This window comes from Beta vulgaris, chromosome 3, assembly GCF_026745355.1.
Source record: "Beta vulgaris subsp. vulgaris cultivar EL10 chromosome 3, EL10.2, whole genome shotgun sequence".
NCBI classification, from domain to species: domain Eukaryota; kingdom Viridiplantae; phylum Streptophyta; class Magnoliopsida; order Caryophyllales; family Amaranthaceae; genus Beta; species Beta vulgaris.
Window position 1 is genome coordinate 19,185,987 of NC_079204.1, and position 72,089 is coordinate 19,258,075.

Genomic DNA, 72,089 nt, shown 5'->3' on the forward strand with positions numbered 1-72,089 from the left:
TTCATCCTCAGTTTCGGTCCCCAAACAACCACTATAGCGACCACCCTGTTCCCCATTTTAACTACCACCGCACCCCTTCGGTGAGTGCTACTGACACCACCACCAAACCACCACCCAACAACCAATCCATCTACCTCGCTTTCTTCCCCGCAAACTCTCACCCTCACTCCACTCTCTCTCCTCTTTGTGACCTCATACGCACCACCACACCCATGTACGCCTTTCTGCCCACCATTCCCCTTGTCACCTGCACGCGGAGTCCAACCACCCCACCTTTCCTTCCCTCTCGCTACTTCCCCATCATTCTTGCACACAACCAATCCTAAGCGCATCGCCAAATAAAGAACCTAGAATACCTTAGTTCATTATCACACCACTGAAACACCTCAAACGGAGGAGGAGGAGATGATTTGATATGATGATAGTTGTTGGGTTTAGGGTTTGTGGGGCTACTAGTCGGGTTTAGTGATCTGGAGGGAGGGGGGGGAGAGGAGAATTTTTTTTTCCTTTTAATGTTTAAATCATAATAAAAAAAAACTTCCCCCCAAAAAAGGAACTTATAAAAAACATTAAAAAAAAGCAAATCAGCCATATTTTAATATGCACATTTGACCTGCTAAACCTGTTTTATACAGGTTAAACTTAATAGAAGAAACCGATCATACAAGCTTAACTCAATTAGGAATAATATAAAGTTTGACTTATTTTGAGAAGACCGCATAAAGGTTGGCTTATTTAAAACAATTTTTTTCTAATTGTTATTACTTTACAATTACTAGTTGACTTCCTAAATGTAATAACCTTTTGTTGATATTGGATTACAAAATTGTTCAAGGCGAGGTTTGATCATAACCTACTCTTGGTTGCTGAATCATGAGCAGGTTTTGATATTCAGTTTGATACTGCCAAACAGGAAAATATAATGTTTTTGAAATCAAGATGAATCATGAGCATGTCTATCGTGAAGCTAATAGAGTTGCATATTAGTTCAAGTCAATTTTTATAATTTTTATTTCACTCTTCTATAAGGATAATGCCAGAAAACTGAAAAAAAAAAAGCAATCATATTGATCGTCTGTTCTTCTATTTTTCAAGACAAAAAGAAGAAAGAAAATATACAACATCAACTTGAAGCTTATAAATATACTTCTTAATTGGCTGGACTTTAAAAGAAATATAAACCTTCAAACCTTTTGACAGGACTTACCCCACAAGATGTGTTTACATCGCCTTGTTCAAGTCCAATTTTTTTTTGTGAGTGTTAAAAGAGGGAAGAGAGACACGAAAGGTGAAATGTAAATTAAATTCTATACACAGAAACATGATGTAACGACTAGTGGGAATTGCACATATAAATAGCAAATTTAGGGATACACTTAAAAAATAAGTATATCTCATCTTTGCTCATCATAAAGGAGAAACACAAATAATAATAGAAAGAACTTAGTATTTTGATAAAATTATATAAAAGTATAATAGAAAGAAATTAGTAAATAAAATCTTATTTATCATACATCCGAGTATATAGTGTTTAATTGTTGACAATTAAACATGGTTATTAAAACTTATCAATCTACTTCTTCAATAAAATAATTAACATCACTCTCTTATCAAAACACGATGAGAGATAAAGTTAGAGAGAGAGTCAATAAGCATTTGCTCCCTAGCCCTTTTGCCCGTAAAACCCTAGCCCTCAAGAAAAAATCCCCAATTCAATTTTCCTCTTCTACAGCCCTAAATCTTAGATCTAAATGCAAATTTTACACTCAAGCTCTGGTATTAGGAGTGATTATAGCTTTGTGTTTAGCCGAAAGTTTGGTTTTCCTGCTTTCTCTCTTCTGTCAGGATGTTAATTGTTACGAAAACATTAATTACTTGGGTAATTATATCCCTAAACCTAGGCAAAGCTATGGATGTAGCTGTTGCTTAATTTCTCTGCTAAAGTTTATTGAAGTGGTGTTCAGAGTCTCCTTTGTGATTACGTGGACTCAGTTTCTGGGTTGCAAGTACAAAAATTGGGCGAGGGTTAGAGTTAATCGTTTTTTAGGGGATGTGAAAGGTCATCTAATTCCCCCATTGAGTGTGAGAGTTCATAAATTTTTTTGTTTTCCTTTCATCATTTCGCATTACTGGGTTTTCTTTCTCTCTGGTGCTGGGTTTTGGCGTGCTGAACTTGGCTGGTTATTCATAAAGTTAGCATTTGCATTAAATGCGATGAGATTTATCAGTCGAATTAATTCAGAGATTGATTATTATCGAGTGTGGCAAGGTTTGAAATTCGCTATAAATTACGATTCTTTCAGGTATTTGAGTATTCACTTTCATCCTTTTTCTTAGTTTCATCTTGTGCTAAGCTTTGTGTAAGTTGTCTGAAAATCTTAATTTTCTGCCTCATTATTTCTCACATTTTAAGCATGGCTTCTCTTCCTTCTTATAAAGCTGCTATTTTAAAAAATGATAATGTTGAGAAGGAGACCCCTGAGAGTGGTCTCAACCCTGCTTTGAATATTTCAGTGGGTGATGCTGCTACTGATGAACTCAATGCTGTTTTTCTGGACCCTCCTGGTCCCCCCTCTTTTCCAGAGGTGATTGTGTTAGATGATTTACCTCAAGTTCAACGTGATATTGTTGATTTGTCTCAATCATGTCTTGTTGGTAAAATGCTTGGTGAACCTGTTGATCTTAGAACTATTATATCTCGTACTAGGGCTGATTGGAATTTCTGTAAAGGTGATGTTGATTTTCTTGATATGGGTAATCATTGGGTGTTAATTAGATTTGCTAATCCTGGTGACTTATTTCTTGTTTGGTCTGAGCGCCCTTGGCATGTTATGGGAGAGCTTTTTGTCATCTATCCATGGAGGGCTCATTTTGATCCCTTTGTGGAAAAGATCAAGTATGTCGACTTGTGGGTAAGAATTCCTCGTTTTCCTACTGAACTTCTCAATTTCGAGTCTGTAGCAAATCTGTTAGCTGCTAATTATGTTGGGTCTCTGATTAAACTTGATTCAAGATCATTGTTAAGGCATAAAATTCGCTTTGCTCGTGCTTGTGTTAGAGTTGATATTACTGTTCCCCTTGTTGAGTATGCTGAGATTAAACGTGCTGGTGGTGTTGATTGTGGCTATCTGATATGGTATGAGGACTTTTCTGTGGGTTGCTCTTTTTGTGGTTCTGAAGCTCACACTATTGAGTTCTGTCCAGTTCTCACTCTCCTAAAGTTGATAGAAAGGTGTTACTATTGCAAAACCCTAAGAAAAAGTGGCTTGCTGAGTTTTTGAGTACTGCTAATAGGCAAGCCATGCCTTCCACCACAGCTGAGCAAGCAAATGTGGTGGAGGCTAGGCCTAGGCATGTCTCAAGACCTCGACTAGGTCACCCTGGGCCTGTGTTTGGTTCTGGAACAAGAAGTTCCCTGGAAAAGTTTTCTCTGGTGTTGTTAAGGCTCCTGGAGCCAAAGGTGTGGTCATTTCAGAAGGTAAAGTGCAAACTGTGTCTCAAAAAGCTATGTTATCTCTCCCTTTGGTTGCTGATAAAGGAAAAGGTAAGTTGAATGAGGATCTGACAGTTGATATATCCTCCTCTGATGATGAATCAAGCAATTGTGTTGTGCTCCCTCCCCTCCCTTCTGTCGAGAAGGTGAGTGCTCCCTCCCCTCAGGTTGAGCGCTCTTTAGTGCCCCTAGGGGAGGCTTTGTCTATGCCTCTCCCCTCTGCTGCTCTGTGTAGTCCCACTCCCTTAAGGGTTGTGTACCCTGAGGACCTATTTGCCTCCTCTCTGCTACCTGCTGATCCTTTTGCAGAAGATGAAGGTAAGGACCTCTTTGATGAGGTACATGGCTCTTCTGATATTGATGATGACACTTATATTATGGATGAGCCTGTTGATGATGCTATGTGTGAGGCCTACTCCTCCCAGCCTGATAACTCATTCCATTCTATTTATTCGGATCATTCAATTGTTAAGCACATTGAGTGTATGGGGGTTGCAGGGGCTAGTCAATCTGAGCATCTCTCTTCTTCTAGCTCTGCTAAAAGAAGGAAGGGGATGGTTGAAGCAGATTCAGCCAGTTCTGAGCTGAAGAGGAGCAGACCGTAAGTTGTTGTGTTGTTTTGTGTCCATACCATCTTTTTAAATTATGAATTTAAGTTGTTGGAATGTTAGAGGTTCGAGAAGGCCTCTTATTGTGGAAGAAGTAAAATCATTTTGTTCATTAAATAAAATCAGCATGATGATGCTGTGTGAAACTAAGGTATCCACCCCTCCTTCTGAAGGGTGGGTGCGTCACTGTGGTTTCACCTATCATGATTACATTCCTTCGGTTGGACTAGCAGGTGGTATGGTTTTTTTGTGGAAAGATGTTCCTTGTAACCCGTTTAAAGTATCTAATATTATCAAATCTTCTCGTTTTTGGGCATGTAATATTATGATTATGGCACTCGATTTTAGTTTTACTATTGTTTTTATTTATGCACCTCCGAATTATAATCTGAAGCAAGTTTTTTGGGATGAACTAATTAGTTTCCTTAATTCTATTAATGGACCTTTTGTTGTTATGGGAGATTTTAATGAACTGAGTTCCCCACAAGATAAACAAGGAGGAGCCCCATTTTCTTTTACACGTCTTATGTATATGACCACCTTATTTGCCGAAGTAGATTGTGTAGAACTTCCTTTCCAAGGAAATCCGTATACTTGGCGTAGATCTAGGGATAGTACTAGTAACTTGTTTGAAAGGCTAGACAAGGGCATTGCATCGCTTTCCTGGATGAATATGTTCCCAGGTGTAAAAGTACAACACCATTCCTTTACATCTTCAGATCACTGCCCCATTTCTATACAATTACAAATTCCTAATACTATTAAATCCCCCCCCTTTAAGTTTGATAAGCTGTGGACTTCACGCAAAGACTTTGATGTAGTAGTACAAAAGGCTTGGTCTTCACAATTTATAGGTTCTAATATGTTTTGTTTACTTAAGAAATGTAAGCTCCTTAAAGCTTGTGCTAAAAAATGGGTTAACACTCGTTTTGGTAATGTTGATCGACAAGTAAAAACAGTTGAAGGAAAATTAAACCAAATTCAACTCCAAATTGTGGCAAGGGGAGTCACTCCATTACTTGATAAGCAACAAGAGCTACTATTACGTAAACACCATAAATTACTGGAATTCCAAAGTGAGTATTGGAAGGTGAGGGCTAAATCTAATAACCTAAAGCTGGGTGATGCGAATACAAAATATTATCATGCTTGTGCTTCTATTAGACGCAATCGTAATCTTATTACTTCAATTTTGGATCCTGCGAATAATGCCATAACGCACCCAAAAAGGATAGAAGAATGCTTCACTAATGCTTTTAGAACCAGATTTCAGGCGAATCCAACTTGTTTTTTTAATTTGCAATCAGATTTCTCCCTTCTTCATCGAATAGTTTCGGATCAGGATAATATTTCTTTATGTGCGGAAGTAACAAAGGAAGAGATTAAAGAAGCCTTATTTGATTTAGCACCTGATAAAGCACCTGGGCCTGATGGTTTTACCCCCTATTTTTTCCAAAAATATTGGTCGTTGGTAGGTAATTCGATAGTTAGGGCAATTAAGGCTTTTTTCCACTCTGGTAAGATTCTTAAGGAAGTAAATCATACGTTTATCACATTAATCCCTAAAATAGATAACCCTGCAAATCCAAACCATTTTAGGCCTATTAGCCTTTGCTCTACCATATATAAGATTATTTCAAAATTAATGGCTAATAGATTGAAAGTAGTACTGGGCAGAATCATTCATCCTTTACAGGGAGCTTTTGTCCCTGAAAGATTAATTCAAGATAATATTCTTTTGGCTCATGAAGTTTTTCATTCTTTTAAAAATAAGAAGGGTCGGGAGGGATGGCTAGCCATAAGCTTGACATGGAAAAAGCTTATGATCGATTGGAATGGGAATTCATTTTTGAAACATTTCGAAAATTGGGTTTTTGTGAAAAATGGATTACTGGCTAAGACAATGTATAACTACTGTTCTTTTTCAGTACTTGTTAATGGTATTCCAGGGGAGATGTTCTACCCTTCTAGGGGTAAGACAAGGCGATCCCCTATCGCCATATATTTTTATATTATGTGCTGAAATTCTTGCCCGACTTTTGTTTCAAGCTAGCTCAACTGAAGAAAGATTAGTAGGTGTCACTTTGGGACATTCTCGAGTCAATATTCCTTTCCTAACTTTTGCTGACGACACCATGATTTTTGCGAAAGCTAGACCTGAGAGTTGTAGAGCTATAAAAGAAATACTAAACAAATATTGTTTGATGTCAGGCCAATTAGTTAACTTCCATAAATCGGCTTTTCAGTGCTCTACTACCCTCCAGAGCTTTTAAGTGAATTTCAAGCTATTCTTCAAATGGATAATTCTCTCTCTTTAGGAAATTATTTAGGTTGTCCAATTATTTCTGGAAAAGTCAAAAACTCTACGTTTGGCTCGATTCAGGAGAAGGTTACTAATCAACTTTCAAAATGGAGGGCCAATTCTCTTTCCCAAGCAGGTAGGACGGTTTTAATTCAGTCTAATCTAGCCACTAAGGCTAATTTTCAAATGCAAAGCTTCTCCCTCCCCCCCTCTATTCTTTCTTCCTTAGACAAATCTTATCGGAATTTCCTTTGGAATAAACCTGCTGACTCTAAATCTCCTAATTTGATTGGATGGGATAAAGTTTGTCAACCTAAAATTTATGGGGGGTTGGGTGTCCGTAAAGCTCGTATTAACAATCAAGCCCTTCAAATGAAACTTCTCTGGAAAATTATTAGAATGCCTGAAAACTTATGGGTTAAGCTAGTAAGACATAAGTATTTGAAGCTTGAGAGCTTATTTTCCTATAAAGTCAAGGCTAATGTCTCGTGGCAATGGCGAAAATTGATGCAATTGAGAGCGCCTTTCAGGCAAGGGCTGAGATGGTCTTTAGGGAACGGAAAAGATATCTCTTTTTGGTTTGATATTTGGGCATTTAAAGGCCCGCTGGCTTCATTTCATGAGCCAACTCCAGGCACGGAGTCTTTCACGGTTGGTCACTTTCTTCTTGATCATGGTCAGTGGAATCTGAATTTACTTGCCCAAGTTGTCCCAGCTTCGGTTGTTAATGTTTCTAAGATGTTTGTCCCGGCTAATGATGTTTCTGACAAGGTATTTTGGGCCCTTACGCAGATGGTGATTATTCGGTTAAGTCTGGCGTTGCTTTATTACAAGGGTATGGTTTTAACCTCCTCCCAAGGTTCCCTACAGGTGGATTTGGCAACGGATATCCCCCTAAAATTAAGTTTTTCTTTGGAAGATTTGTCAGAATGGGCTCCCACAACGAAAGATTAGAGTATAGCCATGTTTTTGTTCCGCTGGAGTGTGCTTTTTGTAATTTTCATGCAGAATCTGACCATCATTTGTTCTTAGATTGCCCCTTTGGTCAAGATATTCAAGAAGTGCTTTCTCAGTTGGGAATTATTATTCTCTCTTCCCGATCCCGCTTCTTCTCACTCGTTCATAGACTATGTTTGTTCTCTAAATGCTCGGTGTTCCAAACCGCAAGTGCGGAATATAGCTATTTTCTGGTGGTTCATCTGGTATGCTAGGAATCAAATCATTTTTCGTCAAGAGTCTTTAACTCCTCGCTCTATAGGGGAAATGATTATTGCCTTTATTGGGAGGTGGGATAAGGTGGGACTGGGTAAGAAGGGGGGGGAGTGTAGCTTTGCTTCCCCAGGTGCTGCTCGGATAGCTAAAAGGAAGGATGTTGCTTGGGTTCGTCCCCCTTCTAATTTTGCTAAACTCAATTTTGATGGTTCGGTTCTGGAAAGTGGGTCAGCGGCTTTCGGTTTTGTTTTAAGAGATGTAGAAGGGAAGGTGCTCCTTAGTGGAGCCAATGTTATTCCTCACAACTCTTCGATTCTGGTTGCTGAAGCTTGGGGGCTGAGGGAAGGTATTCGGGGGGCTTTATTTATGGGCATCAATAACATTCATATTGAAGGGGATAATCTATCGGTTATTCAAGCAATTAAAAGGGTGTGGAAGATTCCTTGGTCAATTTTTAATATAATTCAGGACGCGAATCTGGATTTGCATAGATTTGAAGTTGTTGATATTCATCATGTTTTTAGGGAGGCCAACTGTGCTGCTGACTGGATGGCCCATCATGGGCATTCTATCCCCTCTTACTTATTATTTTGACTCTTTGGATCCTACTTTTTCCACAATCATCCGTAAGGATGCTTTAGGGTGGCCCGTCTCCTGGGTTCCTCCCTAGTTTTCTTTCTGGCTAAAAAAAAAAAAAAAAAAAAAAAAAATCAATCTACTTCTTCAGGTAATTGCTACTGTAGTCAACATAGCCAATTGAAACATAGCACTACATTGTTTTTGGTGGTCTATAACATGCACGCATTCTCTCCATTCTCTAATCATTATTCCCTTAAATATTTTCACAGCTTTTAATTTACACTAACTAGTTATTAGGCCCGGGCTATGCCCCGGGTAAGAAAATTTTTATTTATTAATATTGTACTTTGATATGATAGCACTAAATACAACTTGGTCTAGTGGTTAAAACTTTAGTACACGAACTTGAGGTCATGGGATCAAAGCCTATACTATGCAATTTCTAATTTTTTTAGTGTACATGGATTACATGAACTAAAACTCCCTAGGGAGAGCGCCACGTAGCACCGTTCCTGGTTTACGCACGCCTTTTAATATATTAGTATAGATTATTAGGTCCGGGCTATGCTCCAGGTAAGAAATAATTTCATTTATTAATATAATACTTTATGATAATAACACTAAATACAACCAGTCTAGTAGTTAAAACTTTAGTATATGTACTCAAGGTCTCGGGATCAAACCCTATACCATGCAATTTCTTAATTTTTTTATTGTACGTGGATTACATTAAAACTCCCTAGGGAAAGCGCCGCGTGGCACAATTTTTTTGTTTTCGCACACCTTTTAATATATTTGTATAGATATATTCTAATACCAAAATCTATGATATATGTTCAAATCCCATTTACCTTAAGTATAAGACTTGTGGCAATGGCGTCCGAAATACAAGTTTGAATTTTGTCTACATTATTACGCTTAATGGTAAAAAAAAAACTACAAACATTAAAATTTTAAAAAACTACTATATTAAAACGAATGGGTTTTATTTATAGGGTTTTTCTATTGTAACATCTTCTACACATTACCCCCAACTTCTTTTTTCTTTTCACTAATTTTTCAGTTAATATCTTATTTCCAGTTTTTAGAAGGCAAATAAAATTTTCAATTTTAGAAGGGTTAGAGTACAAGTGTAATATTTTTGTTTGAAAATTTCCCTCCTAATCTAAAGAAGTGAAAATTAAGAAAATAGAGGAATATTAAACATGGACTTAATGCAGGAGCACAAGTACAATATATAACAAATAGAAATCTCAATGAGATAACTTGAAAGAAAAAAAACGTTCGAGGTATAACATAGAAAACACTAAAATGCAAGGATACTCTATAGTTATCCAAACAAATCTAATAAAAATCCATACGATAATATTAACAATGAATATTATGTGATCGAGTGCACAAACTTTATTTTGAGGCCATTCATTTTCAACTAACACTGTCACTCTTTAAGTCAAGTGGGTCAATTTTTAAAATTCGAAAGATATCACTTTTAAACAAAGAGTAATTTTCACGCTCAAATGAGTCACTTCTAGTTCTCTATCCATTTCACCACTTTAAAAAAGAGAAATAAACTGTTGGAAGAATTAAAAAAAAGTATCGTCAACTTCTCTATATATTTGACCACTTTATAAAAGTACATGTAATTCTTTTACTCTAGCATTTTGAGCATCTATCTTCTCTATTGTTTTCTCATCGTTTAGCAGATTATTGCCTTCTTTTCTATTTCTTTAAAAATAAATTTCAATGTTTTTTAATTGTTGTACTCCTTGACCATTGTTGTGTTGATGTTTGCAACTCTATCTTCTCTATTGTTTCTCGAGCATTATATAGCAGAGAATTTTTTTTCCTATTTTTTCAAGAAGTTTTCTTTCTATGTTTAGTTCGTTGTACTCATTGACCATTATTGTGTTGATTTTTGCAATTAATTCTACCTTCTTCATTGTTTCCTTTATCATCGATTTTTCTTTTTATGCAATTCTATTTTTTTCTATCTTCTTTCAAAATTTGTTATACTTAATACTTACCACTAGTATGTATGGCTATAATTATTGTTATACTTGATTTCTAAAAATGAAGAAAGTAACAATATAATAACACTACGAAATTACATGTAATTTGTTAGAAAAAGTATAAAAAAAACATAATAATTTTGATTTGATTTCTAATCCCAGAAAGATTCAAACCAAACAATAGGCATTAAGAATCAAGTTCTAACTCTATACCACCTTGGTTTAATTCATGATTTTAAAGTTTAACCCTATACTTCCTTTGTTCTTTTTATCTTTTTCACTTGGAATCTTGACATTATTCATTTGTAATTTTTTTCAATTTATAAGAAAAAAATATAGCAATATGGGGTCTTGTTTGATTCGTCTCAATTATTACTTTATTGATATTCAACCTTTACAATTTTTTTAAATATATAATAAAAGATATTTAAATTAAAAAAGTGCATCGGGAGACGGACATAGAAAAGTGAGAAGGATGAAAAAAAGAGTACCACCTTGCAAATCAAACGCCTCCCAAGGAGGTTTGGATAAACGAAAATTAGAATTTGATTTTGAATGAATAACCCATCAAAATATTATATTATGTAAATTGAAAATAACTTTTGCTACATAATTCGAAATATTATTTTTTTTGTACTATTGAAGATTATTCATTTATGATATAGTTCTATAACTTATGAAATAGAGTGTGCCACATAGGATTGTCATGTCATTAATTTTTACATTAAATCTTTTAAAAAAATAGAATTCGACATATATTTTTTAACTTTTTAAAAAATAGAATTGTACAAATATATAAGGAGTTTTGGATAAATGAATTTTCATTTTAATAACATTATCTTGGACAATTGTACTCACCTTATGATTCTCCTACCAGATTTATCTTACTTGAATCACTTATAGAATGGAACTTTGAAGCCGATTTAGATTTGGATTTTTGAAGTACTTATTGTCACACATAATCACATATAAATCTAATTCTACCACATAAAGAAATTACATGTGCATCACACACGTTTCAAAAGCTAGTATTAAATATTAATATACATGGCCTTGTGGTAAAGAGAGGTTTGGGGCAAAATTAGAGATTTGAACTTATATTGGAGGATTTGACTAGTCAATCCTCTAAATGTTTAGTAAAGAGAGGTTTCAATTAGCTTTTTGAGCCCAAAAAAACTCTTTTTGAAAAAGCTAAGTTGAGGAGCTTTTTGACAGGAAAGATTTGGAAATGAATAGATCAGTTACATTTATGTAAGTTGCTACCTGTTTTTTTTACATTAATAAATAATACAATTATGTAGCAATTAACTATCATCTACTTTCCCAACAAAAAATAACTATCATCTACTTAGGAAACACTTTTATACTTACAATTAATACAAATAGCTAGTCAAATCAGGTAATTTAAATTGAGAGTAATTAATGGTCAAAGTTCAACCTCGAACATCGTACGTGCCTTATATTTTAAAATGGAGGAAATATTTTTCATGTTGTTCATAATTCGAAATATAGAAATCGAAAATTTAGAATTTTGGTAATCAAAAACTGAATTGGAGAAGTCAAACAGTTTGCATTGAACATCATTGGAAGTAGTGAAATTGATAGAAGATTTATGAATTTAAGCAGTAGGTTTTTTCTTTTGATAAATGTGGATTGAAGCACGCAGTAGCTATTGAAGCAGTTATGAAGTTTGACAACAGGAATATGGAAAAATATATGCAGCAATTAGAGAAACTGATCATAGTTAACTTATTTTTGGGCCCCTCAAGATCGTGGGCCCTGGGCGGCGGCACTCCCCGTCTACTCTAAGAACCGGGCATGATGAAATCAGGTAATATAATCAACTATCAACTCATACAACCAGTTAACAAACTACCCACTAATGGCTATACAGGACCATAATGTCATGATCAAAGTAGACAAATTCCAAGAATTTTTTCCTTGAATAATGCAAAAGTGGGTTTTAATTCCAGAAATATGCCCAAAAAAAAAAAAAATTCCCTGCGTACCGTCCACGTATGACGACACGTGAGAAACTGTTTTTTTTTTTGTTTTTGCCCACGTAAACTGTTACTCACAGTAGCAGTTTATATATATAAACCACTACCCTGAGTAGCGGTTTACCTAGGCAAAAATGCTTAGCACCAAATTCCATCCAACAACACCAAGTTTTCATTAATGAACCGCTACTTGAAGTAGCGGTTTATATCACTCAGCGCCAAGCTATGGACTGGGGCTTCAGGGACCAATAACGGCTACTTTAAGTAGCGGCCAGTGGCGGATCCAGCGTGGGTTCAGTGGGTTCAACTGAACCCACATGGATCCGGGAAAAAATCGGGCAAAACTGGAAAAATAAGGAAAATAATGTTAGGGTATATATTAAGCGCGCGGAGTATTTCAGTGTATAGTATTGTGTTCCAGTGGTAGAGTCCGCGTGCTATTTTTTAGTCCTTGCGTTCAAGGTCACGGGTTCGATCTACTCTTCTTGAAGTTCGCTTCATTGTTGCTTTTTCTTTCCTTTTTCCTTATCCTTAATTACTACAAGTCTAATTGTCTATAGCTTATGTTTTATTCTTAGTAGAACCTGTGATATATTTACAAGTATTCTATAGCTTATGTTTTATATCTTAGTAGAACCTGTGATATATTTACAAGTATTCTATTTCATTTATTCAGTCCGTCCTTTATTAATTACCTCTCCTTTATCTTTGTAAATATATCACCACCTATTAAATATTATACGTCAAAACTCAAAAGGTATTGAGTTGAGGTTAGTTTCCATTCTCTTCTCAGTTTTCTTGCTTAAGGAATCAAATAATCATACACTAACTATATAATTACTTGACATTCACTGCTCATATACTTACGTGATATGTAATGAAATGTGTGTTAATATTTATAAAAAAATTATAGGTGCATTTTATAAACTAAATGTGCGAATATTAACATTTGACATGGAAGAATTTATACATCAATTCTGAACAAAAATCATGACAAAGCTCATTATCACCCAAACTAAAATACGAAGAGCATATTAGTGTTGAATTTGTTGTTAGTTGTCATTTTAGATTTCATTTGTGCTAGTTTCTATATTATTTCTTTTTTTTTCATCGTTTCATATCATAGATATGTAATTACTTTCAACACTTGGTTGGTAGTGGATTTAAAGAAAATTGTTGTAATAATTGATGCTCAATCCGTAGTTCATTTTATAATGACTTTGTATTAAGATAATGATAGTTTTTTGTTATACAAAAATTTATTTTGTTATTTTTGTAACGATATAATTAAGAATGGAACCTCCGCTACGTACAATTGTTGAAAGTTTCCCTATTCATTAAAAAAAATACAGCTCTAGACAGGCCCGTCTCGAACTATATAGAGGCCCTGTGCGATCTCGTATTTGAAGAATTCAATAATGTAATAGCTCATCCACACCACATAATCATATTATGAAAAAAAAGTAGTCTAAATAAGTAGATAATCTTTTTCTTTTTACTACTTGAACTTTCTCTATTTTGGGGCCCTCACAATAAAGAGGCCCTGTTCCATGGAACATGTTGAACATGCTAAAAGCCGCCCCCTGGCTCTAGATAGTAAAACGTAATTCGAAACTTATGTTTGAACTACTCCGAACCCACGTGGCTCAAATCCTGGATCCGCCACTGGTAGCGGCTTATAAGGGTAAACCGCTATTCGTAGTAGCGGTTTTACTTAAGTAAAAAATTAAAAATTTCTCGCGTGCCATCCTACGTGAATGGTATGTATGGAATTTTTTTTTTTGGCATATTTCTGAAATTAAAATCTACTTTTGCATTATTTAAGGAAAAAATTCGAAATTCTAACTCAAAAATTGATTGTATTTCAAACTTTCAACACTCTTTCTACTCGTTTTGGAATACGAATATCCGTGGGAGTTGGTACTAGTCTCTAATATTCAAAAATAAAATTAGTTATTCCGTTGCTACCTTAATCAGAAAGGAAAGTCGGGGTACTTTCTACTTTGCCATACATCTTAGAGGAATTGCGGTTTTTGCTTCCATTATTGTCACAGAGAGAGAATCAAATAAAAATGGGAGTTTTCTCCAATAAAATTTCAAGGGATACCCTTAAGGCCGGAGATCACATCTATTCTTGGAGGAACGCCTATCTCTACTCCCATCATGGTCTTTTTCTCCTCTCTCTCTCTCCTCTTTTTTTTTTTTTTGGGCTTATTTTGATCGCTTAACATCTCTAATTAAAGCAATGTAACCCCAATTTTGAGAATCCAATTTTGAGAACCCAATTTGATCATTTTTTTAGTTATGAATTGGGCAAAAGTAGAAATTTGGTGTTTTGTGAATATTACTGTGTGTTTCTAATTAAAGCAATGTAATCCCAATTTTGTGAACCCAATTTGATAAATTTCTAAGTAATGAATTGGCAAAAGTAGAAATTTGGTCGTTTATGAATACTACTGTGTATGTTTTTTTTTTGGGGGAAATTGGATTGTGATGATCTCTTTCTAATTTTGGGTTGGATTTTCTAGAGTTTTGTGATGAAAATCCGGTCACTAAAAGCTATTTTTAGCAATATTTTTGCTTATAAATAACTTGGAAGTCCCTGATATGGTAGATTAGGAGTTTAAAGAAATTTGGGTGCTTGAATAGTTAAAATAAACTCTTTCTCACAACATTAAGGGTTTTGATGGAATTTTGCTGTTTGTTAGATTTTGATTTTATTAGTGGACAAAGATTTTGTTGAGAGTGCTTGATATTGGGTAATGAAAGTTTCTAGCATAGTTTTGTTTATTGAGCATCAAATTACTGCTGATTAGAAGTATTAACTTGTGCGACTGAACTAGATTTTGGACCTTGGTGATGCTTTGGGATGTGGTTTGACAACAACTATACAATGTTTATCATATACCCGGGTGTACCGTGAGTGTGTGATACTCAAGGCTTTGCTCATTTCTCATTTGAAACCTCCAAATGAGCAAAATTCGCACAATTGGGAGAGATTCAAATGAGCAAAGAAAAGCTTCTAGTTACCATGCACATGGTATACTGGGGTTGTACAATGAATGCTATCCAATAGCTATTACCTTATTAGCCTTGTTGATAAAGTGGGAGTCTTTTTTTTTTTTTTGACTGGGATAAAGTGGGAGTCTTAATATATATGTATTGATATTTTTGATGTAGGGTTGTCCTTTTGAGTAATGGACCATATATCGGGATAAAGCCGATACGTTTGTGTGGGCATAAGCATTAAGCAAGTAGAAGAACCTTATATACCTGTACAATAAATCATATATTAAGGTGGTCTATTTTCTGCAATCATCTGCAGAGGAATGCGGTTCTAAATTTAGTCTTATCAGTTGCTTCATAATAGGACTAGTATCTGGGATGGTAGATAGAATTAAAATTGTGCAGTTATGGTCAAAATAATTGACAAGTCTTCAACCAAAAACAAATCAAATTAACTTCTAAAAAATTATGGTATGAATGCTGAGTATTACTTTGTCATTTTGTCAAAGTCAATTTGCTCCTACTTTACATACATGGTCTCTTCTTGTAGAAGGGTCAAGCCAATTCAAGCAAGTGGTTCAAGACCATTAGCTTAACCCATTGATACCCGGAACGTGGTATGTGGCCACGTTCCACGTTCCAGGGGACGAGTCTCAGAATGTGGTACGTAGTACGTGGTACGTGGTCTAGAAGTCCATTTGGTTTACTCTAGAGGCTGCGTTCCGCGTTCCCGTTTTCGTACCACGTTCCTGAACGTTTTGCGTTCCAGGTAACAATGGTTTAACCTTAAACCATATTACTGATGTTCAAACTTGAGACATCTTTTAAGCTTGATGGTGTGTGCTGATGTCATGTAGTTAGTTAGGGAATCATCTGTACTTGAGCCGGCTGTGAGATATATTTATAAAAAAAAAAAGAGAGAGAATTGTGTAATGGCATTATGATAAATGAAATGAAGCAATGTAATCCTCTTTGCTCTTTAAACTGAAAGCTCCAGATGGTATGCTTTACTGACAAAACTAATCACCTGCCAATTCTGTTATATGTTTCTCCAAAACTATCATGATGTTCGTTCCCGTGGAGTTACATTTTAGCTGTCATGAGGATATAGAAAAAGTGAGCCACTGGTTCAGGTGTCTGAAATAATTATGTTGCTGTCCTTTCTTGAATGTTCAAAAGAACTACTGAATACTCTTCGTCGTACTTGTTAACTTTAAAGCTATGGTTTCATCAAGGGTTAGTCTATGCACCAAAGTGAGAGACCTTGGAGTAGACATGAAAGTGAAACCTAATGTGTATGCTTAAGGTAAATAATGGCTGTCACGTGCTTTTGCTAAGTTTACTCTTAACCACTGTATTACTTTAGGATAGCAGATAATGTAACTCCTCACAACTCCAATAAGTTATAAATTTGAGGTGAAATCAAACTTGATTTGCATGCTGTACATCAATAATACATAGGTTTTTCTTGCAACCTTGCTCTGATGATTAACTTCATATTTTGGCCTTTGTGGCCCATTAATGATTTGATTTTCACTACTTTCATCAATAATTGTTCTCCCATAACTTGGAAGTGCTTACAGAGCTTTGGTCTAACTTGTGGCAGGCATATATGCTGGCGATGGCAAAGTGATTCACTTTACCAGAGGACCAGGCCAGGAAATAGGCACTGGAACTTTTCTGGACAATGTCATCTTCAGCTCATCCCCTTCCTCAGATCATGCAAAGTGTCCATGCCCTGTATGCGGTGACCAATCCAAACTTAGTGGTGTCATTTCATCCTGCCTTGATTGTTTCCTTTGGGAGGGCGAGCTTTATCTCTTTGAGTACGGGGTCTCGCACATTTTCTTCCTTGCAAAGGCACGTGGTGGGACCTGCACGCTCGCGCCTGCGGACCCACCAGAAGACGCTGTTTCTCGAGCTTCTTTTCTTCTAGAGAAAGGGTTTGGTGGCTACAACATCTTCAAGAACAACTGTGAGGATTTTGCCATTTATTGCAAGACGGGTTTGCTTGTTGTAACAGACATCAGTGTGGGGCGAAGTGGACAAGCCACAGCCTTTGTAGCGGCTCTGAGCGCAGTCGTTTCTTCTCCACTTCGGTTCTTGACCACTAGCTTCCCTGGATTAACAGCTGTGGGATGTGGCATGTATTGTGTTAGCAGGGTTGTCTCTGACATTGGAATGAGGCGTGATGTGATGAAGGTCCCCGTCGAGAGGCTTGTTGGCCGCATTGACTTAGACCAGCCAGCTAAACAAGAGAAGCTTGTTAACCACATTGACTTAGACCAGCCAGCTGAGACTGTTACTACTGAACAAGAGAGGCTCGTTGCCCGCGTCGACTTAGACCAGCTAGCTAAGACCGCTACTTGTAAACAAGATTAGTATTTATTGAGCGTCCATTATATACCCCAAGTGCACGGGGCAGTCTCTTACATATTCTTGCTCACATGCTTCGCAACAGGAGTATGCGTGCTTTTTCATGGGAGATGGTGCAAGTAATCCTAGGTACACCTGGGTGTAATCTGGACACTCGTATTTGTCTGTCTTTGTTGATGGCAGCTTGTTGATGCTTTGATTTCTGATTGTCAGGTTATTGTTCTCATTTCCTTTTTGTTGTTGTGGAATTATCATGTATTGGCTTTATCTAAATACGTCTGTTTTATCGGAAATGTAATATTTCATGTCACATCTGACTGTTGGTGATTTAAACTCCTGGGCGAGTAATTGTTGTAAATACTGAACAAAAGCTTCTCAACACAAGCCTCACCTGAGTCACCTCTGCTCCACTAGAAATCTAGTTCAATATGTACATATGTCATGTCAACTAACAAAACTAAATTGGCTTGTAACAAGATTTGAACCCATGACATCTTGCTATTACATAGAGCATAGTTACCCTCTTAACCAACTTTTAATCATGCTTTAAATATCCATATTATTATATATGTTCATTTTAAATGTTGAGTTTTCTTTATTATATTCTAATGTGAAAAAATACATATCCAATTCGGAAAAAAATTACCACCCGGGGTAATGCTCGGGCAAGACACTAGTTTTTTTCTTTACAATATGCTGATATTTTTCCTACACCTACAAGTGGAACTTGAGTAACATAAATCACGGCGAATTAAACAGACTTGAATGTAAACAGGAGATACTTGACATGTCTTATTTTATTCCTATTCCTCGCTCGCCGATTGTATTTAGAGCTGTCGAAGCTTGCTAGTTGAATAAGTTTGTCGATTCTGAGCATGTTAGGCATTAACTTTTGACGTACAGGTTTGTGCGTGGTTGAATACAATGAAACCACCAATTCTAAGTTATGAGCTAAGTAGAGCTTTGGGAGAATTTAATGAGTTGGGGTAGTGTTCCCAGGAAGCTATAGTGCTAGCTGTGGGTGGTTAGTGGATAGGACTTTAGGAGGGGAAATGCCTAATGTAGAACTATTTCATACGAAAATTGCATAGAATAGTGGCAGTTTGGTAAATAAGTGGAAAGTTGGGTAGGACGGTGACATATGGTTACTGTTGTGACTCTAAGTCAATGTAATTTTGATGATGATAAACAATCTATGCTATAACATTGATGTTGGTAACAGTGATCTAAGAAAGCCATCAAGACTGGATGTTCATGAAAGATCAAGAACTTGAAGATATTGAAGCTCAGGTCTAGTTATGCTCTTAGTCATGTTTATGCAATGTAATTAATGTATTGGAACTTTGTGCTAAACTTTATGCTAAATTAGAAATGTGAAATTAGGATGGTTACAAAAAACGTTTTATAAAGACTTTCGGATAAAAAAGGTGTATAAAAACTGATTTAAAGAACACGTTCTTTAAAAGAATTTTGAAAACAAAAGGATGTTTAATAAGAAAAATAGAAAAGAGAAAAGAACAAAGGAAAACTAATCATTAGATAAGACGTTTTTGATAAAGATTGTTTAGAAAAATTGATTACTAGTTAGGATATGGAAAATTCTTATTTTACAAGGATTGATAAAATCAACTTTTATAAAAAATAAAATTTGATTTTAGAAAGAAAAAGTTTTTATCCCTTAATATTAGGAATAAAAGATAATCATATCTTGGAGAAGGATTTTCGTTCAGTTAAGAAGTTATATAAGGGCTAGAAAACCCTTTAGCTATTTACCATCCGTATTTACTAAAAATCACCTGTATTTTTTTAAATTTTCTTAAACTATCCCCTAGGTATAATCACTCTCTCTCCCCTCCTCTCACTCTCATTCTCACTTTCTCTCACCTCACTTCAACCACCACCACCGAAACCACTACGAAACCGGAACCACCACAACCGGAACCACCACCATCGAAATCACCACCACGTCGGAACCACCACCACAGCGAAACCACCACCACGATTTTTTTTCGTTTCCTTGGTGTAGGAAACGAAAAAAATTCGCGGTGGTTCCGATGGTGGTTTCGATGTTGGTGGTGGTTGCCGCTATGTTGGTGGTTCCAAGGTGGTAGTTCCGGTGTGGTGGAGGTTTCGGTGGTGGTGGTTTCGGTTGTGGTGGTTGTCCCTGGTGGTTGGAGTGAGGTGAGAGAAAGGGAGTAGAGAAAGTGAGAGAGAATATTTTGGTAGAGTAATGGCATATTGTTCAATAAGCCACCATTTTACCTGATTTTGTGGTAACTATTTATAGTGTTTGGGATATGATGTAATACCCTCATGATTGATTTAAGGTATTTAACAAGTTACTCATTCCAACAAGATGCGCATGAGTGAGGATAAAATGCTCCAGAAGAACTTGTGTTGGTTATTGAGGACAATTGTTGGCCTTGGATGCGCATTAGTGACGATATACTTGACTCCGTAAGGGTCGGGTGTTACAAATGGTATCTGAGCAACATTATGACTGCGTGCCTCAAGTGAGGGTATATGTAATATCCCTCAAGCTGTTTTTTGAGAATTGGGCTTTCATTTATTCTTTTCAAGCCAAAAATGGGCTTTTATTTTCTAAAGGACAACCCTTTAGAAAGCTGTCCAATTTTCCTTCCCATTCTGGGACACGTGGACGTTCCAAATCGGTACACGTGTCTCATTACTAACCCTTTATTTTTAGGTTACAACAGAAATATTAGAGTTTTATTTTAATTAAATAACCAAAACGTAAGATTATACAATATAAATTAAGTATAACTTTTGCTACATTATTCGAAAATTATGATTATTACATCATTGGAGAGTGCTTACAACCTATGAAAATATAAATATTTAGATGAATGGTAACAATGGCTAATGTTTTATCATACGTTAGACCATGTAACGATAAAGAAATTATAAGAAGAGTATGAATTTAATATAATAAGAAATACTGTATGAATTATGGTAAGAATAGAGTTTTAAAATTATAAGAGAAACGAGAGTTTCATTTTCAGAAAATTATCTAAAAGATCAATAATATACTTGCTTATTTTAACTATTGTTACATCTTAAAAAATTACACAATCTCATTATAATTGAATAGAGCTAATTGACATTCACATTAAAATATTAACTGTTAATTATGTAGGAATATAATTATATTACTAAATACAATTATGATTTTTGAAGTCCTCTATATGGTATTAACTGCATAGAAGTATTATATATTCCCTCCATTCCAGGAAGATTTTTCTATTTCCACTTTTCACATATGTCAATGCACGTTTTGTATGATCAATATCTTTAATGACATACTACCTCTGTTTTTATTTAGTTGCAACGTTTTGACTTTCACGCTTGCCAATGTACAATTTCAAATCGTTTTATCTCTAATTGTATGTAAGTAAAAATTATAAAAATTTGATATTATGAAAGCTTACATCGAAACGAATCAAACAAGACCACACATGACTATGTTTTGTTTAACATATAAATCAATAAATGTGGTCAAATAAGAGAACATAAATAGTGCAATTTGTCAAACGTTGCAACTAAAAAAGAACGGAGGTAGTATTAGTAAAATTGTAAAAATTTGATATTTTCTAATGTACTCCTGCAGACGATTCGAACAAAACTCCACATGACTATGTTTTTTCTGAATTATACTGAAAAGAATTTAGACGATTCTCTTTACTTATAAATATTGCCAAATTTAAAAATAGGAAGATATTACAAGAGCAGAAGGAGTACAATTTGAGAAAATAAAGTAATGGAACCATAAAATTACATATATATTAGCGTCTTGAATGATAAAAAAAGTAACACAAATTATTAGAATAGACGGCTTAATTTTAACATAAAATTAGACAAATTCAATACTGAATTTTTCTAACAAGCCCATCCTATAATGAATTTTTTGTAAAGTTTGATTTTAAATAAATAACCTTAGAATATTATAGTACTATGTAAGATGAGTATCAGTGCCGTTCCTGACATTTCATGGGCCCTAGGCAAAATAAAAAAAATGGGCCCCCATCTAAAATAATTTTAAAATGTGATTTCCATAAAAACGTTGGAAATATAATTTAAACTAGTATATTTGAAGTTGAGGCTCTATGTAAATTGGAGAATTTTTTTTTCCGTTAACATTAATTTGAGAAAGAAGGCAAAGAAAGCTTTTGAGTCTTCAATTTTTGGGAAGCATTTTATATTTTTCATGAGATATAATGGTGAAATCAATTGGAATATGGGAAGAATTGAATGAGATTTGGAGAAAAGCAGTAGATGGAAATGAAGGCCATGGAAAATTAGAAAGAGGAGGAAATTAGTTATTTCTCTCTCTGACTTTTCCTTTCCTTCTTGGCTTCTTCTATGAATATCAGTTAGCTTATGATTGATGGGAAGCATAAAGCATTTTATATCATGTAGCTTATGGCTGGTTATTTTTTGGTTTGACCCCCTTTGGCTGATGGGCCCTAGGCCACAACACTTCTTGCCTACCCTCAAATCCAGGCCTGATGAGTATAAGTTACTCCCTCCGTCCCATAATATAGTGCCTATTTCATTTTTGGTGGTCAAACTTTAAAATATTTGACCGAATATTCTCATTTGTATATATAAAAAAACATATTCATGTAGGATCTTGTTAGATTCGTCTCAATGTGTAGTTTCATAATATCAACTTTTATATTTTTTATTAATAAGGAATTGAAGATATTAAAGGTCAAAGTTACGTTTTGGAGACCGTGAAAAAAGAAACAAGCACTATATTATGGGACGGAGGGAGTACTACATAGTCTAAATTTTTTATTTTTAGTACCATTGATGATTGTTATCTCGAAATATGTTTCAAAATAAGATATTTTTGTCATATAGTTGTTAGCCTAATACAATATAAATTATTAGATGTTACATAATGAGTAATTTATACAATCTATAAAGAAATATGAATTATAACAAGAGAACAATTATAAGAAATATGAATAATTGTATGAAAAAGAGTATGGACTATTGCTTAATTCCATTATACTATTGGAGCTAGCCAATAATAACAAAATATTATAACAATAGTAGGATTATAATACAACTATATACTAATAAGAGGAGATCTTTGAAGTACTGTCTACGGGAAAAAAAGATGTTCACTTGCTTTGAGTTGCAATGATTTGTTGTAATAGTTGACTTTGCCCTGTATAATATTCTCCTCGCAAAACAGAAACTCGATTAGAAAAAGTTAATTGTAGATCAACACGTCGATGACCATTATATTCAATAGGATTTGACATCAGGTTTACCAGAAAAGGCAACTATGTCTATATATATGCACATAAACTGATAAACACATCCAAGCAATACACCAAACAAAAGATGGAAATTATTAACACCAAGCTGCAGTTGTTCAATGTAGCGCTGCTCGTTATAGTTACCTTCGTAGCAGCAAAATTAATAAGAAAATGGGCCTTCAAAACTCCCATCAAAAGCAGCAAACACCTACCACCACCCGTGGTGAAAGGGTGGCTGCCGGTTATCGGGGGTTTGCTTCGCTTCGTAGCAAACCCCATCAAGATGCTAACGGAGGAGTATGAAAATGTTGGTGGTGTATTTACTTTGAATGTGTTTAACAAGAATTTCACATTCTTGCTTGAACCAGATGTATCCTCTTATTTCTTCAATGCGCCAGAGCGCGAGCTCAGTCAGCGCGAGGTGTATGGCTTCACCGTGCCGATCTTTGGACCTGGAGTTATGTACGACATCGATCACGCTGTCCGCCAGGAGCAGTTTCGCTTCTACGAGGAGGCCTTTCGCGTAAACAAACTCAAAGGTTTTGTTGATATTATGCACCACGAAGTTCAGGTCTGGACACTATCTTTCCGCATTTCTAATTACTAATTTACTATTACGTGTTCCTTTGTTTTTCTTTTTTTGCCAAACGCTACCATCAGCCCTAAGGGATACTTTCAATCAATTAATAGCTGCATCCCAAATTCTATTTAACTTCAAATGTTCCATACTAATGGATCCAGATCCATGTTTTTCAATGTAGGAGATTTTGTAGAACTTATTAATGAGGCCCTATCGCCTATCGGTTAGTATTACAAAGAAGAAATCCACTATATAGAGTAATACAATTTGGTTCCTTTCATAGACAAACTTGGGATATTCTAGGTAAGATCGGTTCAGAATTATGGAACTCGCTCGTTTCAGAATATAAACCACGTATAATCTCTGAGGTCGAATTTTAATCTTTATTTACATTTAATTCATGTTAATAATAACTATACAAAAACAATATCATCATACAACATCCGTCCAATAATGTAGTGCTTATTTGTTTTAAATCAAATAGCACTAGAATATCTAATATATAAGAAAAGGACCACTAACTATTGTTCATGCATCATCTATTAGCGTAAGAAAACTTTTTTTTCATTTATAATCACTTAATCTAGTTACTCTACCATACCATAATTATTGCACTCATTTATTAGTCCAAGGGATAGTTCATTTTCTTTTTTAGAAACAAAAATAAACATATGAAAATTAGAAAAAGTAGATTTTAATTTTCAATCGTCAGTTTTTAAAATTGACATATTTAATATAAGTATGATTAGTTCATTTTATTATACATCTTGTGTCATCATATAACTTTTACATAAGTCTAGTAGTAGGAGATATGATTAGAGTTAGTAAGATAGAATTAGGCGATATAGTTTATCTTTTATCCAACTAGGAGTCTAGTTGGACGTTAGTGTTTAATAAGGCTTCCTAATTTTGTACTATATATATGTGATTGATTAATGAGGAAAGGGGTGACCAATATTGAATTGGTATTGGTTGCCATAAAGGAACTAAACGTTCCTATTTGACTGGTAATTGATAAATTCGAAAAGATTAAGGTTTTCATCAAGAAGACAAAAAAATGTTGAGGCCTACATTATCGAGTTTGTGCATCTTGACTCCAAGTTAGATGAACAAGGTTCCGTTCATCTGTATCTGGTGCTGTAATAGAAGATATATTTTGCTTTTCCAATCGTATGTTTATAAAACCGTGGTTACTATTGTAGGAAGGTGTTGAGGATAACATAGTTATCCAATTTGATAGAATATCATGTATGGTATTATTATGACAATATAAGTTTAGTAGTAGAAGATATGATTAAATTAAAGTTAGTAAGATAAAATTAGGAGATATAGTGTATCTATTATAAAACTAGTAATCTAGTTGGATATATTTTAGGAGTTAGTGTTTCATAAGGTTTCGTAATCTTGTACTATAAACATGTGATTGATTAATGCGAAAAAGGGTGACCAATATTGAGTTGGTATTTGTTGTCGTAGACAAACTTAACAATGTCAAAAATAGCACTCCTAATGCTATATGTTATTCTGCTACTGCAATTCATTGTTAGTATTTTAGTGGTGTATCTCATAATGACCTATTTCGATTAGGAAAATTATATAAACTTCTTTTGATATACCCAATTTATAAACGACGAAGAAGGGTATAAAATAATTTCATTATGTATTTAGGGAGAAATACAATTTATACAAGACGATATTCATCAACCTAGATTTGTTTTCCAAGAAATCAATACCATATTGCAAGTGTTCTTGTTTGAATATAACACAAGTTACACAACTGATTGATAGCAAAACCTAAGATTTTTCAATGTTTTTGTTGGAAGAAACGGAACAATAATAAATTTACTTAAAAACTTATTACATGATTATTCCCTCTGTTAGGAGCATCCAACCTAGAGTTAATACTATTATAACCCAACTTATCTAATAAAAAGAGTTCCATACAATCCGGTGGGGGATGGGGTAAAGTACAAATTTTGTTGAAGGATGGGGCAAATTAAAGTATAGGTTTTGTTGAACTCTTCCAGCCTTCCTTAAGCAGATATAGCAAGTGTATCCGCGAGTTTGTTTCCCTAGGTTTGGACCCATGAGCTTTGCCATAAAAGGGTGACAACTTTTCTAAAAGTTTGGATGTTCCTCATTAGGTTTTACGGTCTAGGAAATCACCAATATTATAAAAGAAGTCAGCCTCATCAACCAACGGGTAACCTACCAGAACCAGATCCATTGAGATATTCCTTGGGCACCCGCCAACCCCTTGACGACCATTCAGGCGGTCTTCCCCTTTGACAAGTGGGTAATGTATCTGCTAGCCCCCTTTCTGGCGACCTCGGGGCAGAGAAGGTTCTTGCTAGTAGCCATAGACTACTTTACCAAATGGGTGGAGGCGAAGTCATTTACATCCCTAATCGATAAGCAAATTCAGAACTTCATTTGGAAGAACCTTATCACCCATTTCGAAGTCCCCGCGAACTTTATTCTCAGATAACGACTGACAATTCAATAGCGACCCCACTCGGGATTACCGCTCCCAGTTTGGTATTTCGACAAGATTCTCCGCTGTTTCCCGATCTAAAACTAATGGCCAGGCCGAGACGACCACAAAGTTGTGCTTAATGGATCAAGAAGTCGTTGGAAGGCGCTAAGGAGGCCTAGAATGATGACCTGTCGGGAGTATCATGGTTAATAAGGACCATGGTAAAAGAAGCAGCAGGACAATCACAGTTTAGCTTGGTCTATGGCAGCAAGGTCGTCGATGACTTTCTACGAGTCCAAACTGAACGAAGAAGAGAAGACAATCAACCTCGACTTGCTCCCCGAATTCGAAGGCAATTCCTTACTCAAGACAATTTGCAATAAACAACGCATCACAAGGCAATTTAACCTTCACGTAAAATCCCGACCTATCCATTTAGGGGATTGGGTGGTACGAAAAGTTAAGGCTACGGGTTTGGCGCATCTGAAGGGTAACCTAGGGACCAAGTGGGATGTTCCCTACAAAGTAACTCAAGTGATCAAGCTGGGTACTTACGACTTGAGTCACTCGAGGACATCCCCCTGGCCAGACTCATAACATAGATAATCTAAGAAGGTTATATGTTGAAGTCAGTTGTTGTAGTTTGGCCACACCTGAGCCAATATTTATCTTGTTAATTAGACATAACTCGGGACTGTAAGTTGTAGCAGACCAAACCTATGTACAAATGTTGTTATGAATGAAAAATTGGTTGTGTTAATCTCGGGGCATACAAATTGTATCAAACAAGATAGAGACTGAGAAAGATAACACGATTCCTGAATAAAAAAGAATTGATTCCATTTCATTTAAAAATAAATTACAAGCTAAAAATCGCGACAACCTACTCTTAGGGGTTAGTTCTAAAATAAAGTAAAAAACCCCTAGAACATACTCTCAAAGGTTAAAATTTCTAAGCAAAAGGGGATCAAACACAAAATACAAATAAGGCGTTAAGAGAACTGTCGGTGTTGTCGGCCTTGTCGTCAGAAGGAAAGAACTCAGCTGAAGCTTGGCCATCCTAATCAACAACCTCCATATTGCTTGCATCCTAATCAGCAACGTCCTCAAATTGGACGCTCTTGGGGATTTCCGAAGGAGGGCCCTCGGGAACTTGAGAAGCCTCCCCATTATGACAAGTAGAGGAGTTGCCTCCTCAAGAGCAATCCGACAATCGAACTCAGCCTCTATTCCATTCCGGTCAAGAGTATGATGGGACTTGGTGAGAATCTACCGGAGTCAGTCTCTCGTGTCCCATACCGTAATATGATTGGTCATAGCGCCACACTTAACGCCATAAGACAAACCTTCCTCGGAGCACTTCTACTCCAGAAGCCACTCTTCCTCCTTCCTTTTCATCTTGGACTTGGACTTGGCCTTCTTCAGGTCATGCTTAGCGGAGTTAGCCTTCTTTTCGGCCTTGTACAATTGATGTTGAAGATCGTTAGAAGCCTTCTTGGCTAGTCCTGCTCCAGGGTCCTCATATCCAAAGAGGCCTGCAACACCTTCTGCTATCCATCAACCGAGCACGTTCATCGAGTGCCTTGCTCACCTCCTTAAAGCTTTTATTCTAAGCCTCGAGCTCAACATTCAATTTATAGATCTCGGCTTCGTTAGTCGAGACCTTAGGCTGCAGATCACCTATCTCCTTTCGGAGATCGACCATAGTGTCTTCAAGCTAGACCCGACGACATATGATTGGGTTAATCGAGACGTTGGTCTACAAGAGAAGATAGGTTAGGAAAATAAGTAAAGTATAAACGTCCAGGAACTCGGGAAAGAAACTTACGTTCCACAAGGAACCGAAGAAGGTGTTAACCCTCAGCGACAAGGGCGTCGTCGTCTGCATCTGTATAAATCTCCCGTATTGCATGGTACGCCCTAACGATCTTTTGTTTGCGAGTAAAGGTAGTGAAAGGGGTGTCAAGCCCGACTTGCTCCCCCGTATCTTATTCAGCTGGGGTTCTTCAACCGAGGTCACATCAAACATAGGGTCGGGATGCTTGACCCTTCTCTTTGACCTTGTAAACACACCCGATAAAGCCATCTCGGACAATTTGAATTGTACCTTTTCCAATGCAAGGGCTTCCTTCGTCTACTCCGATCCACTAGTTTTCGAAAGCGAACCGGGTTCATCGAGCAGTACGCCTCAACGATCGCCTCCTCTCGGAACATCTCGAGCACCATTTGCTTCTGCCCAAAACATGGCCCTTCCTTTAAACGGATAGTTGGGATCCCCTAAGCACTACTTATATATATATATATATATATATATATATATATATATATGGATGAGAATACGTCTGAAGCCCTTATGATTAGAGGGAAGTAAGAGTCCACCTTATATCCCTCTCGACATTGGAAGCGAAACCATTCGGGACCATGCTTGTTGGTAGGACCCCAACATCAAAGTTATCATATTATGCCATAGACGCAGACTTGGGAAAACCACGAGGGAATCGTAGATCGCAAGATAAGCATTGATTGTCAGCCAACTATTAGGTAGTATTTGGGAAATCGTCAGATTATATGCATTTAGGAGTTTGACAATAAAAAAGATGCAGAGGAAACCTAAGGCTCATCTGCAAACTTTAGTAATTAATACACCGATATGCACCCTGTTGAGGGCCGAGATAACAATGTCGCTGTTATTGGGATTAACTGAAAAATAAGGATCTTGGATCCAGTACTTAGTGCCCAGATGCTTCAAAGTATTTTTCAGTGCCAACATGAACACGGGGCAAGGATAATAAGAATGAGGACCACCTTCGGGGTCTAGAGGAGGGTAGTCCTGGCCATATGTAGTCAGGGGAATCATTCTTGCTCTCTTTGGAGGTCATCACTACACCATAAATAAGATAATGATCTAAGTAAGTCCTCCTAGAGTTGGCATAAGCGACCGACATATCCCATGGACCCAGGATCTTCACTCCCTCACCTCCTTCCTCAAGAGATTCCGAAGGGCTAGTAAGAGGAACCGCCTTCGGTACAACCAAGGGATCCTGACAAGGTATTAGGGTACTTACGAAGAAGCCCTATACCCCAAAAATCACTTAGGAATATAAAGGAGGCGAGGAGCGGGGAGTATTAGGTTTAGACTCAGGCTCCATCATAGGATAGATGATGGTCAGTCGTATCTACCCTTGAAGCAAAAAGGAAAGAAAAACTATTAAGAAAAGAGTACCTTCTCGCGATTTCTTGAACTCGAAGATGGAACAACGCACTTGGACTTAGGCAAAGAAAGAGCAGGATCTCAAGGCAAACAGAAAATCCTTTAGAGAAAAGAGAGCTCTAGAGAGAGAAAATCGAAAATGATTGGGAGTACGGAAAAATGCAGCTTCCTCCCCCCTATATAAACCATTCATCAATCCTGTGTCACGATAACCTTTGCACCACACTTCGTGGGCCCCTAAACGGGCCCAATGGGAAACCTCAAAGCCCATTGTCAGTTCATAACCAGCCAGCTCATTACAAAATGGGTCCAAAACGATCAGATCTAATCTTACATAAAAGGGTCAACGGTCAACAATAAACGGTCAAAGTCAAATGACTAGAGTAAGGTTAGACTGCGCCTAGCTCAACTTCAACGAGTACCCAACACGGGATTATAGGTGGCTCATTAGCCCCCTGAGTTGGAGCATGACCCTCTCGGCCTTGCCAGGGGGTTCATCACTTAGCAAAAATGTGGTTGTCTCTCATACACCCAACTCAGGATTTTAGGTGGCTCATTAGCTCCCTGAATTGGTGCATGACCCTCTCCGCTGACACTCATTACTTAGCAAAAATTTGGCTAATTATCTCTTATACACCCAACTCGGGATTGTATGTGGCTCATTAGCCTCCGAGTTAGTGCATGACCTTCTCGGCCTTGCTAGTGGGCTCATCACTTAGCAAAACATTAACTAACTATCTTTCATACACCCAACTCGGGATAATAGATGGCTTATTAGCCCCCTGAGTTGGTGCATAACCCTCTCAACATTGCCAGGGAGCTCATCACTAAGCAAAAGAATGGATAAGTATGTCTCAAACACCCAATTTGGGATCATAGGTGGCTCATTATGCTCTCGAGTTGGTGCATGAGTCATGACCCTATTAGCCTGGCTAGGGGACTCATCACGTAGCAAAAATTTGGCTAAGTATCTCTCATACACCTAACTCGAGATTATAGGTTGCTCATTAGCCCCCCGAATTAGTGCATGACCCTCTCAACATTGACATGGGGCTCATCACTTTGCCAAAATATAAGCTAAGTTCCTATCATACACATCGACTCGGGCTTATAGGTGGAGCCCCCTGAGTTGGTGCATGACCCTCTCAGCCTTGTCAAGGGGATCACCACTTATCCAAAAAATTTGCCTGAAGTACTTCTCATACAGCCAACTCGGGATTATATGCGGCTCATTAGACTTCGAATTTGGTACTTGTGTAACACTCCAAAACTTTGATTTCAAAACTTTATAAACCATTCACTTTTTATTAAAATATCTGACGAAACCTTTAGGGTGTTACCGCCGCATCTATTGTTAAAAATAAATGCAAGGCTAATTATAGAAAATAAAAAACTTAACTTACAAACCAAAGTATCAGAATAACCCAATTTAAGTTGTCTAATTTAAACCAATCCAAAACTAAACAATTTCAATTATCAGTACTACAATATTTATTAAACTAGGTGAACCTAAAAACTATAGATTCGCTCATTCCTGCAACGTAGTCCCTTTCACCAACATGCATAATATAAATAGGAAAGAACAAAGAAAAACAAATTACACAAAAATTACCAAAAGCTAAGTAATTACAACCCATCCCGTAAAATAATAGTTATATTTTGAAAATAATGTTTATAACATAATACAGACAAATATAAATTAATACAGACAAGTATAAAATAATACAAACAAGTATATAATTTACTTAACCATTTCAATTATTTCAAATTTATATGAGTCATACAACAACAAATTTGATTATTAGAGGGGAATTGAACGTCAGTAGACCGGGACTAATCCAAGTTACCACCTACTTCAGCATGGGTCGTCACCCAAATAAATTAAAGTAATGGCCAATATCGTTTTGCAGAACGTCCCTAATGTATGTACATACCCTTACTAATCTAATGGGTATCCGCAACGCACACCAATAATATTAAGAGGAAGACAATAAAGAGTTGTAATAGCATAAAAATCAAGTACTGTTCATCACCTATGGAGGATCCAAGTCCACAGGCTAATTTCCCTCAATAATATTTCCACTTTACGTGATTAATATATCTTAATAGTTATGACACATCAAACATCACATTAACATTAACGGGAACATCTTCAGTTCAATAAATATTTTTCACAACTTGACCACTTTATAGAATTATAATAATCAATGTCCATAATTTATAGTAACCAATACGTCCATCATTAGAACCTCATAAAGTCACAATACCAACTTATAATATCGTCCGAAACATCAATAACTCACTAGTTGTACCCATTAACTTACATTACCAACATTAATATAATTTTAAATATGATGATTACATATGTACATTATAAATTCGAAAGTAATAACAAAATACTAGTAGATACATATGTATTATACACTGGGATAGTAGTACTACAACTAATTAATAATAATAATTTTAGTCATAACAAGTACTAATACTTTTTATGCCACATAATATACATCTAATATAAACATAGAATCACATAACCACATGTATTCCACATAACACATACAATTTCTAACGGGATTCTAGTTGTTGATGGACATTGTGAATTACCTCGAACGTGTCCCAAGTATAGCAATATCAACTAAAATTCGCCTCCTATGAAGTTTCCGTTCTACAACAAATAATATTACCTAAAGTTAGTCATTTGATATAATATCCCTAATAATAATTAACCAAAGTTGAAAAAAAAAAAGAAAGAAATTGAAGAAAACCGTGGCACTAACTTCTTGAAAGGAGAAAATCAATGTATGAGCTTTTCATGTTTGACAGCAATTGACACAACTCCACGTGACTTGCTGCACACATATTACATTTTTGTTTTCTTTCTTTTTTTTTTTTCTAAAAAAAAAAACTTGAACCCTTTAGTTCAAGTTGGAGCAATAGCACGCAAAAAGAAAACCAGAGGAAAGAAGAAGGAAGAAGAAGATCGACTGGTTAACATCAGTATTCCGACGAATTCACCGGCGATGGTGTAGTAATGGTTGCAATAAATTTTATTTTCTTTTAAAACTTTCGAAATACAACAATGATGGATTTTAGATCTGAAATTTAGAATTTACCAAAGAGATGAAAAAAGTGAATTATGTGGGGATTGTTGGGCGTTTGGGGGGTATATATATGTATGTAAATCTAGGGTTTTCATTAAAAGATAAGTATTTAAAAATTAATCCTTTCCAAAACAACTCAAGTTATAATTTCAGAATTTCTTTTCTCTCTATCTTTTCTTTTGAACGAAAAAAAATCTGATTTATTAAAAAATCTGACTTTCGAATTTATTTTTTTAAAGTAAAAATTTGATTTAATAAAAAACGAGTTTCATAAAAAAATCTGATCTACTGTAATTTTACTTTATTTTTCAGAATTTTATATTTATAAAATCTTATTATAACAAAATAAATTTAATAAAATAGTTATGAAAATTTGGGTTATTACATCTACTCCCCCTTAAAAGAAAGTTCGTCCTCGAACTTTAACGTTATCTTCGCTACTAATATGCAAACAAAAAGTTAGTATCACATTCTACCCCCTTAAAGAGTTTCGTCCCAAACTCAAGCGTACCTGCTGAAAAAGTTCGGGATATCTGTTTTTCATATCATCTTCGGCTTCCCAAGTAGCCTCTTCAGAAGTTTGACTTGACCATAACACCTTGACTAATTTTACCGCCTTGTTCCGGGTACTTCTCGTTTTGGCATCAAGGATTCTAACTGGCGTTGTTCAAAGGATAAGGTCTCATCTAGTTCAATGGTTTCAGGTTGAATGATATGGGTAAAATCATGGACATATTTTCGAAGTTGAGACACATGAAAGACGTTATGGACATTGCTAACTCCATTGGTAAGGCTAATCTATAGGCTACTTCCCCTATTCGCTCCATGATCTCATATGGTCCAATGCAGCAAACTTAACTTTCTTTTCCTACCAAATCTCATGACCCCCTTTGTTGGTGACACTTTTAGCAAAGCCTTCTCCCCAACCTCAAATTCCATCTACCTTCTATTCTGATCTGCATAAGCCTTTTGTCTATCTTGAGCTGCCCTCATGTGCTCCTGAATAAGCCTAACTTGTTTCGTTGTTTCTTCAATCATCTCAGGCCCTAAAGTCATCGTCTCACTTATGTCACTCCAACCCAAAGGACTACTACATTTTCGGCATATAATGCTTCATACGGTGCCATCTTTATGCTTGAGTGATAACTGTTGTTATACGAAAACTCTATAGTTTGCAAATAATCATCCCAAGATCCTCCAAAGTCTATCACGCATGCTCTCAACATATCCTCCAAGTTTGAATTGTTCTCTCTGTCTGTCTCATCTGTGCAGGGTGGAAAGTGTACTAAATTTAGCAATGTCCCAAAGCTTGTTGTAACCTCTCCCATAACTTGGATAAGAATCTCGAGTCTCTATCTGAAACAATATCTTTTGGTACTCCATGCAATCTCACAAGCTCTCGCACATATGCACTAGCCCACTGTTGCATACTCTAAGTAGCCTTCATTGCTATAAATCTGGCCTGGCCGACTTTGTCAAACGTTCCACTATAACCCATATAGAATAGCTGACTTAGTAAGTGGTAATCCCATCACAAAATCCATTGAAATAGACTCCTATTTCCAACTCGGCACTTGTAAAAGGTTGTACCATTCCACCAGGTCTCATATGCTGAATCTTTACTTTTTGACACGTCAAACACTTTGCCACAAACTCTGCCACTTCATGTTTCATGTTTTTCCACCAAAAATGCTGCTTCAAATCCTTATAGAGCTTATCTCCTCCAGGATGCACAGAATATGGCGTATTATGAGCTTCTTCCAAAATCTTTCTTTTTAACTCCTCATCCTTAGGAACACATCTTCCCTTGTACTTCACAACACCATTCATCAATGTCAAACTCGATGGAAACTCCATCTTCTTTCATTTTCTTCTTCACCATCCATTCATCACTACTTTGCTTCACTCGAATCTCATCGATTAAGGTGGGTTAGTTCCACACATAGTGCATTCAGTTGAGCTTCCACTTGCCCTTGCTCCATGACCTCTAGACTCATTCTCCTAAATTCTTTACACAATCTCTCAGATAAACCATCATGTTCATCGAATGACTAGTCTTCCTACTCAACGCATCAACAACTTTATTCGCTTTACCCTCATGATACAATATCTCCAAATCATAATCCTTAATGAGTTCAAGCCATCTCCTTGTCTATGTTCAACTCCTTCTGAGTAAATATATACTTCAGACTTTTATGATCAGTGAAAATCTTACATGACACACCATACAAATAATGCCTCCAAATCTTCAATGCGAATACTACAAGCTAATCTAAATCATGAGTAGGGTAATTCTGTTCATAAGGCTTAAGTTGTCTCGAAGCATATGCTACCACTTACCATGTTGCATCAAACACATCCTAACCCATTCTTAGAAGCGTCACTATACACCTCAAAACCTTCTAATCCAGATGGAACGTCAAAACTGGTGCTGAAGTAAGTCTTTGCTTCAATTCCTGAAAAGCTTTCTCACACTTCTCATCCCACTGAAATCGAGTTGTTTTCTTCATCAAATTTGTCAAAGGTTGAGCTACTTTTGAGAAATCTCGCACAAACCTCCTATAGTAGCCAGCAAGTCCTAAGAAACTTCTAATCTCAGTCACATTACTAGGTCTCGTCCATTCTGTTACTGCTTGTATCTTTGATGGATCTACAACAACACCTTCCTTCGAAATCACATGATCTAAAAATGCTACTTTCTCAAGCCAAAACTCACATTTTGATAACTTAACATATAACTTTTTCTCTCGAAGTATCTCCAAAACTTTCCTTAAATGACCTTCATGCTCTTTTTGTCCTTCGAATACACCAATATATCATCTATGAACACCACCACAAATCTATCTAAATACGGCTGAAAAGTCCTATTCATAAGGGCCATAAATGCTGCAGGTGCATTAGTAAGTCCAAATGGCATCACTGTGAACTCATAATGCCCATACCTCTTACGAAACGCTGTCTTTGGTATATCTTCCTCCGAAATTCTCAATTCGTGATATCAAGATCTCAAATCAATCTTATAGAAAATTCCAGCACCCTTAAGTTGATCAAATAAATCCTCAATCCTAGGCAATGGGTACTTATTCTTTATTGTGACATTATTCAACTCTCTGTAATCAATACACAACCTCAAGGTTCCATTCTTCTTTCGAACAAATAAACTGGTACTCCTCCAGGTGAAACACTTGTCCTAATGTACCTTTTCTCCAATAATTCCTCCAATTGACTTTAACTCTTGCATCTCTGCAGGTGCCATCCTATATGGTGCCTTAGAAATAGCTCCAGTTCCAGGCACTAGGTCAATTTTAAAATCCATATCTCTCACTGGCGGCATCCCTGGAATTTCTTTTGGAAAAACATCTTGGAACTCACTCACCAGAGGTATTTGAGATATCTCTCCATCCTCCACACTCACATATTTCACATGGCACAAATAGATTGGGGGTAGCCCTTCATAATATAGGTTTTGAATGACATGGCTAACACAATACTGACTCCAGGTTTCGAAATAATTCCTTGATATTGTATTCTATTTCCCTTAGCCCGCCTAACAAACACCTTTTGGGTATGACACTCTATCCTAGCTTTATACTTAGCAAGCCAATCCATCCCCAATATTACATCAAAGTCGGGTAAGTCAAACTGAATAAGATCAGCAGGCAAATCAGATCCTAATATGGTAATGGGTATGTCTTGGTATAAGGAACTATAAGGAACTGCTTCTCCTGAAGGTATTGTTAGGAAAGTTTGACACAAGATTAAAGGTTTTAGAGCTAACTTTTCAACGAATGAACTAGCTATGAAAGAATGAGACGCCCCGGAATCAAAAAGCAAGTAAGCAGGGTTAGATTTTACGAGGAAAGTACCCGTTACAACATGAGCGTTGGTGTCTGCTTCATTCTGGTTCATAACATAGATTCTTCCATTATTTCCTCGAGCGCCATTTTCATTTCTGTTCCGATTGTTGTTTCCTCCATTTTCTCGATTGTTATTCTGACCATTATGTTGATTATTGTTCCCTCCTTGAGCATTCGAAGCCTGATCTTGGGAGTTGTTGTTGTTATAGAGGCAGTTGTTGTTGTTCTGGTTCTAATTAGACCCATGCACATTTCTAGTCCCCTTGTTCCTATTTTGTCCATTATTCTGACGCTTAGAACACTCCCTACAAGCATAACAAGTTATTGGGTCTCCTTGACAGGTACATCCTAGGTGGCTTTTGTTACACTTCCTACAAGTAGGGTTTTGGGTACGGGATATCCCTGTTGGTTTGATCTCCCCTGGCCTTGGTAGTTGCTACGATTCCCTTGATAATTACCACCACCATTAGTGTGATTATTGCCCCCATTATTATTGTTACCCCCATATCGAGGTTTCTTGTCATTTCCATGGTCATTTTGGTTGTTAGGTGGGTCTTTTTCTCTTATTCCTCCCCATAAGCCTACTAAAATGTTGCAGAAGTTGCTACGCTAAGTATGACCTAAATTTTAAATGCTAACCCATCCTAAAACTTTTGAGCATTGGCTGTCTCATCTGGCACAACAGTCTAACAAAATCTAGCCAACTCATTGAACTTTTGGGCATACTCTTGCACAAACATAGTACCTCCCTGGTTAAATCTAGTGAACTCATTGTATTTTTGCCTCCTAATATGTTTAGGGAAAAATCTATCCTTAATAGCAACCTTAAAAGCATCCCAATTAAAGTTTTCATGAGCTCTAACAATAGGTCATTAACTCTCCCACCAAGTATCTACATCCTCCCTCAAATAAAAGGTAGCATGGTCTACTTTTTGAGCTTCAGGTGTCCCAGTAGCAGTGAATAACTTATCAATGTATCTTGGTCAGTTCTCTAAGAGTAAGGGGTCTTCCTTTCCTACAAACATTGGAGGTTTAAGGGTTGCTAACTTCTTTTTCATAGAAGCTTGTGGGTCCTCTCCACCATCATTCCTTAATTGGTTTTGCAATACTAAACCCATACATTGCGAAAGTTGTTCAAGAGATCCCAGTCTCTCAAGCAGTTGTTCAGGAGTTTTAGCCATTTGTTCAAAAGTCCTCCTACATCTATTCACCCATACATGGTCTTGCACATAGTTTTTTTTTATTCAATACTCACTTTTATCGTAAGAAATTACATGCAACAAAATATATTTCACCATAACATTGCAAGACAATCTTTGCATGCTTCCACATAACATCAATTTGACAAGTAAGCAACAATTATAATAAGAACTTAAACTCTACTCAACTCTAAATGAAATTCCTAATAAAAACACATATATAGGAACTTAGATAACTTCTAATACTACTAATGAACTTAGTCTACAAACCATATTATAAATATAAATTTCTAAATCCTTTGGTAAGAAGGTCTTCCGAGCTAGAGCGCAATATTTTCTTGTAGTTACATTTTCTCTCAGCATCTAAACATGTAAGAACGAAAAGAAACAATTAATAAGCATCTGAAATAAGTGCTTTCACATTAAGGCACATAAATCCTTTCGATCCCATGCTCACATTTCTTTTAATGTTCATTATTTAATTTATTAATACCTATATATTTTTAACCTTAGACTCGTAATTATTTAAGACATTTTATTAACTCCGAATTTATATTAATTTATTATAACCTAAGCTCTTAATACCAATTTGTAACACCCCAAAACTTTATAAAACATTCACTTTTCATTAAAATATCTGACCAAACCTTTAGGGTGTTACCGCCATATCTACTGGTAAAAATAAATGCAAGGCTAATTATTGAAAATAAAAAAAATTGAAGAAATATTATGGACATGTTGTATTCACTTTATTTTCATTCATTCTCAGAAAAAAATAAATTTAGCAAAGGTCTAATAATAATGTCTAAAAACTTTAAAATAGTTAAAAGTATGTTGAGTTAAGTTCAGATAAGAAAAACAACATGAATAGAACAAGGCTTATGTAACTGTCTTTTAAAAATTCGATAAAACTACGAGAGCTAGTTGGTTAATGCTGATGGTATTTATACTTCATTTTAGGACTTCTTTTCCAAGTGGGGTGATAACGGAGAGGTTGATTTGAAAGTTGAGCTAGAGCATCTTGTTATTCTAATAGCAAGCAGATGCTTTGTTGGTCAGGAAGTCCGTGACAATCTTGTTGATGATATAGATACTCTACTGAATGACATCAACAGTGCGTGGGTACCTCTTACTACCATGTTCCCTTATCTCCCTATCCCACCTCATCGTCGTCGCGATAAAGCCCGAAAGAAACTCGATGATCTCCTTTCAAACATCATAGAATCTCGAAAATCGTCTGGAAATTTAGTGGATGACATGTTGCAGAGCCTGATTGAGTCGAAGTACAAAGATGGTCGTGCAACAACCGTGAAAGAGATCACAGGTCTACTCATTACTGTTCTGTATGGAGGCCAACGTTCAAGTTTGGCTACATCTATCAGGACAGGAGCTAATCTTCTGCTTTATAACAAGAAATACTGGATTGCTGCTTTAGAAGAGCAGAGAAGTTTGATGAAGAAGCACAAGAATACAATAAATTACGATGTTTTATCAGAAATGCAAGTATTGCATCGCTGTGTTAAGGAGACGTTAAGGTTGCACCCTCCGATTGCATTGCTACTGCGCCAATCTCATACTGAGTTCGAAGTGATTACTCGAGAGGGTAAAAAGTATGGCATTCCAAAAGGTCATATTCTTGTCACTTCAGCTGCTATCACGAATCGCCTGCCGCATATTTACAAGGATCCAGAAAATTATGATCCTGAAAGGTTTAACCTCGGAAGAGATGAGGATAAGTTAGCAGGTCCGCTGTCTTTTATATCTTTTGGAGGAGGACGACATAGCTGTCTTGGTGAGACCTTTGCATACTTAGAGATGAAGACTATATGGAGCTATCTTCTTAGGAACTTTGAGCTCGAGTTGATATCTCCATTCCCAGAGACAGAATATAATGACATAGTTTGGGGTGTTAAAGGAAAGGTGATGGTGCGTTACAATCGTCGAAATCTTGTAATTGATTGAAACTTGGGAATCCTTGTCCAAGTCTCCAAGATCTTCAATTATGAATGCTTATTTATGTTTACTTGTACACTGCAAGTGTCATGCAATGCAATGCTATGTCATTGTTATAATTGAAATACGCATGTAGTAAGTTTATGGAGATTTCAAATTAAAAAAAAAACTAATAATAATACTACCCTCCTGTATTGCATTCCCCCTTGTTGCATTGATTTTTCTCTCATTACTCGTAGAGATGTTTTACGTAGGACTCCGTATAGAGTGATCCAGACTAAGATTTTTATCCTTCGGAAAAGAAAACAAGGTAAAACGTTTCCAGGAATCTATCTTAAGAGTAGTAATTTCTTTCTTCGGTACAAACATGCTGAGGAAAATTCTACTCCCAAGATATATTGCTTACACTATATAACTACTAGTTTTATATCCAAGCAATGGATACGAAAACAACCAATTCCTTATATATGGATGATGAGATTCCATTGATACAAAGCCAATTCCAATAGAATTATTGGAAGGTCCCATTGGCTTGCATCTAGTAGGAATGGAACCTACGAATTCGCCAATTATGAGTTGGGCACTGTTATGGCTGATTTTTACAAGTTGACACTGACGCAACGACGTAATGACTTTGACGTTAATACGTAAGGCTAGCTGTGAAAGTAAGGCGTGAAGACTAAGTCAATCAATCTAGCAACTAATGTTCCGAGAAAGAAGGATGGTGATCCTATCATGATTCAGCTAACAACGTCGCTAAGGAAAATAAGTTACACAAAGCTAGGAGGCGGATTTTGTTGTTGAGCATACCAAGGAGAATCTCCTACAATCAAGGAGAATTACCGTTGTAAATTCTTAGTGGAGTGATAGAGTATTTAAGCATAAAAAAGCCAAAAAGAAAGATACGGCATTACTGATACAAAAAAGCATACGAAAAGAGTTATTCATTCTACTGATTTACATTCAATATTTGTACTTAGTGCAAAAACTTAAGCTGTAACGATTGTTGTTCATCTGGAATGACAGTCTCTGATAGTAGATTGGTGGAACCATCTCCACCCGTGGTTTTTACCCACCTTCATTGGGGTTTTCCGCGTCACCATTTCTGTGTGTTGATCCCTTGAATCCCCTCTTGCATTCATTCCTTGCATCGTTGGGACTCAATATCTGGTTAAATCGTCCCTAACTTTAATTCTGTAGTAAGAGGCAAATTTAAGCATAAACAGTTTGGCGTCCACCGTGGGGCATAACCAGATCAACTACTTTTTCAAATCCATCAAATGGCCGAAACACCAAGTCTCGATGAGATGCATAAACTCTACGACCAAATGAGGACAGAAACGATAGAAATGAAGAAAGCTAATGAACGTCTGTCCTCTGATTTCTCTTCGTCCCAAGAAAAAAATTCAGAAGCTACAAGAGGAGTTAGCGTCATCATAGGCGTCCAAAACTAAGCGTCGTGCCAATATGGACGATATTCCTTTCATGCAAAATTACACTGATTCAGACAGTGTCGAATCCAAAGATGAAGCAGATCAAGTTCGAGGAAGAAGATCCCCAGAATGACGCAGAAAAGAGTCTTGGCGACGGAGAAGCAGACCCCATGGCAAAGCGGATGATCCTGATCGAGAGGCAGAATAGGCGCGTAATGAAGCTCATGTCCCAGCTCCCTAGAGCACCAACGCCAAGCATTATAGAACATCCTGACGGATATGCAGAGTCACCGTTCATGGAGAGGATCTCAAAGGTCGTACTCCCCAAGAAGCTCAATTTTCCCGTCCTCATCGCCATCTATGATGGTTCAACCGATCCAGGCGAACATGTTGCACAATACAAGCAGCGGATGTGGCAAGCCTCAATCCCTTGGCACCTTGGGGAACCTTGTATGTGCAAGTGTTCTGGAGCCACACTCACCGGTCCAACCCTCAAATGGCTCGGATCCCTCATGCGAGGAAACATCAACAACTTTTCCAGCCTGATCAACAAGTTTTATGATAAATTTGAAGGCAGTCGCAGCCTGGAGAAGCAGACTAGCGACCTATATGGCGTCGTTCAAGGACCTAAAGAATCTGTTCGCGATTATTATAATCGCTTTAATAAAGAAATGATTAGTATTAAGGATCTTGATACTAAAACTGCCATTGAATGTTTTAGGAAAGGTATGATTCTCTGGTCGAAGCTGTACAACCCACTGACGAAGTATCCGTGTCAGACGTTTGAGGAGGTCAAAGCTTGAGCATTAGCGTAGATGACATTGGAGGAAGACGACGCCATCCTCAACACTATATCAACGCGTCGTGCACCAGAAAATCCCAACGACCGGAAGACTTTCGTTCCCAAGAAGAACAATTGGCGAAGTCATCCGTCCAGTCGCCCAAACCAGGTAAATAATGTCGCTGATGTTGTTGACGATGCATGTAGCGACGCAAGGACATAATCACCAACCCTTCCAGATCTCGAATCCTATGGATTTTCTGTTGACATCGGAGGCGTCGTGAATGCCTTAACCAAGATTGGAGCGCCCGTCCGTTGGCCGAGAAAGAGCGACCAACCAGATGCGCAGAAGGACCAATCAAGGTGGTGTCAAATCCGCCATGACCATGGTCACAAAACGGAGGAGTGCATTGCGTCGCGACGTGAGGTCGCGTCCATGCTCAATAAAAGATACCTTCAAGACCTCCTAAGCGATGAAGGAAAAGCATCCTTCGAAAGGAATCTTGCGCAGCCTATTCCGCCCGCGTCACCGACGCACGTTAAGGTAATCAATGTAATTTCTGGTGGATCTGATGTGTGTGGACTAACGTATTCTGCAGCCAAGAGGCTAGCAAGAGAGGGTACCCCCTCGTCCGCCGTTTTCAGATCTTGCAGGTCCGAAGAAGAACGCAAGCTGGAAGCAATGGCAATTACCTTCGATGACGATGACGTGTGCGAAACAGAGCACCATGATGGACTGGTCATATCCCTGACTGTCAGCAATTGCCTGCTGAAGTGAGTACTGGTCGAAGGGGGCAGTTCAGCCAACATTATATTCAAAAGCGCCCTCGAAGGTATGGGATTATCTGAAAAAGATATTACTAAAAAGCCCACTATTTTAGTTGGTTTCAGCGGAGAGGCCCAACACACTGTCGGAGAGATCACATTGCCAACGCTAGCCAAAGGCGTCAACTTGCCGACCAGATTCAACGTCGTGGATTGCCCATCTGCATACAACATTATCCTCGGCACTCCACAAAATGAAGGCCGTCCCATCAACTTATCATCAGACGTTGAAATTCCCTACTAAATGGGGCGGCCAAGAAATAAAGGGCGAGCAGAAGTCCGCGAGGGAATGTTACAGCTCGTCGCTCAAACCACCAAAGGCATCCATCTAGCAATTAAATGATGGATCAGCGCCCGACGCGTCCAATGAGCAGGACATAGACGAAGTTATGCTTGATCCGTCCATCCCAGATCACGTCGTTCGAATCGGAGCGACATTGTCGCAAGAAATGCGAGGTCAGTTAATTGATTTTTTAAAAGCTAATAAAGATTATTTTGCCTGGTCCCATGAGGATATGACAAGAATAAGTCCTGACATCATAACGCACAAACTCAACGTTGATCCTGATCACAAGCCGGTAAAGCAGAAGTGACGCAAGTTTGCGCCCGAGCGCAACCAAATCATCAATGACGAAGTACAAAAGCTGATTGATGCCGGAAAGATATGCGAGTTGAAATATCCAGAGTGGCTAGCCAACGTCATGGTCGTGAGCAAAAAGAATGAAAAGTGGAGAGTCTGTATCGACTTCACAGACTTAAACAAGGCCTGCCCAAAAGATCCATTCCCTCTTCTGCATATAGACACGATGGTTGACGCAACAGCAGGCCACGAGCTCTTGACGTTCATGGACGCGTATTCGGGGTACAATCAAATCATGATGCATACAGACGATCAGGAAAAGACGACATTCGTCACAGATAAAGGTATATATTGTTATAAGGTTATGCACTTTGGTTTGAAAAATGCAGGTGCCACCTATCAACGACTGGTCAACCAGATGTTTAAAGATCAATTGGGCGATACAATGGAAGTATATATAGATGACATGCTCGTGAAGTCCAAGCAAGCAAATGATCATGTCCAACACTTGTCAGAGGCTTTCCACGTCCTTCGGAGGTATGTTATGAAATTAAATCCTACTAAGTGTACATTTGGAGTGGCTGCAGGAAAGTTCCTAGGGTACGTCATAACGCAGCGAGGAATTGAAGCTAGCCCAGATCAAATAAGAGCCCTTATCAATATCCAATCTCCAAGGAACGTCAAGGAAGTGCAGAAGTTGACCGGTCGCGTACCCGCTCTGAATTGTTTCATATCCCGGTGATCCAAAAAATGTCACTTATTTTATGATGTCCAAGAAAGAATAAACGCTTGAATGGTCCAGCAGCATAAAGACGCATTGCAAGCACTCAAAAAATACCTAGCGTCACCACCATTGCTGTCAAAGCCTTGTGACGGAGATACATTGCAACTTTATTTGGCTGTGAGTGGCGTGTCCGTCACTGTTGTCTTGACGCGAGAAGTAGAAAGCCAGCAGCTCCTAATCTATTACGTCAGTAAATCTCTGCTAGACGCAGAGACTAGGTATTCCTCCTTGTAAAAACTCATCCTAGATATAGTAGTTGATGTTTAAAAACTTATACACTATTTTGAAACGCACACTGTTGTTGTTATGACTAACTACCCTGTCAAATCTGTCTTACGACGACCTGAGTTAACAGGACGCATGAGCAAGTGGGCAATAACGTTCAGTGGATACGACATCCAATACCGCCCTAGATCAGCCATCAAGTCGCAGGCATTGGCACATTTTGTGGCAGACTTTAACCCAGAGCTAGAGAAGCTAGAAAATGACGAAGTCGCACAAATTAACCATGTAGACTGCCCTGTACATTATTTGTTGACGGATCCTCTAATTTCGTGGTGCAGGTCTAGGTATTGTGCTAATGTTGCCACAAGGGGGAAAGGTACTACGAGCTATCTGCTGCGAGTTCAGAGCGACAAACAATAAGCCCGAGTACGAAGCGCTCATAGCAGGCATGACCTTAGCAGAAGATATGGGAGCAAAAGCGCTGAAAGTGTACAACGATTCACTGCTGATAGTTAGCCAAATCTAAGGACAATTCGCCGCAAAAGTTTCCAAAATGACTATGTATCTAGAATTAGCTCAGCGAAAAAGTTAAGTGTTTAATCCATTTGATATTTTGCAGATCCCAAGAGACCAGAATACCCAGGTAGATGCATTAGCCAATCTGGGATCCTCCTTGAGAGACATTTCATTCACTTTCTTTCCCATAGTCCATCTGGCAAATCTTGCAGTCGCTAAAAATGGTGGTAAAATTGTCGAGACGACAGAAGAACGTGTCCAAGTCGATGGTGACAGCAACCCTAACACTGGTAAAGATGTCGCAAACGATGAGGGAGAAATTACAGGGATGAACGACCTCGACAATGAGAAGGTAAGTGTCAGTTGGACGAAGCCATTTTATGATTATCTCACTAACAATGTACTTCCAACAGACAAGGCAGAAGCACATAGAGTTCGATTCAAAGTGTTACGATACGTGATCATACAAGGAGTGTTGTTTGAAAAATCCATCGCGGGCCCCTACTTGCGTTGCTTAGAAAAGGATCAGTGGGGCAAAGTCTTAGAAGACCTGCACGAAGGAACGTGTGGGACTCATTCAGGAGGACGCGAGGAATAATCGTTTATTTCATTGCACAATAAGAGTATAGTGATGTTGTTACCATCTTTACAGTCTTCCTGTTTTTCTCGCTTCAATTGTATACCATGACTATCTGTGACGTTTTACATGCTCCCTTCAACGAATACATGTAAGTGTTTATTCATTTCTTGTGAACATTTAAGTTATCAGAGTGCTAAAGTCCAAACGATACGTCTAAACGACGAGCTTAGGCTAACTAAGCACCTGACCATGTCGTTAGAACGTCAGAATAACGACAGACAACGAAATGCATGCATGTCACACAAAAGCAATATCGATAGATTAACTTAAAGGCATAAAAGTCGTCCAAAGTTATGGTCACTCCCCTAATGACCAAAAAGTACAAAAGTAAACGTCACTCTCTTGAGTGACCCACAGAAAAGTTTAACAAAATTCTTAAGTTTAAAAGGAAGAGACATACTGAAAAGAAATGAAATACTATGCATCTGAGTTCTTGTCAGCCTCCTTCTCCGATGACGCAACAAGTGACAGAACGACGGTTGGTGCTTCTTTCTCTGTCTCTGGTTCAGGCGGCACGTCTGACACTATAAACCCGGCACATGACAGTGCATTTTCATCCACTTTAGGTGGAGAGTCTGTCGTCGCAGCCAGTTCATCTTCATCCATTAGATCCTTCATTCCTCCCATGTATTTGAGGAAAAGGTCTATGTCCTTCCATGGCGTCTAGGATGCCGTCTTCTTCATCATAAATTGATACATAAGTTTAGCCCTAACCCTGGTAGTCACCTCAGCCTCGAGCAAGTCCAACTCGCTCTTCTGTGCGTCAATTGTCGCCTGGAGATCCTTGATTTCTTGACGTGACGATTCCTCTAGCTTGGTAGCTTTTACCCTTATTTGCTCCAGCTCTTCTATGTTTTTCTTTAGAGTCTCCTCCATGTTCTTGATGGTCGACTGGTAAGACATCAGCTCAGTCTCTTTGGATTTTACGTCCAATTCAGCTTTGTCATCCCTTTGCTTCATGGTCTTATGACCCTTCAATAGCGTCGACATCTCCCGCTTAGCCATGAGGAGATGTTGTGATGACTGTGCAAAGAAGAAATACATGTTAGTCAGTGATTATAAGTTATTGTCAAACGTTGTAAACTCAGTAGTTAGATTGAGCGACGAGACCTGGAAAAGAAGTTCTAAGCCATCCGACATCATGCGAGGGAGGGTATGTTCCCTTATCCTTTCCTCAACGTTAGGAAAGAGAAATTTGTCAGCTTTAGGCCATAGACCTCTCCAGTGACATGAAGTCATTGGGGACGGTCACAATGTATGATGGCCCATTCTTGTCAGGAGGGGCCAGAAATTTAGTTTTGCGCGACTTTGGCGCAATCTCTTATACGTCGTCCAGTTGAACGACGACAGCCGTATCGTTCTTAGTCAACGTCGTGGACGCAGACACATTACTGGTTCATGTTTCCCTATCCTTCTTGCGCTTGCGTAACATCTCTACTAACGCCTGACTGTCTGTCCATACTCCCCCTAGGACGTGAGCGCGAAGAACCTGTCAAGGATTGCTTAGTCGTTTGGATTACTCCAGCATCATTAGAATTCAGTAGGTAAAATAAAAGCGAACTTACTAGAAGCAATAGAAGAACAATTGTCATGGTTGGTAAATAAAATCCTTCTGAACTGTGTGTCCTCCTCTGACGCTTCCAGAAATTTGTCGCAAAGTCGTTGAGATTCGTCGCGATACGTCAGCAATTTTGGATTCAGGCCTGCAGAAAAGACGTTGTAAGAACAGTGTTAACGACGCGACATAAAGAAAAACATGATTGAAATCAAACAAACCTTCTGTGTTCTAGCCACCAATCAAGGTCTTTCCAGCTTCTCCCAAAGACGATTTCTTCCCAAAAACATATCTGTTTTTCCATCCTCTGTCGTTCGATTGTACTCCCCTGACTAGTGATTCTAATCTTGCGTTAGCATGGAGAGCTATCCTATTCTTTGTTTTAACCCTAATTTCATAGTAAAGTAGAAGGTCGTGGAGCGTAAAGGCTTCTTTCCAAGATGCCGTCACCCTGTCAATGACACTTATGATTTGCCAGACTTGGGGCATTATCTTCCCTAGAGTGATTTGGTAGATTTGCATCAGATCCCTAGCTAAAGGAGAAAAGGGTAGTCTTAAACCTAAAGGGGTATTCATAAAGCACAATCCAGTTACTGTGGCACATTTACAGTTGTTCGGTCGGGTCTAAGTTTCTAATTACTGTGTCAATAGGTAGATTCCCTAATTCTAAAAACCTCATCATGTCTTCTTCCGACATAGTCGATTGTTCGTCTTCGTTCTCCCCTCTCTTATCTGTGATCTTCTCGTATCCCTCAATTTTCTTGGTTTTTTTTATAAAAGTCCTAATACTACGCCTGCTGGGAGCCATGAATGCAATTAGAGTAGAAGTAAAGTGTGAAACGAAAAATTAGCAGCAGTGGAAATTTACCTGGTGTTGGAGATCGACATTTCAGCAGAATGACAGCTGAGAGTTCTAGAGCTTTTTTCGCTTTGGAGAGAGAGAGGTCAAGTAGGCTGAGAATTCAATCACGCGCGATATTTATAGTTCCAAGTGCAATCATTGTTTTGGTTAACAGATAGAAGTTAACGACAAATTTTTCTAATCTTTTTGCGCTGTGACTTTTGAGCTACCTTGGTGATATTTTATATCTAATTCAACCGTGTATTCTTTTCTTATCTGTTGTTTAATATTTTTAGCTAAGTATCACTAGTTGAAAAAAGGCTACTTGCTGCGGTTAAAAAGTGCCCTATTGCTGCGGAATAGGGCGCGCAACAATTAAGGGCGCAGCAATAGGTATTAATAATATTGCTGCGGTTTTAATGACCAAACCGCAGCAAGATGCATTTTTTTAATATTAAAAAAGTACACATATTGCTGCGGTTTTGGGCCCAAAACCGCAGCAATAGGTACATTTTTTTTAAAAAAAATTTTTTTTTTTTAACATTAAAATTTTCAATGTTAAAAATACTTAAAATGCAATAAAAACTAAAAGTAATTAAAACATTATATCAGATCAACCAGCTAAATACTACTAATAACATTTACCGCTGCATAAATGCATAAGTATAATCTAAACAAAGGTTACTCAAGACAACTCGTATTTCAACCAAAATAAATCGAAAATACAGAATCATAGATCCTTAATGGTTCATAAACATACACATCTTTTACTCGTATTTCATTGTATTAAATCATCCTAAAAAATACATAAAATAAAAATACATAAAATAAAAATACATAAAATAAAAATTCAGAAAATAAAAATACAGAAAATAAAAATAAGAACAACCACCGTGCGGATATTAAACCACCGCTGTCACCACCATGCGGATATTAAACCACCGCTGTCACCACCGCGCGGATCATCGACGAGAAAAACTGAAAGACGAGAAGCAATTTGGCAACTCACGAACCACCAATCACGAACAGATCTAAAAAAAAAACAAAAAAAATAAGAACCACCACTCACGAACAGATCTGAAAAAAAAAGAGAAACCACTCACGAACAGATCTCAAAAAAACGAGAAACCACTCACGAACCAATGAAAAAAAAAACGACGACGGAGTATTGAGCCGACAAAACCAAAAACCAGTCTTCGAGCCGACGAGAAACCAGTCTTCGAGCCGACGAGACTAATAACCAATCTTCGAGTGTTGAACGGTCGACGAAGATAGATCTGAAAGGAGGAAGAACGACCAACTAAGACTGATGAAGAGCGGTGACGACGAAGATGCATGGTTGATGGAGAGCAACGACGAACGACGAAGAAGGACGAAGAATGGCCGCAGGAGTGAGTGATTGAGGAGAGGAGAGAGGTCAGATTGGTTTTTTGGTTTAGGGTTTAGTGAGGGAGGCGCATGCGTGAAGTGAGGGAGTGAGGGAGTAAGGGAGGCGTGAAGTGAGGGAGTGAGGGAGGCGTGAAGTGAGGGAGGGAGTATAGGGTTTGGTTTGGGGCGAAATGTCGTGAAGCAGTGACTAAGTGAGAGAGTGTGAGTATATATATGTGAGGAGCCTAATATTGCTGCGGTTTCCATGTAGGACGCAGCAATATATTTAAAAAATATTTTATTAATATATTGTTGCGGTCCTACGTGGAAACCGCAGCAATATTAGTTGTTCAAGGTCCCACTTTATTTTAAAAAGTATTCGTTAGACAATATTGCTGCGGTTTTGGGCGGGAACCGCAGCAATATTGTCAATTTTTATTTTATCTTTTTCTTTTGCGTGTTATATTGCTGCGTATAGGTAAAAACGCAGCAATATCACCGCAGCAAATAGCATTTATTCTACTAGTGTATTTTTGCTAACTACAGTTATCTTATCTTACATGATCCTTTTATCTTTTAGCAATTGTTTCATGAACTTTGTGTTACCCTGTTTCGACAATTGGGGGCAAACTATTATGGCTGATTTTTACAGGTTGACACTGACGCAACGACGTAATGACTTTGACGTTAAGACGTAACTAATGTTCCGAGAAAGAAGAATGGTGATCCTATCATGATTCAGCTAACAACGTCGCTACGGAAAATCAGTTACACAAAGCTAGGAGGCGAATTTTGTTGGTTAAGCATAGCAAGGAGAATCTACTACAATCAAGGAGAATTAGCGGTGTAAATTCTTAGTGGAGTGATAGAGTATTTAAGCACAAAAAAGCTAGAAAGAAAGATACGACATTACTAATACAAAAAAGCATATAAAAAGAGTTATTCATTCTACTGAGTTACATTCAATATTTGTACTTAGATCAAAAACTTAAGCTGTAACGATTGTTGCTCATCTGGAACGATAGTCTCTGATAGTAGATTGGTGGAACTCAATATCTGGTTAAATCGTCCCTAACTTTAATTTTGTCGTAAGAGGCAAATTTTAGCATATACAGGCACTTTAACCGTGAAGCCGATGTGCGGGGATCATCGTACATGGTGAATAACCATTTATACAAACTCTACCCCGAGCACACGCAATAGAGTCGTCAATTCAAATGGGGATCATCGTCAATTATACAAAACGTCATTAATGTTATCTCCTTGCGTAAGGTCAATAATAACACGATTTCCCATTGCGAACTCGTTATGAATGGGGGCGGTTGTAGATGGGTAATCCCATCGAGAAAGGTATTCGTAATAGGTAATCCCGTTGTTAGCAAGTCATTAGCCATCACAGAAAGACATTTGCAACAGGGTATCTTGTCAGTCATTATTACGTTGTCATAAATGACCCGGATTTTACTAGTGATATTGAGACTTCCGTAATGTCAATAGAAGGGATGGCAATTCCATGAATTAATGAGACTAAGGGATTTCAAAGAGTGGGTTGGAGCTTGTGGAGGTCCCACTTTTTACTAGGTAAGATGAAATAAGCCACTCGCATGTTTAACTTGATAGTTTGAAGTAGATATGTAGGAGAAACTCAATTGTCAAGCCAAAAGTAGATATTTTAACTTTTTCAAACTTTTCATTTTACTCCGTGAAGAACCTATCTTTGACTTTGAGCGAGAATTTTCTCCATATGAATGATGTTTCGGTGTTGAAACGGTGGCGAATCTTTATAATGTACGTTAGTGATCAAGGGTTGCCCGAGACTGGTGAGCTGCAAAAGAACAAACCTGAGCTACCCTCGGGGGGGATGCGAGGAAACCCTGTCCGACGCTCAAGTCAGTAAGTGTCAGCGAAGGATTTAGAGAGAGAAAACTGGAGAGAGAGAGAGAGATAAGCTTTTTTTTTAGTATTTGAGAGAATGTACCTGCAGAATAGTATCACTTGACTATTTATAGGAGTACTGTTTATCTGACAGGATGCGTAATCCTTGGACACGTGTAGAACTGAGGTGAGTCTGACTGGAGGGAAGATTCCCCTTATTTTGTCCTTTTTGGTGGCCACGAGCGTCATTTTGTCCCCTTACCAGGGATGGTTTGGCCTACTATGATGAATTCCCGTCTTGAAGAGTTTCATGCCGGACACCTAAGTGTGCCCGATAGTATAGTTGGGGTGCTACGCATACAACTAGCACCCATTAGGGATCGTGACCGTCATTGAAGTTGATTTTGAGGAGGTGAATGAATTTTGCATGTTGGTTTAATAACTTTTTTATGTTGCCACGTGTTGGCTTAGAGTAAGATGTGGATTTCAAAAAAGCGTAATCATTACTGATTTTTTATGGAATCGCGCTCGTTTTCCACCCTTTTGTTTATTAGGGTATTCTCCAAAGATGACACTTGGCGTGAATCCAAGGTAGCAGTTCATGGGTTGTTTCATCGTAACCGTCTGCCTTAGTACTTAAAAAACAAAATTGCCTTTTCTTTACGTTTTATCCATCTTAGTCTTCTTTCCTCAACTTTTCTCTGGTTTTTCGAACTTTTCGAAGATTTCAGACCTTCTTTTCTCTTCCAAGATCTTCACTTCTTGCCCAAATCTTCTAAAAAGGTACTTTAGATCAAATATCTCTTATTGAGCTTAAGGGATTTGGCCAAATTTCGTCTCTTTTTCTGGGTTTGCTCGAGGGTTTGAACTTCATATACCTCGACTTTTCTCCGGTGAATTCTTGATTTTCCGGCGCCGCTGGACTAGAAATTTCTTCTTTTGCGCTTTTGGAAATTCTTCTGTAATTTTGGAAGGCTTGCTCAATTTTTTCGGTCAGTTTCCCGGCGAGATCCTCTTCAGGTATCTACCATATCTTTTTAGCTTTCTTTTGTTTTCTTTTTTTACTTAGAACTATGCCGGACCATTCATATAGTCAAAAAACCTTGAGTGATAATTTTATGTCTAAAAGTGATCCTTATGCTCCCTCTTCCCATCATGGCGGACAAAGTTCGTTCACCTCTAGCCCTTCGGAAGGAAGAACCCGTTTATAAGATGACATGCCCCTTACCGCCGATATGGCAAAGGAGCTTAGATCTATGTTTCTTAACGATCGATCTATCCGTGAGCAAGAGAGTTTGACTTCTCAGTTAAGACATCAAATCTTACCTCGTCGAACCGCTAGGATCCCTCCACCTGACGCTGTTCCCGGACTTGATGTTCAACCATTGAGGGAACATGCTTGGCTAGATAGTTTAGCGGATGTTGATGTTGTAGTAGCAGATGATTTTACGACTGTCTTGACCGTAATGTCGGCCCTTCTCATCCCCCTATTGCTGATTTAGGTTCTGACAATGATTCTATTGCCAGAATGGATGAGGCGGCTGGTGTCGGTCCTTCAACCTCTGGACGGGAGCCAACTATTTATCGGTCTGAGATTGTTATATAGGAACGCTCCAGTATATGGCTCCTAACTCTCGTCCCGAGACAATCCTTGAGTGGGACAATGTGGGGCACTATGGGAACTGGCTACCTTTGGATTACAAGAGTGGTCCCAAATCTGTGACCATCTGTGAGAGATGGAGGGAACACGCCTTATCGTTTGATTACTGCCGGGTTGCAGAAGAGTTGTATGGATTCTCACACAAATACAAGCTGGTGGTCCCAGATGTGGGGCTAAGGTGAAAAACTATCCGGCACGGCACATAGCCATTTATGCCCAGCACCTTGAATTTGGGTTGTGCTTTCTTGGACTTAGTTTAAGTCAACACTAGTAGAATAAATGTTATTTGCTGCGGTGATATTGCTGCGATTTTACCTATACGCAGCAATATTACACGCAAAAAGAAAAGAAAAAATAGAAAATAACAATATTGCTACGGTTCACGCCCAAAACCGCAGCAATATTGTTCAACGGATACATTTTGAAAAAAATGTGGGGTCTAGAGAGACTAATATTGCTGCGGTTTTGGGCGGGAAACCGCAGCAATATAATAAAAAATATTTTTAAAATATATTGCTGCGGTTTCCCGCCCAAAACCGCAGCAATATTCTCTGTTCTAAAAAAAAAATTGACGCGGCGGGTTTGGGCTGTTATGTTGTCAAATATTAAAAGTCTGCTTTAGGGTTCCTTATCTCTCATCCTCTCACTTATCTCTCAACCTCTTTTTTTTCCCTCAGCCGCTTTTCACCCTCTCACGTACCTCTCATCCTTTCACATATCTCTCACCCTCTCATCTCGCCGGTTTTTATCTCACCGGTGCCGATCTTCATCGCCGGTCTTCGTTCCATCACTCATCTCGCTCGCCGGTCTTCATCACCAAAATCGTCTCGCATCTTCAGTCGTCGTTCTTCGTTCATCTCTCTCGCTCCTCCTTCGTGGTCTCTCACTCCTCCTTCATTCATCTTCAGATCCGAACATTGCGCCATGGTATTATGATGGACTACCTTCTGATTCTTTTTTCTTAGGAACTGAAACTTGATGATGATGATGATAATCATCATCATTATCTGATGATGATGTAACTAACGTTCTTCTTGCAAGGGAAAGAGAAGAGAGTTTTAAGATGTTTACAAAAACAAGCATGGATTCTTCACAAAGAGATTTTCTATCTTTCGATTTCATGCTACTCATTCTTTTTTTTCTGTTTATGTAAGCTCTAAAATTCTAGTAGATAGAGAAGATACTATTGATAGAATGGGAATTGTTCGTTTATCAGATATGTTTTGTTTCTTTTTTCGTATTTTTTGTTGTAGGATTTATTTTTTGATTTTTTTCGTTTTTTTAGTTGTATGTAGATTTTTGTTTTATGATATTTTTTATTTTTTCAGATCAGTTTCTTAATTTTTTGTAAGTAGTCAGTGAGTTATAATAATTGTCTTTTTTAGTTTTTTCATTTTACTTTGTATTAATTATATAACTAGTTTTTTTATTTTTATATATTAATGATATTCATATGTAATTTCATATTTGTTGGTTTTTTGGTACTAATTTTTTTTTTACCTATATAGTACATATTGCTGCGGTTTCCCAAAAAACCGCAGCAATATGTGTAATTTTTATCATTAAATATACCATATTGCTGCGGTTTTCTCCACAAACCGCAACAATATTACTTTTATTATTTTAAATTAATAATATTGCTGCGGTTTTGGGCTAGAAACGCAGCAATATTACGTGTTAGCCAGATAAAAAAATTAAAATATTTTTGCGCTGTGGCCTAATAACCGCAGCAATATTAGTAGATATTGCTGCGGTTTAAAACCGCAACAATATAATTAATATCTATTGCTGCCCCCTTAATTGCTGCGCGCCCAAAACTGCAGCAATAGGGCACCTTTTAACCACATCAAATAGCATTTATTCTACTAGTGCAAGATCTTAAAGGCTTTCAATGTTTATCTCGCCCAGCTAACCCCTGTGGCTGTTAGGAACCTTATAGCCTACATCTGGGTATGTCGCTCTTTGGACTTCCCTGAGACGCTTAACCTTTTCCGTCGACTCCATTAGTTGTGGAGAAACGAATCTACTGAGAAGGGATGATGATCGTTGATGTCGACCAACAACAAACTTATAGTTTACCCAAAGCTAACCGGGTTAAAGGGTTGGCAGCCAACTTTTTACTGGTTAAGAGTGCCAAACAATTTCCTCTCTGCCGACACTTTACCAAGCAGTTACCATGATGGAAGATGTGCCTTCCTATTGTTTGTTTGCGGCCGAAGAGAAGGCCGCCAAGGGACAAATTTCCTGCACTTGGCTTCCAAATGCCAAGTACATACTTGAGAGCGAGCCATTGTGTTCCTTGTTCCTCTGCTGGACCCACCCTGAAGGTGTGTATTTTGACACTTGGTCTGATATAGGATTTTGCTTTTTATTTATTATTAGTATCACCTATAGCCATTTATTCAGATTTTTTGGAGGTGCCGCTAGTCTATGTCTTGACGAGTTAGGCCTTGACGAAAATCTGAAATTGATGTCGCAAGCTCCTGAAGACCCAGTTTTTTTTACTACGACACTGTTCACAGACTCAGTGAGGGCCTACGCAGCTGATCGCAGTCGTGGTGGCCGTAATGCTGATCGTGTTGTCCTCCGTGCTGTGCATACTCATGGTCGTGTTACTGGTTGGGGGATCATACCTTCTCTATCGTTGTACACGTCCGATCAACCAGCGTGGCGGTATGTTAATCGCAAACGTCCTTGGAAGTCACTAAGGTGGAAGAGAGCCGCAGTAAATGATCAACTATGGAGGTCGCGGCCACATCTAAGGAACAAAACATGGGGTATGGCATCCATATATTGGATTCTCCTGTCTGTGATGCCATTCATGTTGTCGATCGGACTTCTCCTCCTGATTCTGCTCTTAGTAGCATTGGGACGGTAGTGGCATCTGGCTCGTCCATGCACCATAAAATATATGAGATTTTTAGCGCTCCGAATTTTCTTTCAGATTTGGGCCCGGTAATTTTCTCTCGGTTCCGTGAATGGATAGATAATAAGGAGGTAACCTTCTGTGCTGCTATTAAGTCTATCTTCACTTGCCCCCAACTACTCCTAGACAATTATACCGGCCTAATTGGGACGTGAGGGAAGATGAATCCCTATATGTAGACATCCCAACTAATGGCGGTGCTCTGAGTTCTCTCCTTCTAAAAGGCATATCACCTTCTGAAAGGCCTTCAACTGCCGATTGATTGTCCGACGGAAAACCTGGTGGCATCGGTAACTCAGCTCGCACATGATCTTGATGTGGTAAGAGTTTTTTGTCGTCCTCTCTTTATTATTTTCATCTTTATATATGCATATTTCTTTACACTTTTACTCTTGTTTTGTTTCTTTGCTGCGCTGCTTTTTCAATTTAAAGATGTAGGCGAACATTTTGGCGGTTGAGTTGACAGAGCAGTACATCAACTATCAACACTTGGCCGAGAGCTATTAATAATCCAGTAATGATTACCGGGCCAAGTTTGATGCTGCTAAAGTTCACACCGACAAGTTGCAATTGGATCTTACTTCTGAGAAGGCAGCGAGGGCCGAGACGGATGTTCAGCTGGTAGGTCTCCGCCTGAAGGCCCAAAAGCTGGAGGAGGCCGAGAACAACCCAACTGAGCTAGAACTGGCCTTGAAGACTGCTAAGGAGGAGGCGATTGTTTCCATTGAGAAAGAAAAGTCTAATGTAGGTCACCTTGCCATAGCAGAATTCAAGAAGTCTAGGGAGTTTGTCGGCTTTCTGGGAGAGAGATACGATGGGGGTTGGGTGGCTGCGAAGAGATGCGTTTGCCATACCCACCCATCCTTCGAGTAGGAGCAGATGGAGGTTGCCTTTGCTGGTGGCATCCATACACGTCCTCTTGAAGGTGAACCCTTCATTTGCATTGGGAACGTGATTGCCAACATCCTCCATGTCATCGCGAACGAAGAAGCGCCTCCCTCCTGAAGTTTTTGGTGGTCATCTCGAAGCTCCTCCGTTGGGTCAAACAGTTGTTAATTTTTTGTAATTTTGAATATTCTTGTAACCCTGAATTCAACCCATTATGGCATGTAACTTTGATATTCTAAAAGTGCAATTTATTGTTACGAATTTTAAGTGCCTTTTTTGATGGTTGCCAACAGTTTTGCTTGTAGTTGGCTGCCATGCTAATAATTCATAATATTTTGCATCTTAAATCTTCGTATCTTTTTGCTTTGTCTGATTGTTCGTATTTTTTGGCAATGTTAGCAATAGTCGACCACAAATAACCTTTGTTTACCTTTTGGCTGACTGGGCCTGTTGCATGGCCTTTTTTATACTTAGCTTCTTATATGGTTGACATTAATTTGGCATGTTATATGGCCGATTTTGGTTTGGCCTACTATATGAATTTTGTTTGCAGGGGACCTCCCAATTAGTATTCAATTTTCCCTATGAGTGTGCCTTGCATGTGGTAGCTGTCCTTCGTAGGACTAGGTCACCAACCTTTAATGGGCTTTCCATCACCCTTCTATTATAATGCTTGCTAATTCTATCTTTGTAAGTTGTTGCTTTTAACTCTCTAAGAGTCTTACTTCTGATAGGAAATCCAGGTTTCTCTAAGTGCCTGATTATTTTGCTCAAGGTTTTGGTGCTTGATTCGATATGAGGGTAAACCCACCTCTACCGGTAACACTGCTTCTGCACCGAAAACTAGATTAAATGGGTTTTCTCCTGTTGCTTCTTTTTTCAGTCGTCCTGTTTGCCCATAACACAACCGGCACCATCTTGGCCCATCCTCCTTTGAATTTATCTAACTTTTTCTTCAAGGTCTTCAATATTTGTTTGTTAGCAGAATCTGCTTGCCCATTGCTCCGAGGGTGGTATAGTGCTGAGTAGGATGGTTTATGTCGGATGACAGTCAAATTGGACGTCATGGTCGAAAAAAATAGCCATTGGGATTTTGAATCTTGTCATGATGTTTTGACAGAAAAATTTACGGATCTAGTATGCCTTGATTTTTGCTGTCGGCTCTGCTTCCATCCACTTTGTAAAATATTCAATCCCCACCATCAGAAACCTCCTACCTCTTATCGCTATTGTGAATGGTTGTAAGATATCAATCCCCCATTGGGCAAACGGTGTTAGGCATAAGATAGGTTGCAAGTCATTAGCGAGTCTGTTAATTACTGGGGCGAATGTTTGGCATTTGTCACATTTCTTCACATAATTCTGAGCGTCCGCCAACATACTTGGCCAATAAAAACCTGCTCTTAACCCATTCAGTACCAAAGCTTTTCTCCCATTATGATTACTATAAATCCCTTCATGTATCTCTTCTATGATCTTGGCAGACTCTCCGACAGTTGCACACTTCAGTAGTCGTAGGCTGAAATATTTTTTGTACTGTTTACCTTGATATATTATATACCAACTTGCTTGCGGTTTTATTTTGTTTGCGGGACATTTGGTCTCCAGGAAGCGTCCCTGTTAGCTTGTATTCCACTCACTCACTAAACCACTCCCCTTGTTCATTGATGTTGTTGACGATCACAATTTTTTCTGTGATGCTTTTTTCTTTCAAGATATCTAGTGTGACAGTCCTTTCAATGTTGAATGAGTCTGAACTATCAAGTTTGGATAGTGCTTCCGATTCCACGTTCTCGGCCATATGAATCGCTTGTATTTCAAATTGATCCAACTAGGCAATCTCTTTGGCTTTCTCGGCATACCTCTGCATGTTGGCCTCTTTAACTTCAAAATCTCCTATGAGTTGGTTATTCACTAGTTGTGAATTCATCTTCATGGAGACATTTTTTGCGCTCCTGCTGCGAAGCACATTCTGAGACCGGCAATAGTTGCTTCATACTCAGCTTCACTGTTTGGCGCCGGGAATGCGAATTTTATGTCGTACTCATAAGTATTCCCTTCTCGTGTTGTCATTAGAATCCCGGTCCCTGATTCGTTTACTGCAGAGGAGTCGTCCACTTCTATTAGCCATGTTTCTTTTTCTTTCATATTTTCTTCCTCTTATGAAGCTTCTACAATGAACTATGCCAAGGCTTGTGCTTTAATAGTGGTCCTGGGCTTAACTGTTTGTCATATTATGATAATTCAATGGCCTATTTTAGCAAACGGCCTGAGCTATCCATTTTTTTCAAAGCTTTTTCCAGCGGCTGATTTCTCAGGACTTGGATGGGATGAAAGTCGAATTACGGCCTAAGTTTCCTGGCGGTTATAACGATTGCAAAAGCCACCTTTTTCACCAACTAATAGTGACATTCCGACCCATTAAGAATGTGACTATTGAAGTATATAGGTTGCTGCCTTTTTTTTCGACCAATAAGACGGTCACAAGCGTTCTAGGAGAGGCCGAGATGTACAACTACAACGTATCTTCCGTCTCGGGTCTTGTGATGGTGGGTAAGCTTTCAACATGCTCTTTTAATGCCAAAAAGGCTTTCTTTGCTCTTCTCCCCACTCAAACTTCTTATTTCCCCTCAATAACACGAAGAATAAGGTAGGGCTTTATCTCCTAACTTCGAGATGAAATGAGTCAGGGCCGCTATCCTCCGTTTCAGCCTCTGGAAATCCTTCACACTCTTTGGTTCAGGCAAGTCCATGATTGCGCAAACGTTATCAGGGTTCGCATTGATAAGTGACATTTATGTCACTTCTAGGAGTAGTTTTTACATTATTTTCATAAATTGCTACCTATTTTAGCCTTTATTTCTTATTTTCACATTTTGTAGCTTAATTTATTTATTTAGTAATTTTTGTTAGTTTTTAGGTCTTAATTTCGTAGTTTCTTTCTTTCCTTTGTTTTATTAATTTTATAGATGAATTAGTTTTAGTTTTTTGTATTAATTATCTATTTAATTCCCTTTTAGTCACTCTTATTTTCCGGTCTCGTGCTTTATCTTTATGTGTGTAGGTGAGTGTTTGCGGAACCGGAAGGACGAAATTTGTGGAGTTAAGTTCAATTTAAAAGTCCCAAAGCTTCATCCTTCTTCATGGCTTATTATCCTACACCACACCATGGTTATTATCCTACACCACACCATCTTCCCCAATATATCACACAAATCCACCACCATCTTCCATACCCAAACACCGCAGGGCGCAATCTGTCCAAGCCAAAGGGGAGCGGGTGCTCCTCTGTTAAACGGAGCGGGCGCTCCGTTTGAATTTGCCACAAAACAGAATGCTTGGCAGGAAGTATGAGCGACCATAGAGCGACCACGGAGCGGGCGCTCAATAAAAACGTGCTCAAACACTCATTAAGTAGATCAAAGGTTGTCATTTATTGGAACAAATCAATGGCAAAGATCGAACATCAGAAAAATGGAATCGTAGCCATGAAAATCAATGGCCACGATTTGCGCCAATGATGAAGATGATGATTTTGCAGCGAATTTAAAGGCCACGATTTGTTGATGGTGATGCTGCGACTCAAATGATGGGCGTCGATGATGATTAAACTCAGATTGAGAATGAGGAATAGCGAAGAACAGTGGAGGAGAAAAATGGGGTTTTATGTTTCTTTTGTTTTTCTTTTTTATAATTTCTTTTTCCTTTTTCTTTCTCCCTTTCTTTTTTCTCCACTTCTGCTGTACTTTTCGTTTTTAGGAGTTCTTTTTACTTTTTCTATTTTTCTTTTCCTTTTTTCTTTCCCCCTTTTTCTACTGCTTTTTGGTTTTAGTTTTTAGGTTTTATTTTCTTTTTCCTTTTTCTTTTACCTCCCTTTACTTTCTAGTTTCTACTATTTTCCTATTTTTGTATTTTCTCTTTCATAATATTAGTAGTACAAATACCCTTAAGTCATCCTTTAGGGAGAGTTTATATTAGCCTAGTTTTATTTTTTCACCACTCTTAGTTTTAGACTTTTTAGGGTTTTAAGGAGGTTTAGCCTCCATAGAATAGTTTAGGAAGAAAAGGGAGAAAACTCAAAGAAAGATGGAAGATTGTAGATTCAAGGGTGACATTTGTATCGAAACTTTCAACCATTAATCAATGAGCATTTCTTACTCTTTCTCCTCTTTTATTGTTTTATTTTCATTGTTTTTCTTAGATTAGTTGTTCTTGATTAGTTTAATTATTTATGATTTACTTTATTTAGTTTAATGTTAGATTAATGATTATTATCATGTTATTAAAGTTTAATTTCTCTAAAGTCCTCATTTTTGTATTTATGGAGTAGTTTGTTGGTTAGGGTTTGGGTGAAAACCCAACCATGATTGAATTGGGCATTCGAAATTGGATTTAGAGATTTGTGTGATTAAATTATTGCTTGTTTAGCTCTTCTAATCTATGTTGCATTCTCTTTGATCACTTGAATGTCGTATTAGATGGAGTTGATTGATTTAGGTTGGCATGAGAGTGTGACTTATTGATTTCTATTATTGACTTGGGTTACCTTGAACCTCGGGATATGTTAGTAATGGATGAGAGTCCTTATTTGATGTCTTTGAGGATTTCTCCGCCTATGAGAGTAGGAAGGGAGTTGTGTGTTGGGTCAATAGTTAATTCAAGTAGTGTTCATGTATTATCTCTATGTTTGATATTCTTATGCCTATTTCATGATTACTTGGTGTTTAATCCCATCTCCTAACTTTAGTTATCTTTGATATTTAGCTTTTTCGTAGTTCTTAGTTGGTATTGACAATTTCCGACTTGATTCCGGCCTAGCTTATTGTTTTATCAATACATTTTGGTGTTCCTTAGTCCCTGTGGATTTCGACCCTTACTTATCACTTTACCTAGTTTAGTGATTTAGTTAGGTTTTGTTTGATTATAGGAGGCTAGTAACGACCTAGTTTTTCCTATGTTAAAATGGCGTCGTTGCCGGGGACTTTGGCTAACATTGATTTGTGTTGATTAGATGAGTCTAGGCTATTTGTGAATATTTCTCTTTTATTTGTTCTATTTGATTTCATTTTCTTTTCTTAAAAAAATTTCGAAAATGACAATCTTTTCCCTTCCCCAATATGAATTGAAGTGTTTTGGAGGTACTATTGGAGGCTTGGAGATTCTCTTGGTTGTGACCATACTTTTGAAAAATGGGAAATATGTGATGTGATGTTTGAGGGTCTAAAGAAGAAACTAGAAATGGTAGAGTCTATGTCTAATGGTGATTTCCATGCTCAATCTTTGGATGAGGCTTGGAGTCTATTTGAATGGTTGGCTAGAGATACTATGAATGGGAAATGTCAATGCATGTTAATCAAAATCTTGAAAATTTCTCTAGTTATGAACCCAAGACTTGTATTTCTACCCCATCTTCCTCTCATTTGGATGAATTTGCTAATGTTGCCCATGCATCTTATCAATTGTCTTCAAGCCCTTGCATGAATTCATATAATCAATCCCATGCTCCCAATGATGAATCTCATATACTTGATTCTGAACCCCTTCCCCAATTTGATTCTCAAAATGTTCCCCCAACTATTGTTGATCCCCTTTTGCAATTAGAAATTGATTTGAAATTGCTTAGGGAAAAATTGGGTTGCAATAATGACATTCTTGAGTTTAATGATGTTGATTCGAGGGATGTTAAAAATGAAAATCAATTGGGAAATAGTAGCCTAGATCTTGATGATGGTTTTTGGAGTAGTGATGATGAGGAGTATGCTCTTGAGTAGAAAAGGCCTATTATTGAGGATATTGTTGAAATTGAGGATGTTTATGAGTCTATTCATTCTCTTTTTGAATCTAATGTGTCTACCTCTAATGAATTGGACCTTACTCTTCCTCCTTGTGCTTTAGAGTGCCTACCCTCTCCTACTATCCCTTCTTGCTCGAGTGAAGATCTTGGTGAATTTGAGAGTGAGATACATTATTTGGTGGTTGGTAATGTTTTTGTGGATTTAGAGGATGGAAAAGATGTTTGTAAGGAGTCATTAGTCGAAAAAGCTTGTGGTTTGAAGACTTATGATATAGGAGAAGTCATTTGTGAAACCTTAGTTTCTATTCCTTCGATCACCTTATATCCCATTTTCAAGAAAGCTTGACCTACTTCCGTCGTTTCCCATCTCTTTCCCTTATTTACCCAAAATACCTCCATTGAATGAGCCACCTTCATCCCTTCACTTTCAAGTCCCATTTGATTAATTTTGAGGAAGAGAGTGAGATTGCCACAAAAAAAAGAGGTTGTTGAGGAAACTTTGCCATTTATTTGTTCTCTTTATTTTGAGTCTTCTTTTTCTTATTTCTTTGTTTTTCCTTTTGATCCTTCTTGTTTTCGGCATAGTTTTCCTCTTTTGCATGAAGTTCCACTATATCTTGTGCATGCTTTTTATTTAAGTATTGCATATGCTATGTTAATGGAAATGTGTGCTAGTGCATTTGACAAACTCTTGCGATCTTTGAATTGCTATTTACTAGAAAGGTCAAGCTTATGACCTTAAATAAGCCTTTCTCGGGAAGTAACCCGTGATTTCTTGCTTTCATTTTATTTTATATTTTTATTTTTATTTTCTATCCTTGATTTATTTAGGTACATAATTGGAATAACATTCATTCTCAATAGCACGTGGAAAGCAAATCATGGTTTTGAGGAACATGATTAGAAATGGAGAAATTGGGTCATTTGCAGTATCTACACCACCCTATCATTCCGGTAGCATCCTTCCTTTTCTCTTTCTCTTATGCTTTATGATTGTGGAACATGTGGTTTTGGATGTTTCTTCCCCTCCCTCCCTCCCTTTGATCGTCTTGTTCAAGCATTGAGGACAATGCTTTATTCTAGCTTGGGGGAGTAGCTATTCGCTAGCTTGGGGAAGTGTATATACTTTATTTCTTTATTTTCTCATTTCAAAAATTTCAAAATTTAAAAAAATATTTTCCTTTCTTTTCTTTTTCCTTCAAGTTTTGAGTTCTTCTTAATAAAGAAAAAAATTGAAAAAAAAATGAAAAAAAGGATGTATGGCAAAATGAAAAAAAAAAATTGAGTAATAACAAAAGTACAAAGCATTTCATGCCCAAGGAAGATGCTAGTTGATGATATATATGGATTCCTTGCTTTGATTTTGAGTAAATGTTCAGAGCTCCTTTTGAAGAGTGTGAGCTTGGGTTGTGATGTTTTAGGAGGTGATTAATCTTGATTGCATTAGAGTCTACCAAAATGAAACTAATGAATGCTCAATTGGATGTCTAGTCTTGAATCTTGACTATGTTGCTCATGCTTGGATAATTTTAGCTTCAAATTTGCGGTCCCTTGTGTCCCTAGATATGCTCATCATGTCCTAAGCAAAGCTCTACAAGAAGCTTAGTTTTTAGTACTTTTCGTTTGAAATAAGTGGCACTTAAAGCCACAATTTCTTATGTTTCTCTTTAATAAGTGTTACTTTTCCTTGTATATCAAAGATTTCGTAATAAAAAGGAAAAAGAAAAAAGCCAAAAAAAGTCAAAAAAGGCGTGAAAAAGAAAAAGATGAAAAAACGAAAAAAGAATAGAAGAATTTCAATAAAAGAGGTCAATTTGTGGATGCCTCCCACAATTAGTTCTATTTTCTTAAGTTTTGAGTAGAGTGGAGTCTAAGGCTTATTTGTGTGTGTAGGGATGGTGGACTAGTGGTGGTTTAAGCTTCTATAACACTTGAAGAGCCATAAGTCTTTTGGATAGCTAGGTGTTCTCTAATGGGCGAGTAAAAAGTCTAATTAGGTGTCCTATTGCAATCTTGATTAGTTGCTTTCTCCACCCATAACCTATGAGTACATTTGAAAATTAATTGTCTTGAAAGTTGCTCTCTATCATTGCTTGTGAACCATTTCATTGATAGTTGACTTGGGTATAAATCTTGAGTTTGTTGAATAAATGATTGATGAAAAGCTAAGAGTTGTGGGTTTAAACTCTTGGGAAACCCTCGCGAGATCTCACTCGCCCTCTAGAGCGATTTAGGGGTTTAAAGAGCTTGTTGCATATGCTAAATGCAACCGTGATTCCTACGAAAGTGAGTTAGTGCATATTTTCATCTCTTTTCCTTTTTGTTTTCCTTGAATTTCATCCTCTTCCCTTGTGTTTCATCTTTTTTTGCTCGAGGACGAGCAAAAGCTTAGCTTGGGGGAGTTTGATAAGTGACATTTATGTCACTTCTAGGAGTAGTTTTTACATTATTTTCATAGTTATTTTCATAAATTGCTACCTATTTTAGCCTTTATTTCTTATTTTCACATTTTGTAGCTTAATTTATTTATTTAGTAATTTTTGTTAGTTTTTAGGTCTTAATTTCGTAGTTTCTTTCTTTCCTTTGTTTTATTAATTTTATAGATGAATTAATTTAGTTTTTTGTATTAATTTTCTATTTAATTCCCTTTTAGTCACTCTTATTTTCCGGTCTCGTGCTTTATCTTTATGTGTGTAGGTGAGTGTTTGCGGAACCGGAAGGACGAAATTTGTGGACTTAAGTTTAATTTAAAAGTCCCAAAACTTCATCCTTCTTCATGGCTTATTATCCTACACCACACCATGCTTATTATCCTACACCACACCATCTTCCCCAATATATCACACAAATCCACCACCATCTTCCATACCCAAACACCGCAGGGCGCAATCTGTCCAAGCCAAAGGGGAGCGGGCGCTCCTCTGTTAAACGGAGCGGGCGCTCCGTTTGAATTTGCCACAAAACAGAATGCTTGGCAGGAAGTATGAGCGACCATAGAGCGACCACGGAGCGGGCGCTCAATAAAAACGTGCTCAAACACTCATTAAGTAGATCAAAGGTTGTCATTTATTGGAACAAATCAATGGCGAAGATCGAACATCAGAAAAATGGAATCGTAGCCATGAAAATCAATGGCCACGATTTGCACCAATAATGAAGATGATGATTTTGCAGCGAATTTAAAGGCCACGGTTTGTTGATGGTGATGCTGCGACTCAAATGATGGGCGTCGATGATGATTAAACTCAGATTGAGAATGAGGAATAGCGAAGAACAGTGGAGGAGAAAAATGGGGTTTTATGTTTCTTTTGTTTTTCTTTTTTATAATTTCTTTTTCCTTTTTCTTTCTCCCTTTCCATTGTACATACTCTTAGGAGTTCTTTTTACTTTTTCTATTTTTCTTTTCCTTTTTTCTTTCCCCCTTTTTCTACTGCTTTTTGGTTTTAGTTTTTAGGTTTTATTTTCTTTTTCCTTTTTCTTTTACCTCCCTTTACTTTCTAGTTTCTACTATTTTCCTATTTTCGTATTTTCTCTTTCATAATATTAGTAGTACAAATACCCTTAAGTCATCCTTTAGGGAGAGTTTTTATTAGCCTAGTTTTATTTTTTCACCACTCTTAGTTTTAGACTTTTTAGGGTTTTAAGGAGGTTTAGCCTCCATAGATTAGTTTAGAAAGAAAAGGGAGAAAACTCAAAGAAAGATGGAAGATTGTAGATTCAAGGGTGACATTTGTATCAAAACTTTCAACCATTAATCAATGAGCATTTCTTACTCTTTCTCCTCTTTTATTGTTTTATTTTCATTGTTTTTCTTAGATTAGTTGTTCTTGATTAGTTTAATTATTTATGATTTATTTTATTTAGTTTAATGTTAGATTAATGATTATTATCATGTTATTAAAGTTTAATTTCTCTAAAGTCCTCATTTTTGTATTTATGGAGTAGTTTGTTGGTTAGGGTTTGGGTGAAAACCCAACCATGATTGAATTGGGCATTCAAAATTGGATTTAGAGATTTGTGTGATTAAATTATTGCTTATTTAGCTCTTCTAATCTATGTTGCATTCTCTTTGATCACTTGAATGTCGTATTAGATGGAGTTGATTGATTTAGGTTGGCATGAGAGTGTGACCTATTGATTTATATTATTGACTTGGGTTACCTTGAACCTCGGGATATGTTAGTAATGGATGAGAGCCTTATTTGATGTCTTTGAGGATTTCTCCGCCTATGAGAGTAATGGGAGTTGTGTTTGGGTCAATAGTTAATTCAAGTAGTGTTCATGTATTATCTCTATGTTTGATATTCTTATGCCTATTTCATGATTACTTGGTGTTTAATCCCATCTCCTAACTTTAGTTATCTTTGATATTTAGCTTTTTCGTAGTTCTTAGTTGGTTATTGACAATTTCCGACTTGATTCCGGCCTAGCTTATTGTTTTATCAATACATTTTGGTGTTCCTTAGTCCCTGTGGATTTCGACCCTTACTTATCACATTACCTAGTTTAGTGATTTAGTTAGGTTTTGTTTGATTTTAGGAGGCTAGTAACGACCTAGTTTTTCCTATGTAATGCGTCCATTCCTCTCTTGCTTATTATGAAACCTAAGAACTTCCGGGCTGTTACTCCAAAGACACATTTCTTTGGGTCGAACTTCGTCTTGTATTTTCTCAAAGTATTGAAAGTTCCTTCGAGGTCAACCAAATGTTCGCGATCAGTTTTTCTTTTTAGGATGGAGTCATCCACATATACCTCTATGTTTCGCCCCTTCTGGTCTGCGAATACTTTATCGACCAACCGATATGTTTCCCCTTCATTGCGGAGCCCAAGCGATATCTTTGTAATTATATACCCCGCAATTCACGATGAATGCTGCTTTTTTCCTGTCAGCCTCTAGCAAGCTGATCTGATGATAACCTGAGAACACATCCATAAAGCTCAACACCGCATGATCACTAGTGGAGTCCACTAACTAATCTATTCTCAGGGGCGGATAGCATTCTTTTGGGCAACCTCTATTTAGATTTATAAAATCTACGCACATTCTCCACTAGCTGTTAGCTTTTTTTACCATGAGCACATTGACCAGCCATTCTGGGTAATCACATGGTTCAATGAAGTTAGCTGCTAGTAGTTTATCTACTTCTTCCTTGATGACTTTGTTTTTCTTAGAGAAAAAATTTCTATTATTTTGCTTGACAGGATGGACTCCACTATCGACGTATAGACGATGTTCCATCATGGTCAGGTCTATTCCCGGTATCTCATCTGCCAAGAACGCAAAGACATTAGCTTTTTCTTGAAGGAGGTCACCAGGTTGACTCTGATCTTTGGGTCCATGTCAGTCCCGATAGCGACCGTTCTTGTCGGATCTTCTACTAGCATCTCCTGCTTTGTTTCTCCATCAGGCTTGGGTATTGGCATATCATCAAGCCTAGAGTCCAAGTCCTCCATAGATATTTCCATCATTTCTACTTCCCATTTCTCGGGCTCTGATTCCCTTGCTAGAGCTTTCCTCTGAGCTCTTCTTTGCTTCGGTGTTGGCGGGTTTAAATCTTCTACCATAATTCTTCTTGCGGGTTGTTTCAAGGCTGTAAGATAACATGATTTGGCCATCTCCTGATTTCCTCTCAACTTTGCTATCAACCGTATATTAGAGACGTACAACATTGTCAACTGATAAGTAGATACAATGCCTTGGATGTCATGGATGAAATGGCGTCCTACTATAGCATTGTAAGCTCCCGGTACATCTACTACTAAGAATGTAATCCCCCACAATTTTAAAGAATTTTCATAAATATATTAAAGTATTTATGTAGTTATATTTAAATTCAAATGAGTTTGGAAAAAAGATTTGACTTTTAAAAAGGGTTGACTATTTAAAAAGTCAACTGAAATGATTTTTTCATAGCTTAATAAAATTTGAAATGTTTTAATTAAGCATGTTTTAATAAGAGTTTTAAATACTAAAAGTATATCGAAAAGGTAGTTAATGGAATCGAAAGCCCAAAAGTGATAAAAAAAAGGAAAGAGTAATTTGATGACTAAAGTTTTAGATAGCCCATTTTATTAGTCATCAAGGTTCATTAATTAAAATCTCTTTTCCTAAGCCCACAAGTACAAGCCTTTATATAAATATCCTAAAAACCCAAAATAATTTTACCCTACACTTATTTCTCTGCTCTTCTCACGTCATTCTCTCTCTCTCATTCGGCATTCCCTCTCTCTCTTCCTTGTGCGTCGTTTCTTCAAGTTTTTCCCTCAAAAGTTTGTTTCTTCTTCTTCAAGTAACGTTTCTTGTTCAACAAGAAACGTCACAAATCTTTTCAAGAGCCGAGTATTGCTGCCGCCGGTCCCTTCCTTGCTGCCACTGCTATCCGGCACCCTTCTTTCTTCCATTATTGTGGTTGTTTTCTTTCTTCCTCTCTAAGATTCCATTAAAGTACTAGTTTTTATGTTATTTTATTAATAATTAGCATGTTTATGATTTAAAATACTGGTTTATATGCATATATATATTTCGGCTATTATGTTTATTATCATAACAAATTTCAGATTTAATATGTTAAGTTTATTTTAGTTTTTATCATGAAATTTAGAGTTTTTAGGGTTTTTAATCACTAGAAACTATATATATAAAGTATAAATCATGAGATTGGTTATTATATAATTTTATATGTATTGAATATATTTTCAGAAGATTTATTAAATATTATAAGTGCTGTAATTTTAGAAAATAAGTATTTTAAGAGTTTTAAATGATTTTTAATCACTAGAATAGTTGCTATACTAGGATTAAAAATTACGAAAGTTTGGTACGTAAAAACGATTTTAAAACGCGTTTAAGGGGTTTTGATCGTTTTAAAGTTGCTGTAAATTTTTAGTTCGAGATATTTATTTCATTACTTTATTTTCTAGTGGAGATTTCAGTAGGAGACTTTTAGCGAGTAAAAGTGGCCTACCGATTGTTTATACAAGGTACATACATCGTTTACGTGCTATGTGATTTAGAAGCATGCTCTAAGAGTATTTTATTTATTAGTTTTATGTATAGGACTCTATTTGTTCATATATATGATTACTGGAATTGTTTTACATGTTATTTGCTTGTGTGCTACATGTAAACTAGAAGTGATTATGATTATAAATGTTTGTATGGAAGATTGATGCAAGCAGGATAAGTCAAGTTTATTTATTAATTCGTGAGTGAATTAATATAAGTTAGAGTGAATCATGTATTACATGTATTCTTGAGTATTATTTACTATCTTATAAGGACCGTGGACCTTATTTGGTAAGTTACAAGTTCTACCTATATAAAGGTAAAGTTTATTGTTGGCTAGGTTCAACGAGCAAGTTAGTAAAGTATAAAAAGGAGTTAAAGGAGTCTTGATTGATGAGTTGTGATCACTTGTTAATCCAAAGATACAAAGAGATTCTGTTATGATTTGAGTATTAATTATAGTTGCTTGTTTGTTGTGTCAACACAAGTATAAAATATATTCAATAAAGTGAAACGAGAATAGGTTATAGACTTTAGACTGTGCACGTCTAGAGTTGGACACTAAGGGTTGGAATGTTCATGGTGAGCGTGCCATGGTTCTTCTAGGAATGGGATGATCACCATCCCTCTTTCAGTTCAAAGGTTCCTCGATATCGCAGGTCATTTTTGAATATGTGGTAGCTCCCATATTTCCTATTTTAGATAAGTCAACTCGTCCAATAACTATTCCATTTAAAGAAAGAAATAAAGTTTAGAGTCTAGTTCAGTAGAAGTTGTCTACAGATTATTATATGTTTATATTATTATTTATTCCTGCAAGTTATTTTTGAAGTATCATGTTTAGGATTATTTATGCTGATATGTAGTACTCAGCTTTGCTGATTACGTGCTTGTTGTGTGTGTGATCATGGCTTTGCCTATTGATCCTGTGGTGATCCTTCGGGAGCAGAGTCAAGACAGCATTGACATTACAGGTTCGCAGATGCATCTCATTGGGAATCTGGAATGGAGAGACTCTTGTATTACTAGTATCATTTAAGCTGTTTTTGTAGGAACTTATGTTTTCAGACATAGTTTTAAGTTGGTGTTTTTAGTTTCAGCATTGTTATTGTTTCATAAGTTTTAATAAAGTTGTTTTTAGTAAGTTGTTTTCTGAGTAAGCCGAAACGTTATCACACGGGCGATAATGCTTGGGTAATTCTCTAAGGTTTATTATAAAAGTATTTTCTAGAAAGAGAGAATTATCGGGTGTTACAAAGTGGTATCTGGGAGCTTTAGTTAGTTTAAGACTTATAGGCGCCTAACTAACTAGCTTATTAAGTGACTTTAGCTTATTAAGTTACCTAGCTTATTAGTTATTTGAAGGAAACCTTAGTATTGCTCCTACTTTTTATTTCGAAAAGTTAACATAGAATATTTTTTTGAACCAGAAATTTTTTTTAGACACCGAATTTTTTTTTTCCGGAAAATTGAGGTTCAAATTTTTTTTTTTCGGAAAAACCGAGCTTCGAAAGTTTTTTTTTTCGAATAAATACTAAGTCCGAATTTTTTTTTTTGTATTGGTCGAGTCGAAAATATTTTTCGGAAATCGATAGGTTCGAAAATTTTTATTATTCGAAATTTTTTTTTAGACACTTAAGTAATGTTATTTATAAAAGTGTCTGCATTATTTTTCATGCCTTTAAGGTTTATAGTATTGCATTGTGAGAATGGGTAGTATAAGAAGGGCATATAGGATAGAAATATTATATGCCTGCATTAAAAAGTTAGTTCAGCATCATTATTATTTTTCTTCCCTGCAAATCTGCATATTATCATTTCTTTCTGTAATGATGCATTATTTTTATACTTCCCTGCTATTGATGCATGAATATTTTTCTTCCCTGCTAACTGTTTGAATTCTTCCTGCAAAGTGTATATTTACATGCCTTTTTTTGTTTACCTCTTGTTATTTGTGGGAACACGTTAAAAGAGTGCAAACCTTCTGGTTTATTGTGTTGTAGCTCTACAATATGGCTGCTAATCTAGGCAATTATTTTAACCCCATTTCTGACGACGATGAAGCCGACGACTTTAATGCACCCATTGACCATAGAGAGTATGAAGACCTGCATTGGACAATGCGTTGTATTTTGAGGAAGAATTTGCTAGGGATGATGAAGTCATCATAAGATGGACCGTGCTAGAGGTACCACTAGGGAGGATATTATGATGCATGTTTCAGGTATGCATCTGAACCTGAAGAGGACGAAGACACCATACCTATTAGAAGTCTAAGATCAGAGAAAGTTCATCGATTACTATGAGGATGAAGAAGAGGATGAAGCTAGTGATGAAACCTTCATACCTGAGCAATATAAGGAAGACAAGGATAAGGATGGCAATGTAGTGCCATAGGTTATATATACTGATATTACTTTTTTTATATATATAGATATACATAAATTTTAGTTATAAGAATAATGTTGGATGTGTGCCAACAAGACAAAGGTGTTTTATAGAGTTATCATTTTAGGAAAAATATAGATACTAGTTGTTATTTTTTATTTCACATTTATTTCCCTTCTATGGAAGAATAAAAAATATTATTTTATTGGAGGAGTAAGAATTTATTTTGGGCACGTGATGGGAAATATTTTTTATTTATTTTATTTTCATTATGTGATTATATTTCTTGCTCAATTCCATTCATGTTGATATGAATTATTTACGTGAACAATTATATGAATATTAGAGACATTTCATATTGAAATTAGTGGAATTGTATGTTGATGCGATCTTAATGATCAAATCAAGTGTTGCCTTGCTTAGATGACTATGTAAGTTTTCTGGAACCTGAGTAGAGTTATATTACTTTCAGGTCCCGAAGTAGAATGGCTAACAACACTGAACTAGCTGATGCTATTCGCCTCTTGGCGGAGAAACTGAATCAGGACAAGGTCGAACGTCCAGAGACTGCTGGAGAGATGTTCGAAAGACTGGCCAAAGTGAAACCACCTTACTTTAAGGGACAATCTGACCCTACCTTCCTAGAGAACTGGATTAGGGAATTTGAGAAATTATTTGAGGTAGTAAATTGCCCTCTAGTTGAGGTAGGCCAGGCTGTATTATACTAAAGGATGAGGCGATTTGTGTGGAG

The 72,089-nt window shown here is 37.3% G+C and overlaps 2 protein-coding genes across 2 annotated transcripts; both read left to right on the forward strand.

Moving 5' to 3' along the window:
- Window positions 1-14,155: 14,155 nt before the first annotated feature.
- Window positions 14,156-17,895, forward strand: LOC104906984 (hypothetical protein). Its single transcript, XM_010695833.4, has 2 exons — window positions 14,156-14,369; window positions 16,816-17,895. The coding sequence occupies exons 1-2, from the start codon at window positions 14,276-14,278 to the stop codon at window positions 17,589-17,591; spliced, it is 870 nt and encodes a 289-aa protein (XP_010694135.1). The 5' UTR covers window positions 14,156-14,275; the 3' UTR covers window positions 17,592-17,895.
- A 5,064-nt stretch (window positions 17,896-22,959) lies between these two features.
- Window positions 22,960-39,452, forward strand: LOC104906983 (obtusifoliol 14-alpha demethylase). The gene is made up of 2 exons (XM_010695831.4): window positions 22,960-23,447; window positions 38,261-39,452. Exons 1-2 carry the CDS (start codon window positions 22,962-22,964, stop codon window positions 39,260-39,262), a joined length of 1,488 nt encoding a protein of 495 aa, XP_010694133.2. The 5' UTR covers window positions 22,960-22,961; the 3' UTR covers window positions 39,263-39,452.
- Window positions 39,453-72,089: the final 32,637 nt, after the last annotated feature.

What these genes read in the sequence shown, in the direction of transcription:
- LOC104906984 (XM_010695833.4), top strand. Translation starts at nt 14,276, where the DNA reads ATGGGAGTTTTCTCCAATAAAATTTCAAGGGATACCCTTAAGGCCGGA. An exon ending in CTATCTCTACTCCCATCATG is followed by an intron (nt 14,370 to 16,815) that starts GTCTTTTTCTCC and finishes AACTTGTGGCAG; the next exon opens with GCATATATGCTGGCGATGGC.
- LOC104906983 (XM_010695831.4), top strand. Translation starts at nt 22,962, where the DNA reads ATGGAAATTATTAACACCAAGCTGCAGTTGTTCAATGTAGCGCTGCTC. An exon ending in TTATGCACCACGAAGTTCAG is followed by an intron (nt 23,448 to 38,260) that starts GTCTGGACACTA and finishes ACTTCATTTTAG; the next exon opens with GACTTCTTTTCCAAGTGGGG.